General features: G+C 58.4%; 2 protein-coding genes across 3 annotated transcripts; one reads left to right on the top strand and one right to left on the bottom strand.

Annotated features, from left to right (window-relative positions):
• Window positions 1-40882: 40882 nt before the first annotated feature.
• Window positions 40883-59145, bottom strand: COPZ1 (COPI coat complex subunit zeta 1). Its single transcript, XM_073318555.1, has 9 exons — window positions 59020-59145; window positions 49069-49137; window positions 48242-48323; window positions 47575-47666; window positions 46754-46809; window positions 44099-44176; window positions 43258-43309; window positions 42384-42422; window positions 40883-41031 (listed from the first exon to the last, which is right to left on the bottom strand). Exons 1-9 carry the CDS (start codon window positions 59035-59037, stop codon window positions 40984-40986), a joined length of 534 nt encoding a protein of 177 aa, XP_073174656.1. The 5' UTR covers window positions 59038-59145; the 3' UTR covers window positions 40883-40983.
• Window positions 59146-62590: 3445 nt separating this feature from the next.
• LOC140900656 (protein mono-ADP-ribosyltransferase TIPARP-like) lies at window positions 62591-67027 on the top strand. 2 transcript variants are annotated; one of them, XM_073318251.1, is made up of 6 exons: window positions 62591-62844; window positions 63620-63975; window positions 64388-64559; window positions 65314-65501; window positions 65592-65852; window positions 66288-67027. In XM_073318251.1, exons 2-6 carry the CDS (start codon window positions 63632-63634, stop codon window positions 66727-66729), a joined length of 1407 nt encoding a protein of 468 aa, XP_073174352.1. In that variant the 5' UTR covers window positions 62591-62844; window positions 63620-63631; the 3' UTR covers window positions 66730-67027. The 2 variants fall into 2 exon arrangements, with proteins under 2 accessions (XP_073174352.1, XP_073174353.1); XM_073318252.1 differs by having other exon boundaries at window positions 63481-63975.
• The last annotated feature ends 2151 nt before the right edge of the window (window positions 67028-69178 follow it).

Raw genomic sequence — 69178 nt, 5'->3', positions numbered from 1 at the left:
AGGTAGGACCTGGGGCAGCCTCCCCCATCAGCAGGGCGCTGCTGGGGAGACCCGCACTGGGGGCCACAGGAGATGGGTTGAGTTGCTCCTCCCCCTCCCAGCAGTAGGTGTCCAGCTGACGCCCCCCTGGAACATGGCAGGGCACCCCCTGGCCCCGGCCCTGGGTGCCGCCACCCTGAGTCCTTGGGTGCTGGGACCCTGGGTTTGGCTTAATGGGGCAGCTGTGGGGGAGGGGAGTCCCCAGACCCTCCCCATGGTTCGGGGCAGGGGTCTTGGTACTCGGCCCAGCTCATCTCTCTCCCTGGATTCCCCTGAGCTCTGTCCCTCAGGCTCGCCTGCCCCCCACCCACTCCCCATCAAATCACTCAAACCTCCTGCATCCATCAGCATGATGGGAAGGTACTGGGGGGAAGGGGCATTTTGGATCGTGTGATACATGACTGGGGGAGAAGAATGTGGTCTAGGACCCCTGGGTTCTATCCCTCAACTCTAGGAGGGGAGTAGGGTCTTGTGGCTAGAGCATGGGGGGATGGCTGAAAGCCAGGACTCCTGGGTTCTATCCCAGCTCTGGTTGTGTAGTTCTATCCCAGCTCTGGTTGTGTAGTGGGGTCTAGTGGTTAGAGAATGGGGGGTTGGGAGTCAGGACTCCTGGGTTCTGTTCCCATCTCAGGGTTTATTATTTTATTTATTTGTGTGAGGGTAGAAACTAGGCTCCTCGGATGCGCCCCCCCCCTGGTGCTGGGACTGTAGAAACACAGACCCAAAAGGCAGCAGGCCCCGTGAGAACAGGGAGGGCTGGGAGCCAAGACGCCTGAGTTCTGTTCCTGGCTGTGTCATTGACTTGCTGTAATCTGGAGCAAGCCGCTCCCTGCTCTGTGCCTCACTTTCCCCTCTGTGAAGTAGAGCTAAGGGTGCTGCTCCCCTGTATGTAAGGGAGCAGTATGACTGCTCAGAGCTCCGGTACGAAACTGCAGAAAAACCTGAGTGTCTCTGGATTAAGTTTAGAAGTGTGTGCAACAAGAGTGATGTAGTGGTGGGAGTCTGCTATAGACCGCCGGACCAGGGGGATGAAGTGGATGAGGCTTTCTTCCGGTAACTCGCAGAAGCTACTAGATCACATGCCCTGATTCTCATGGGTGACTTTAATTTTCCTGATATCTGCTGGGAGAGCAATACAGCGGTGCATAGACAATCCAGGAAGTTTTTGGAAAGCGTAGGGGACAATTTCCTGGTGCAAGTGCTAGATGAGCCAACTAGGGGGGGAGCTTTTCTTGACCTGCTGCTCACAAACAGGGAAGAATTAGTGGGGGAAGCAAAAATGGATGGGAATCTGGGAGGCAGTGACCATGAATTGGTTGAGTTCAGGATCCTGACACAGGGAAGAAAGGTAAGCAGCAGGATACAGACCCTGGACTTCAGGAAAGCAGACTTCGACTCCCTCAGGGAACGGATGGGTAGGATCCCCTGGGGGACTAACATGAAGGGGAAAGGAGTCCAGGAGAGCTGGCTGTATTTCAAGGAATCCCTGTTGAGGTTACAGGGACAAACCATCCCGATGAGTCGAAAGAATAGTAAATATGGCAGGTGACCAGCTTGGCTTAACAGTGAAATCCTAGCGGATCTTAAACATAAAAAAGAAGCTTACAGGAAGTGGAAGTTTGGACATATGACCAGGGAGGAGTATAAAAATATTGCTCAGGCATGTAGGAATGAAATCAGGAGGGCCAAATCGCACCTGGAGCTGCAGCTAGCAAGAGATGTAAAGAGTACCAAGAAGGGTTTCTTCAGGTATGTTGGCAACAAGAAGAAAGCCAAGGAAAGTGTGGGCCCCTTAATGAATGAGGGAGGCAACCTAGTGACAGAGGATGTGGAAAAAGCTAATGTACTCAATGCTTTTTTTGCCTCTGTCTTCACTAACAAGGTCAGCTCCCAGACTGCTGCGCTGGGCATCACAACATGGGGAGTAGATGGCCAGCCCTCTGTGGAGAAAGAGGTGGTTAGGGACTATTTAGAAAAGCTGGACGTGCACAAGTCCATGGGGCCGGATGAGTTGCATCCGAGGGTGCTAAAGGAATTGGCGTCTGTGATTGCAGAGCCATAGGCCATTATCTTTGAAAACTCGTGGCGAACGGGGGAAGTCCCGGACAACTGGAAAAAGGCTAATGTAGTGCCAATCTTTAAAAAAGGGAAGAAGGAGGATCCTGAGAACTACAGGCCAGTCAGCCTCACCTCAGTCCCCGGAAAAATCACGGAGCAGGTCCTCAAGGAATCAATCCTGAAGCACTTACATGAGAGGAAAGTGATCAGGAACAGTCAGCATGGATTCACCAAGGGAAGGTCATGCCTGACTAATCTAATCGCCTTTTATGATGAGATTACTGGTTCTGTGGATGAAGGGAAAGCAGTGGATGTATTGTTTCTTGACTTTAGCAAAGCTTTTGACACTGTCTCCCACAGTATTCTTGTCAGCAAGTTAAAGAAGTATGGGCTGGATGAATGCACTATAAGGTGGGTAGAAAGTTGGCTAGATTGTCGGGCTCAACGGGTAGTGATCAATGGCTCCATGTCTAGTTGGCAGCCGGTGTCAAGTGGAGTGCCCCAGGGGTTGGTCCTGGGACCGGTTTTGTTCAATATCTTCATAAATGATCTGGAGGATGGTGTGGATTGCACTCTCAGCAAATTTGCGGATGATACTAAACTGGGAGGAGTGGTAGATACGCTGGAGGGGAGGGATAGGATACAGAGGGACCTAGACAAATTGGAGGATTGGGCCAAAAGAAATCTGATGAGGTTCAATAAGGATAAGTGCAGGGTCCTGCACTTAGGACGGAAGAACCCAATGCACAGCTACAGACTAGGGACCGAATGGCTAGGCAGCAGTTCTGCGGAAAAGGACCTAGGGGTGACAGTGGACAAGAAGCTGGATATGAGTCAGCAGTGTGCCCTTGTTGCCAAGAAGGCCAATGGCATTTTGGGATGTATAAGTAGGGGCATAGCGAGCAGATCGAGGGACGTGATCGTTCCCCTCTATTCGACATTGGTGAGGCCTCATCAGGAGTACTGTGTCCAGTTTTGGGCCCCACGCTACAAGAAGGATGTGGATAAATTGGAGAGAGTCCAGCGAAGGGCAACAAAAATGATTAGGGGTCTGGAACACATGACTTATGAGGAGAGGCTGAGGGAACTGGGATTGTTTAGTCTACGGAAGAGAAGAATGAGGGGGGATTTGATAGCTGCTTTCAACTACCTGAGAGGTGGTTCCAGAGAGGATGGTTCTAGACTATTCTCAGTGGTAGAAGAGGACAGGACAAGGAGTAATGGTCTCATGTTGCCGTGGGGGAGGTTTAGGTTGGATATTAGGAAAAACTTTTTCACTAGGAGGGTGGTGAAACACTGGAATGCGTTACCTAGGGAGGTGGTAGAATCTCCTTCCTTAGAAGTTTTTAAGGTCAGGCTTGACAAAGCCCTGGCTGGGATGATTTAATTGGGGATTGGTCCTGCTTTGAGCAGGGGGTTGGACTAGATGACCTCCTGAGGTCCCTTCCAACCCTGATACTCTATGATTCTATGATTCTATGATTCTCCCTTGGCTGGGGCTGTGCAGCTCATTGCACTCGCCTGGGGAGCTCTTGGAGCACCTTGGTCTGAATGGGACAGTCAGGACCCCACGCTGGGGGAGCTGTGATGGGCACGGTAGGGTGCTGGGGTTCCCCCCAGAGAGCATGGCCAGAACACCAGACCAGGTGGGGCAGCTCCCAGTGTCAGGGATGGGGGGTGCCGAGGGACCTGCTCCCAGTGTCTGTGGGGGAGGTGCAGAAGGCTGACCCAGGCATGCCACCCACAACCATCTCATTTAGCTGAGAGTCCTGTGAGCTGGTCCCCTGGCTGGGGCCATGACCCTGAGAGGCACCAAGCGCCCCCCCAGCCGTAAATCTGTCCTTGTTTATCGGCCTGGTCAGGGGTCGGAGTTCGCCCTGCAGAGCTGGGGGAGGGGGGGCTGGCTCAGGTGGAGGGGCCCTGTCTGAGTGGCACAGACCCATCCCTTTGGGGTGCCCACACTAGGGTTGCCAATTTTGGGTGGGCGTATTCCTGGAGATTTCATCACATGACATAATATTTAATTAAAGATTAATCTTTTAATTCCTGGAGACTCCCAGACCATCCTGGAGGGTTGGCAACCCTAGCCCACCTCCCAGCCCCCTACCCTGGTTGCAGTGGGGTCGCCCTGGGCTTCCCTGGGGCAGAACCCTCCTTGGATCTGGACTGGATGGCACCAGGTGCTGGAGGCTCTGCCGTGCCCCGGCTGGGTTGTTCCAGGGCTCCATTCCCCTGATCATGTCCCCGCCTCGTCTGCTGCCCAGAGGCCATCCTGAGGCTGTAGCTGGGAGGCAAGTGTGTCAGCCCTCGGATCATCCCCCGCCAGCTCCCTAGGCAGGCAGGGCCCCTCGGTTAACCCCCCCACCCCCACCCACAGGGTCTGGGTGCAGCGGGCCACTGCCTGCCCCACTCCAGAGATGGCTGCATTTCAGCACCCTCCCCGCTCAGGCCACAAGCAGGTTTGCCTGAAGGATCCTTCTGGCCTTGGAGTCTCTGGACCCAGCTGAAAAGGGGTGGGGGTCCCTGGAAAGAGAGGGGGGCTAATGGGAGAGTTCAGTGCTGGGGGAGACACTTCCTTCCCCCTGCCCCGAGGAGCCTCGCCTCAGCTCCGTTTGGGCCCAGGTGACAGAGACCAGTTCGCCCCCCCTTGGGCCGGGTTGGAGCTTGGCCCCTGCAGGGCTAAAAGCGCCAGCTGGAGCTGGAGGAGGCACTCCCCTGGCAGGTAGCTATAGGAGGCTCTTACCTTGGGGTGGGGATGAGGCACAAGAGGGTGGCCAGGGCTCGTGCTGCACAGTGCGGGGCCCATGTGGATCTGGCGCTGTGGCTCCGTTCTCACTGGGGGAAGGATTCTGAGCAGTTTGGGTAACGGAACCAACCAGCCCCAGATGGACCCGGCCCTGAAGGTGGGTCAAGCCCTTTGCCCCCCTCTCTCTGCATGCCCTGCTCCCAGCCCCATGGGGAAACTGGCACCCCAAACCCAAACCCTCCTCCCACAGCTTCCGGGGGGTCCCATTCAGGTCAGAACCCTCAGCTCCTGCCCACCTTCTCTGTGAGGTCTGAGCAGCCTGCCATGGTGAGAGTGGGGCAGTAGGGGGGCTGGGAGTCAGGACTCCTGGGTTCTATCCTTGCTCTGGGAGGGGAGTGGGGACTAGTGGTTAGAGCAGGGGAGGGGGACCGGGAGTCAGGACTCCTGGGTTCTATCCTGGCTCTGACCCGCTGTCTGCTCAGATCGGGTCTCCTGCAGGGGGGACCTGCACCCCTACTCCCCTCTAGCCCCAGGGTCCATTTCACGCCTACTCCATGCAGGAAGTGGGGCAGCCACAGGGGGACGTGGTGCCGGAGGCCCTGATCCGGGTGAGGGCTCCTGCTGATCCCTGGCAGAGGCAGCACCCCAGCCCGGCCTGGTCCAGGCGGCAGGTGGGGCCGTTGGGGGGCTGATCACCAGGCAGGAGCTGGCAGGGCCGTAACAATGATGGATTCCCCGCGGCGCTGCCCTCTGAGCCGAGCCGGCTCCCGTTCCCCAAGACAGGCACTTAGCTGCAGTGCCCCATTAGCATCACTACTCATCAGGGCGGCTCATTAATCTTCTTACATCAGCACCTTCCTGGGGCATGGGGGTCACCCCAAGCCACTCTTAAAGCGACCGCCCCCCTCCCCTGTGCCGTGCCCAGCACTCGGCAACATGGCCCTGCCACTCCCCGCCCCCGCCTCCAGATTAACGAGGCCCTTCCCCTCCTCCCCCCCCCACTCCCCCTCCCGCCAGTCCTGGACAGAAGGGAGCTGGGCCTCGGGCCTGGACAAAGCACAGGATCAGGGTGGAAAGCAGGGAGCTCCCTCCGTGCCCCCCCCCCCCCGCCATCACAAAGCCCCGAAGCCCTGCTGATGGGCAGGAATCTCCAGCAGGGGGAGTGCAACCAGGAGAGAGCGGGGGGCCCTGTCCTGGGGTGGGGGGTGGGGGCCATGCTGCTCCCGTGGCCCAGGGTGGCCCATATGGAACCACGAGCCTCAGCCCAGCAGGGCCCCAGCTCCCAGTGGTCACGGCACCCCCAGGCTCTCTGGCACCGGGGTCAATCCCAGACTGGAGCAGGAGGCCTGCAGCATGCGGGCGAGTGGGGGGGAGGGCAAATGGGCCCTCTCATGGCACTTTAGAGGTTTGGGCCAGTAGCCATGGCTGATCCCCACCCCCCATCCCAGCAGAGGCTGCGTGCAGCGAGCTACCCCCTGCCCCATCCAGGCCTTGACTGCTGCTGGCTCCGAGCTGCACTCAGCTCTGTGATGCATGTCGGCTCCTCTGCCCGAGGGCTGGGACCTGCCGGATCCCTGGGGCCCTGCCCCTTGGCAATCTTCTCTCCTGCAGCCACGCAGCCAAGTCTGCTGCCCCCCAGGTCCCCCCTCCACCCGTCTGCTGCCCCCTCTGCCCCAGCTCCCGCCTCTGCCCATCTGCTGCCCCCTCCACCCCCCAGCTCCCCCTCCACCCGTCTGCTGCCCCCTCTGCCCCAGCTCCTGCCTCTGCCCATCTGCTGCCCCCTCCACCCCCCAGCTCCCCCTCCACCCGTTTGCTGCCCCTCTGCCCCCAGCTCCCCCCTCCACCTGTCCGCTGCCCCCTCCGCCCCCAGCTCCCCCCTCCACCCGTCTGCTGCCCCCTCTGCCCCGAGCTCCCCCCTCCGCCCATCTGCTGCCCCCTCTGCCCCCTGCTCCCCCCAGCTGCATCTGCTCCTCTCTTTGCCCCCTAGGTCTCCCCCAGATCTGACTCCCCCTCCACTCTCCAGCCCCCTCTGGCTCTGTTTGTTCCTCTGCATCCCCAGAGCCCCCTGGCTGTGCCTGCTGCCCCCTCCATCCACCAGCTCTCCCCTCTGCCCCCAGCTCTCCCTCCACACATCCTCTGCCCCCTCCATGCCCCAGTTCTTCCTCTGCCCTGTCTGCTGCCCCCTCTGCCCCCCAACTCCCGTCCACCCATCCTCTGCCCCCTCCACTCCCCAGCTCCCCCCTCCGCCCATCTGCCTCCCCAGCTCTGCCCCCCCAGCTCCTCCCTCTGCCTGTCCTCTGCTCTCTACATCCCCCAGTCCCATCTGTGACACATCTGCTGCCCACTCTGCCCGCAGCTCCCCCCAGCTGAATCTGCTCCCCTCTTCACCCCCTAGGTCTCTCCCCACTCTGTCTCCCCCTCCCCCCCCAGCCCCCTCTGGCTCTGTTTGTTCCCCACTCTGCCCCCCAGATCTTCCTGGCTGTGTCTGCTGCCCCCTCCATGCCCCAGCTACTTCCCAGCTGTGTTTGCTCCTCCTTCTGCCCCCAGTTCTCTCCAGCAGCAATGTCTGCTGCCCCCCCCCACTCCCAAGCTCTTCCTCTGAGTTCCCCTCCCCCTCAAGAAGGCCCCTGCTGCCCCAGCCCTGGGCTCCCTGCCAGCTCTGTGAACTCATTTGCTCACTTTCCCTCTCTGCTGGACTCCCCCCCACACACACACACACCCCTGCATGGAGCAGCCTGTTGGTCCGAGTTGCTCACACCCATAGGAGATGCTCCAGGGTCGGGGGGTGTCCCTGGACATTCCCCCATTTCCTCTGCTCCCTCCCCTCTAGTCACCCGCCAGACCTGCCTGGGCTGCCCTGACCACACTCTGGCCCCCTCAGCCTTGGCTTGGCCAGCTGGGTTCAGCTGTCTCCCCTCCCCGATCTCTGGGGTGTGACTGGCCCCAGGGGAGAGCTGAGCAGGCTCCACTCCCAAGGGCAGCACCAGCTGGGTGGGTCTGGGGGAAAAGGGTCTCTGGCAGCATGGACCCGCTCCAGGTGGGACCTGCTGTGCCATGCCCAGAGAAATCCAGCCCTGCCAGGTGGGACACAGAGCCGGGAGCTGCAGGAGAACGGGGCGGGGCGGGCAGGGCATTTGTGTGTATGGTTACAAGTGCGGTGTGCAGTTGTGTGTGAGATGCTGGGGGATTGCTGGGGGGCTGCTCTTCCCCAAGGTGCTGCCACGTGGGGCATGCAGGGGACCCCATGTCTCCTCATGTCCAGCCCAAGGTTCCCCCTCACATTTCCGGGGGAGGCTGTGAGGGGATTAGTGGAGCACGCCCGTGTGTCCCCAGCATTGGCTGATATTGGGGCCTGGATGGGGTGGGTGGGCTCCTGGGGAAGGCAACAGGAGGGATGTGGGGGGGAGGTAGGAGGTACCTGGCCCCCCAGGCTATAAGCCCGTTGTGGGGTTTTGCCATCCACACGAATTCTCCCCCCACACACACCCCGGCCTCTTCCCTGCTGCAGAGCCCGGGTCCGACCCCGGCCCAGCTCAGGGGGAGGGGAGCACTGAGGGGTCCTGGCCTGGGAACAGCCATGTTTGGGGGAAACGAGTTGCCCGCAGAAGTATGCACATGGGGAGGGGTCGGGAGGGCTCTGCTGCGGGGAGGGTGTCAGGACCCTTTTATTTATGGCCCTTATTACAGGTTGGGAACTGGTGTTGCTGGCGCGTTAATTATGGCAGGGACGGCTCGTAAATTTCACGCCGGGGTTAGGAGGGAGTGAAACTTACTGGGCGAGAGAAGAGTTTATGAAAACATGAACTTTGGGGGATGCCTAGGGAGGGGGGCCTGCAGGGGGGGAGGAGAGCAGCGGGGGGCCAAGACACTGGCAAGGGGGATGTGAGCGCCAGCCATGGGAGATGCTTCCCCCCATGGCACCAATGAATCCAGAACCGGCTCGGGGGGGGGGGGGAGTTGAATTCATCGGGGTAATTCCCATCAGGTGCTCTGGAGGGGAGGGAATCGTTCCCTGTGGGGGGGTCATTCCCAATGCACCCACCCCTGTCCTCACCTTCTGTGTCTCCATGCCTGCACTTCCAGCCCTGGATCTAAGCCCCAGCGGCGCGGCAGGAGAGCATGGGCGGCTACCGGGGAGATGTGCCCCCTGCATGAGGGAACTGCTGTGGCAGTGGGGCCAGAGGGGAGGGGGGGATTTGGGCATGGCATGGGGAGGGCAGCTGGAGGTGAGCCAGGTCAGGGGGCTATGAGCAGAGGGGGGGCAGTGCGCAGGGGAAGGGGTGGACAGGAGGAGGGAGCCCTAGAGCCGCTCCCCCACCCTCAGGGGGTGGATCTGCTCCCCTGACCCACAGCGATTCCCTTCGCTCCCTAGTGCAGGGGTGGGCAAACTACAGCCCGCGGGCCATATCCGGCCCACCAGCCATTTTAATCCGGCCCTCGAGCTCCTGCTGGGGAGCCGGGTAGGGGGCTGCTCTGCATGGCTCCCAGAAGCAGTGACATGTCCCTCCTCTGGCTCCTACACATAGGGGCTACCAGGGGGCTCCACTCCACAAGCTGACCCACCCCAAGCGCCGCCCCCAGAACTCCCATTGGCCAGGAACCCATTGGCCCTGATCCCCCTCCCGCCCTCCGAACCCCTTGGTCCCAGCCCGGAACATCCTCCTACACGCCAAGCCCTTCATCCTCAGCCCCCCCCCAAGCCCACACCTTCTCCCACACCCCAACCCAATTTTGTGAGCATTCATGGCCCACCATAAAATTTCTATACCCCGATGTGGCCCTCGGGCCAAAAAGTTTGCCCACCTCTGCCCTAGTGACTCCCCCTCCCCCAGACAAAGGGAAAGAAACATTTCCCAATACACAAACAAACCAGTTAAAATGTGAAAAGGACTGGGGTAGCAGGGGGCTGTGGGTCAGGATTGAGGGGCACTGGCAGAGATGGGGGGGGCAGCCCAGGACTGGGATAGCAGGGAGCTTCAGGTTGGGAATGAGGGGCACTGACAGTTAATTTGCCACCTTTGAAATTTCCAGTGCCCTGTATTTGTTTGGGATTTTTAGCCTGGAGGGAAGCGGAGGGCGGGGGTCCCAACTGGTTGCAGGTGACCCCACTTTCCAATGGCGAATCCCCGAATGCAGGTGTGGGGGGGAGCGGAGGCGGGGCATACACATGAGGCTGCAAGAGACAGCAAAGCAACCGTCACCATGCTAGGGGTGATGGGGGCTCTCCCTGCCCCCAGGCAGGCTCAGATCACTCTCCTGGGCCCCATTCTTCAGCACTCACCCTGGTCCCTGCCCTGATCTCACTCCCCAGGGCACAATGCCGCTGAGGAGATGCTCAGGCCAGGGGATCAAGTGGGGGAGGTTGGAGTTTAACTCTGCCCCTCCAGTGGCCGGCTCCTTCCACACCATCCGCCTGGGGCTGGGAACCTGCACTCGCCCCAGAGCTGCAGGGGGAGAGCTCTCAGGGGGCCTGATTCCCCTCCCCCTACCTCGGTGTGGGGTTCGCCCCCGAGCAGAGTAGGGCTGATAGAAGCTGGGCTGAGGAGGAACGGAGCCCAGATGGGGGCACCAGTACCTCCCTCCCCTGCACCAGGCTCTCTTCTCTTCTCCCCAGCCCCCTCCCCCTGGGCAGTCCCTCGCGTCTTGCAGAGAGATGTGACCCCCAGCATCCCCCTGCCCCGATTCTCCGGCCCAGCTGAGCCTGTGGGGCTCTGGGCAGCATTCCCCCCTCAGTGCTATTGGCAGCCCGAGGGGCAGCTGACTGGGGCAGGAGGATTCATCACAGCTGCTGGGAGTGGATGGCTGGAAGAAGTGGGGCAGGTGGGACATGGGGCTCAGAACAGACCCACGGGGCTGCCACAGACCCAACATGCCCCCTCCTCTCACTAGCTTGGTCCTGGGTCAGCGTCCCAGTACAACGGGCCAGAGTCCAGTTCTGATGCCGGGCGGCTGTTGGGCCCTGGGGCAGATCCTGGCCTGAAGGAGCAGCGCCATGGGGGGCCGGGGGAGAGCTCTGTCTTGGAGCTGCAGGCAGGGTCCATCTCTCCCCCACCTGGAGGCGTCAGGCCAGCGCTCGGCAGGTGCGTGGGCATCGCACCTCATTTCCCACTCCCCCCAGTGCCAGCGTTCTGCCCAGCCCGCTGCTCCCAGAGAGGTGAGGGGCTCCGAGCAGGGTTGGGTCCACAGAGCTGGTCACCCCAAGGCATATTCACCAACGTGGCACTTCCTTCTTCCCTGAAGATGTGCGTTATTAGGAGCATTACAGTAGCACCAAGGGGGCCCTCTCGGGCCAGGCACTGCATGGACACAGAGCTCACAGTTTGAACAGATGCACGATGGGAGGGGAAACTGAGGCACTGAGAGGGAAAGGAACTTACCTAACGTTGCACCACAGGCAAAGCTGGGAATGGAACCCAGGAGTCCTAACTGACAACTCAGTGCCCTCCTCACTAGACCACGCTGCCCCATTGCACACAAATTATCTGTAGGCAGTTCCTTCCTCCCCCCCAGTCCAGCCAGATGCTGCCCCCAGCCTTTCAACGTCACACCTGACGGCCCCAATGCAGCCCAGACACAGACACCACCATCCCAACAGTGTGGGCCCGGAGCCCCCGGTCCCAGCACTTGGACGCTGGGGCAGTGCTGAGCCAGGACATGACCAGCTCTTTGTCTTGCTGGGGCCACCATTGGAGGGAGATAGAGCCCCGCGCACTGAGCCATGCCCAGACTAGGACATGCCCCCAGAGATGCAGCTGGGGAGGCATATAAATCTGGAGTGACTCTGGATTCCAAGTGACAGGACTGAGAGCAGGCTCTGGGCAGGGGAAGGCACTGGGACACACACGCCATCCCTGATGCCTTCTTCCAGGAGTGGGTGGGGCTCAGGTGGGGTCTGGGCAGAGCCATGTCTTTAAGTTCCGCTCCCAACCCCTCACCTGGCACATAAATCCCAGGACAGCCATGTAAACCCAGAATGACTCCACTGAGCCCAGGGGGCCTGATCCTTGCCCCCAGTCAGAGTCTGGTCAAAAGCCCAGTGAAATCAGTGGGAATCTCCCCATGGAGGTGAGTCTTACACCCCAGCCAGGGTCCATCCGGAGTCACTGTACCCAGGTTCCTTCCACTGGGAGTCCAGGATCAGATCCTCTGGGCACCACAGGGCCAGAGTGGCAGCAGGTATAAAGGGCCCATTCCCTTTAGGCCTGATTCAGAGCTCCCGGCCATGGGGGGTAAACCTGGAGTGACATTGGCACCATGACCCAGCTTGGACACACAGCTCAGCAAAGCCCCTCCTGGTATGCATCCATCTCGGGGATAAAATCCCAGCCCCACCCTGCTCAGGCCAGGTAGAAGCTGAGATCCAGCCCCACCTGGCCTGAACAGCCCCACCGCACCCCCAGGCCATTAGAATCCCCCCGTCGAACCCAGCCCAGGGCCCCCATCCCTGTAACGCAGCGCCGGCCTGGCCTGTGCTTTCCCTACTGCATGAGCCAGAGCTGCAGCCATTTCTCCTTCTCGCTGACCCGCAATGAGCTGTGATTTTAAGGACGAGCGGAGGAAAAATCAATACCCCATCCCAGCAATCCAGCTTTTATGAGGGGCTCTTACAGAGCAGCTGCTATTCATCTGGGAGCGAAACACTAACGAAATGCACAGGCCACTTCGTGCCTTCTCCTAGGGGGTCAATTTACTCCAGCAAAATTGATTGGACTTTCTGGGCCATTGTAGATTTGCTGGGTTGCTGGTTCAGGTTCTTTCGTTCTTTCTTTTGCTTTGTTTTCCGCAGCTGCAGTGGGTCTGGCCTGCTTGGACAATACTAGAGCAAAGGCGGGGGGGCGGGGGGGGCAAAGGGTCAAGGTGTTCAGGGAGTGGGGTCCAGTGGTTAGAGTGAGGGAGCCAGGATTCCTGGGTTCAATCCCCAGGTCTGGGCAAGGAGGGGGGTCTAGTGTTTAGAGCAGGGGCACGGGGGACAAGGGTGGCTGCGTGCTCTTCCCAAATGTGAAAGGGGAGTGGGATCTAATGACAGGATCAGCGGATTGGGAGCCAGGACTCCTGGCTTCTCTACCCAGTTCTTCCTGGCTGGGAAGCTGCTGGCCCAGCTGCCTCAGGGGTCTGTTGGGATGCTCAGCTCCAGCTGGGCGTGCAGTGCAGCTGGGATGAAAAGAAATACCCCAGGTGCACTCTGAGGCTGCTCCCAGCCAGTCCCCTGGCAGGGGCTCTGTTGAGTGACTTTTTGCTAGTCAGCAGCAGTAGGTTGTTATCCTATGTGTGGACCAGCTACTAGAGCAGAGACCCCTGGCACCAGTTTGCTGCTCTGGGGGGTTCAAGGCCTGAGAGCCCCATGTGCTGGGAGCGCCCCGCACACTCCACAGAAAGTGCCCCCCCCCCACTCCATGAGTCTGGCCCAGAGCAGGGGCTGGGTAGGGAGGCCAGGGGTGGGGTGGGTGTCTACCCTTGTGATGTCACCCTGCCTCCACCAATGATATCACAGCACCAAGCCAATCAGCAGCTTCTAATCTTCATCAGGAGAGGTAGGAAACAGCCCCTCCCCCATGCATGGTAGATTGGGGGACAGTGTGGGGAGCAAAATCCTGGCCCCTGAACATCCTGGGTGACTTGATGGCTGGTGTGGAGGGATGGCAGGCGCTTGTGATAGCGTGTGCGGAGGGGTGCGTGTGTGTGCACACATGGGCGTGGGTGCAGCTCTGTGCGTAGTGGGTGCAGCGAGTCCTGTGACCCGAGTGCTGGCTGTTCCAGCCTCACGGCGCCACCCAGCACGGGTGCTGACACGAGGCGGAAGAGAATCCTCGGCTCCTTGCAGAGGAGTCAATTTCCCCAGGTTTCAGAGGGGCAGCCGTGTTAGTCTGTGTCAGCAAAAACAACGAGGAGTCCTTGTGGCACCTTAGAGACTAACCAATTTATTTGGGCCTAAGCTTTCATGGGCTAGAACCCACTTCATCAGATGCATGGAGTGGAAAATACAGAATATATATACACAGCACATGAGAAGATGGGAGTTGCCTTACTAAGTGGGGGGGTCAGTGCTAACAAGACAATTCAATTAAAGTGGAAGTGGGCTATTCTCAACAGTAGAATACGAAGGGAGGAAAAATCACTTTTGTAGTGGTAATGAGGCCAATGTAGTCAGGGTGGCCCATTTCAAACAGTTGACAAGAAGGTGTGAGTATCAGCAGGGGGAATTAGTTTTTGTAGTGACCCATCCACTCGCAGTCTTTATTCAGGCCTAATTTGATGGTGTCCCGTTTGCAAATTAATTCCAGCTCTGCAGTTTCTAGTTGGAGTCTGTTTTTGAAGTTTTTTTGTTGAAGAATTGCCACTTTTAAGTCTGTTATTGAGTGTCCAGGGAGATTGAAGTGCTCTCCGACTGGTTTTTGAATATTATAATTCTTGATGTCTGATTTGTGTCCATTTATTCTTTTGGTAGCTGTGCAGGTAAATGAGTCCCTGATGGTGTGGCTGATGTGATAAGGTCCTATGATGGTGTCCCTTGAATAGATATGCGGACAGAGTTGGCCATGGGATTTGTTGCAGGGATTGATTCCCGGGTTAGTGTTTTTGTTGTGTGGTGTGTAGTTGGTGGTGAGTATTTGCTTCAGGTTGGGGGGCTGTCTGTAAGCAAGGACTGGCCTGTCTCCCAAGGTCTGTGAGAGTGGGGGATCGTTCTTCAGGATAGGTTGTAGATCCTTGATGATGTGCTGGAGAGGTTTTAGTGGGGGGCAGTAGGTGACAGCTAGTGGCTTTCTTTGTTGGGCCTGTCCTGTAGTAGGTGACTTCTGGGCATTTCTGGCTCGGTCAGTTTGTTTCTTCACTTCAGCAGCTGGGTGTTGTAGTTATAAGAATGCTTGATAGAGACCCTGTAGGTGTTTGTCTGAGGGGCCTGCTCCGACATGGTGTGCTTAGCAGCACTGACAGCGTCCGGCAATAGCCCCGCAGCCTACAATAACACACCAGGGCTAACGAGAGACCCTACAGTAATGCACCAGGGCTGACGAGAGACCCAACAGTAACACACCAGCGCTAATGAGAGACCCAACAGTAACACACCAGCGCTAATGAGAGACCCTACAGTAACGCACCAGGGCGAACGAGAGACCCAACAGTAACGCACCAGGGCTGACGAGAGACCCTACAGTAACGCACCAGGGCTGACGAGAGACCCAACAGTAACACACCAGGGCTAACGAGAGACCCAACAGTAACGCACCAGGGCTAACGAGAGACCCAACAGTAACGCACCAGCGCTAACGAGAGACCCAACAGTAACGCACCAGCGCTAACGAGAGACCCTACAGTAACACCCCAGGGCTAAAGAGAGACCCTACAGTAACACCAGCACTAATGAGACACCCTACAGTAACACCCCAGGGCTAACTATAGACCCTACAATAACACACCAGCGCTAACAACCTTACCATAACACACCAGTGAGAGCCTTACAATAACACATTAGTCCTAACAAGAGACCATACAGAAACCCACCAGGGCTTGAGAGACCCTACAATAACCCACCAGTGCTAACCAGAGACCCTACAATAACACACCAGCGCTTGAGAGACCCTACAATAACACACCAGCCCTAACGAGACACCCTAAAATAAGACACCAGGGTGAGACCCTGCAATACCACACTACTCCTAACGAGAGACCTTGCAATAACACACCGTCGAGAGACCCTACAAAAACACACCAGCCATAAGTGTTACAATAACAAGCCAGTGGGCGTGCCAGGTGAAGAAAGCAATGTGTTTCTTGTCTGCATTTGGAACCAGAGTTCCCAGGGGCTGAGGAAATAATTTTTAATTGTTGGGAACACCCCCATCATAGTGACCTCACAAACGCATTCCCCTTCCTCCAATAATGGGACTCAGGATCACCCCGATTGCCAGGCACGGTGGTGCCACTGGGTCCTGGCAAGTGTGTAAATGCCAGTTTTACACCCATAAACACCAGTTCAAAACCCGCTGGCAAAGGGGGACCCAGGCTGACCCCATCCCCCTCTGGGGAAGTGACCCTAGAGCCCCAAACCCTATGGAACCCCAAGTGGTGGGGTGGAACCGACTCCCTTTCACACATGCACACACTCACTCTCCCCCCCCGCCCTCCCCAACCCAGCTCCCACCCATAAATTAGCAGCACAAAGTACATTCCTGGCAGAGTGACCCCCCCCCGTCTGGCTCGGCTCAGTCGCTGGAGCCACATGGCAGGAGAGGGGCTGCTTTTCCACTTGTGCTGGCACCCATAAATCTTCCCCTCTTTGTTTGCAGCCTGGCGCAATCTGTTTCCATTCGTTCTAACCTGCTAAATCCATCTCCCTGGGCTGGAAGGAGCCGGCCCTGGCGCGGGGGGCAGACGGGATCTCTGCCCTTGTCCTGGGGGGGATTCCAGGGCTCTGCACCCACCCCACTTCTCGGCTTTAATCCCAGCAGTCGGGGCTTGGAGGCCACAGAGCCATGGGTCACCCTGCTCTGAGCTCTTGCTGGGGCTCAGCCCCATTGACCAGCCATGGGGCATGGATCTGTGGTTTCAGGTCCAAGGGGAGCCGGCTCATCAGAGGCCAGACTGGTGGCTGGACTGGCTGGCGACTCTGACACCAGGGAGGGACATTGGGCAGGGACTTCGCTGGCTTTGTCTGTTCTTGTGAATTAGGATCCCCTTTAGGACATGGTGTGGCCTAGCAGTTAGACTGGGGTGGGGCAGCTGGGAGCCAGGACTTCTGGGTTCTATCCCCCACTTTGGGAGGGAAGTAGGATTCAGTCACTGGTTAGAGAGGGGGGTGGCTGGGAGCCAGGACTCCTGGGTTCATATCTGGCTGTAACTGGCCAGGAGACCTTGTGGGAGTCGCTTTGCCCCCAGTGCCCCACTGTAAAAGCCTGGGTGGACAAGGCAGAGGGTGGCCAGGGTAGCTCGTGCCCATATACTGGGGTGAGGGTCCCAGCGTAGAACCATAGGATGCCACAGGGGAGGGAAGGGTTTAGATTAGGAGGATGAGTCTCCCCTGGAGACACTTAGCAACAGTCCAACCCACTTGGTGGTCAGGAGGGGGGCCCTGCCTCACCCCTGCTGGATTTCGGGGGGAGTCCTGGGGGGGGGGGGGGGGAAATTCCCCAGCTGGATTTCAGGAGAGTCCTGAGGGGAGGAGAGTTGGGGCTTTAGTGGACCACATCCAGTTCTGCCAGGATTTCTGACCCCCGCCCCCGGCCACGCCTCCCCTGTCTGTGACATCACAGCGGGTTGCTGTGGAGACAGCAGCGATGATGACACACCCAGGGCGATGACCTCATCAGGGTGGGATAAGCCCCTGCGGTGTCTGATGCTGGGGTGGCAGGGCTTGTCCCACCCACAGACCACATTGCCACAGCTGGTCAGCCCTAATGCACCTCAGCCCTAATGCACGTGCGGGGGCAGCTCTCTGCCCCGAAGAGGGCTTTCCTGAGGGGCCTGGGGCCTGGATTTGGGCACCAGCTGCCGTGGGGTGAGGGGGGGATCTCGTGGCACAGCTGGGGAGAGGTGGCAGTTCCGGGCGGGGCGTCGTGCCTTCGAGGGGGAGAGCAGGGCGATTGGTAGCAGAGTCACGTCCGGCCCCGGGCGGGAGGGAGAACGGGGAGGTGGGGGGCTGGGGAGGGGGCAGCCTTGGGACTCCAGGGAGAAATTCCAGCTTTCCAGCTGCGACCTGACACCCTGGCTGCGGCCTATCAGGAGCAGGGTCGTAAATTACCCCCAGCCGCGCCGCCCGGCCAATGGTGGGGTGCCCATAAATCACCCTGTCGGGGCCCAGCCAATGGGGCGCGCCCCTAAATCAGCGCTGACGGCCCCGCTAGCCAATGGCGAGTGGGCGGCTGTAAATCTGCGGGGGGAATCGATTTGTGCTGAGGCCCTCGGTGAAGGAGCTGATGCAGCCTGGAAAGGGGGGGCTGGGGGAGGGGGAGATCAAAGGGGGGGCTGGCGGCAAGAGGAAGGGAGGACAAGGGGAAGGGGGGCTTGGTAACATATCCCCCCCGCTCCCCCCGGCACACACACTCTGAGGGAGCTGCCAGGATGCAGAGGTGCTGAGGCAGGAGATTTCCCCCATCTGCCCCCAGCCCCTTCCCTATCCCCCATTTCTCCCCAGCCCCTTCCCTGCCCCCATCTCCCCCCAGCCCCTTCCCTGCCCCTTCTTTGCTCTCATCTCCTCCCAACTCCTATCTCCCCAGGCCAGTCCCCCCAAAACAGGGGAAGATGAGGCTGAAAGACAGACAAAGGGCTGGAGGCAGCAGGACTGGGGAGGAGCTGGGGGGCAGAGAAGGGGCTGGGGGGATGGGAACAGGGGGAGATGGGGGGCGGAGAAGGGGCTGCAGCGATGTGAACGGGGGAGATGGGGGCAGAGATGGGGCTGGGGGGATGTGAACAGGCGGAGATGGGGAGCAGAGAAGGGGCTGGGGAGATGTGAACAGGGGGAGATGGGGGCAGAGATGGGGCTGGGGGATGGGAATGGGGGGGGATGGGAATGGGGGGAGATGGGGGACAGACAAGGGGCTGGGGGGCAGATGAAGTGGGAAATTCTCCATTTCTGCCTCATTTCCAAACTGCTTCTGGCTGTTCCGCTGACACTTGGGGCTGGTTGGGGGTCAGGGCAGGTGTGGGGGGAAGAGGGGCAGCTTCTGAGACCCCCAGTCACACCCTGAACCCATCCCTGGGAATTCAGTGCTCCTGTAAGGCCCCACACCTCCCTTCTCCCCCGCCCGAGCCCCAGGCCTGACAGCGCCAGGCAGAATTCACCCCCTCTCTCAGGGTCACCCCCAGTGGGCCTGCCCCTCCTCTCCTGTGTCGGTTCCCCTGAGTGCGGTGACACCCCCCCTTGTGTGTCAGTTCCCTGGGGCACAGTGAGTGACAGCCACCCCCCCCCCCAGCCCTCCTGTGTCAGTTTCCTGGGCCTGGTTAGTGACTCCCCAGCCTCCTGCGTGTCAGTTCCCCTGCTCGTGACACCGCCCCCCAGGCCGATCTGGGGCCAGGAGTGTTTCACTTTGCACTGAACGGGACGCGCATTGGCCGGCCCTGCACCCCAGTGAACAGAGCTGGGCTCCCATGGGGGGCTGAGCCCCCTGCTCTCGCTGAGGGCTGTGGGGGGAGACAGAGGAGGAGGAACCTGACGCTCAAGGGGGGTTGCTTTGGGCTCCAGTAAACTCAATGCAGCATCCCTAGGTCTCAGCACACGGGACATTCCACCTGCCCCCTCCACCCCCCACTCTCCCCGCCATTAGAGGCTGAGCCAGCAGTGGTGGGGGGCCTCTGGCCTTCCTGGGGTCCAGCATTCCAGCCTCCTCATGCGTCTTGGGGCCTGGTGCTTCCTCCCGGCCCCAGCCTGGGGCTGTTGGCAGGATCCCCGATGCTGAATCACCCCCCTACTCCCCAGCACCCAGCTCTCCATGCCCACAGCTCAGCCCCCTGCTCTCATGGGCCAGGCCCCAGAGCCCTTCCTGGTCCGAAGGGCTGGCCCCACAGTTGCACACCCCAGTCCTTGTGCTGTGAAGTCACAGGCCAGCTGTCAAGGAGAGCGCAAAGCCCTCTCCTGCATCCTCACGTGGGGGAATGAGCTGGGGTCCCCAGCAAACCTCATGTAGGGAGCAAAGCAAAGGGACTGTCTCCACCCCCTCCAGTCCCAAACTGACGAACCCCACACCTTGGCTCAGGGGAATCTGCAGCTGGGCTCTGACAAAAGGCAAAGGCCAAGTGGTGAAAGGGCACAGGGACACCTTCAAAAGAGGGCACCTAGTCTGGTTTCACCATCTTAGAAGACAGATGGCTCTCTAAACTGGATCAGCCTTGGAACAGACCCCGCACCGGATGGAGCTCTGAACTGGATCAGCCTGGGGACAGACCCCACACGGGAAGGAGCTCTGAACCAGATCAGCCCGGGGACAGACCCCGCACAGGATGGGGCTCTGAACCAGACCAGCCCGGGGACAGACCCCACACGGGATGGGGCTCTGAACCAGATCGGCCCGGGGACAGACCCCGCATGGGACGGGGCTCTGAACTGGATCGGCCTGGGGACGGACCCCGCATGGGATGGAGCTCTGAACTGGATCGACTTGGGGACGGATCCCACACGGGACAGAGCTCTGAACCGGATCAGCCCGGGGACAGACCCCGCACGGGACGGGGCTTTGAACCAGATCGGCCCGGGATCGGTTCCTGGACAGGACACCGCACGCCCATCCCATCCCTGCTGTGTTCAGCTCGGGGGTGGTGTCAGGGGAGCAGGACTGAGACCCAGCCAGCAGGGGGCACTGCAGGCAGTGTGGTGAATCCCAGGCTGGCTGTGCAGCCCCTGACTCAGTCCAAACCTGCCATGACCCCAGGCGTGAGGCCAGGACAAGGCACTGGCTGGGCGTGGGGGCTACTGTTGCACCCTGGTGCTGGGTCTCCCGGCTCGCCCAGGGGCGCGGGGCTCAGCCTTCGGCCCTGTTTCAGCAGGACTGGGCCCTGAGCCCTGGAGCCAACACCCACTGGGTAAATGCAGAGCTAGGGCCCCTCTCTCCTGCTCCATTGCCATTCATGACAGCCCTGACAAGCTCCAGTCCCTACTCCAATGACTCACCAGGAGAAAGCGACTCTCCCACAGCACAGCAGCTAGAGGGCACCAAGGCACATGTCGGTGACCCTCCTTCGCCCCTTCACCCGGGGAGGGGGAAAGCGAACCTGGCCCTCCCACAGCCCAGGAGAGCGCTAATCCCCTGCGCTAAAGGGCCCAGGGCTTGTCTGACCCAAAGGGGATGTGTTCCAGTTCGCTGAGATTTTTTTTTTTTACAGGGTCGACTGGAAACAAAAAAGCCTCCTGGATTTCCAATCCAGGAAGTTTTTGGAAAATGTAGGGGACAATTTCCTGGTGCAAGTGCTGGAGGAACCAACTAGGGCCACAGCTCTTCTTGACCTGCTGCTCACAAACCGGGAAGAATTAGTAGGGGAAGCAAAAGTGGATGGGAACCTGGGAGACAGTGACCATGAGATGGTCAAGTTCAGGAACCTGACACAAGAAAGAAAGGAGAGCAGCAGAATACCGACCCTGGACTTCAGAAAAGCAGACTTTGACTCCCTCAGGGAACTGATGGGCAAGATCCCCTGGGAGAATAACATGAGAGGGAAAGGAGTCAAGGAGAGCTGGCTGTATTTTAAAGAATCCTTATTGAGGTTACAGGGACAAACCATCCCGATGTGTAGAAAGAATAGGAAATATGGCAGGTGACCAGCTTGGCTTAACAGTGAAATCCTTGCTGATCTTAAATACAAAAAAGAAGCTTACAAGAAGTGGTAGATTGGACAAATTAACAGGGATGAATATAAAAATATTGCTCGAGCATGGAGGAGTGAAATCAGGAAGGCCAAATCACACCTGGAGTTGCAGCTAGCAAGAGATGTTAAGAGTAACAAGAAGGGTTTCTTCAGGTATGTTAGCAACAAGAAGAAAGTCAAGGAAAGTGTGGACCCCTTACTGAATGAGGGAGGCAACCTAGTGACAGAGGATGTGGAAAAAACTAATGTACTCAATTCTTTTTTTGCCTCTGTCTTCACGAACAAGGTCAGCTCCCAGACTACTGCACTGGGCAGCACAGCATGGGGAGGAGGTGACCAGCCCTCTGTGGAGAAAGAAGTGCTTCGGGACTATTTAGAAAAGGTGGACGAGCACAAGTCCATGGGGCCGGATGCACTCCATCCGAGAGTGCTAAAGGAGATGGCGGATGTGATTGCAAAGCCATTGGCCATTATCTTTGAAAACTCATGGCGATCGGGGGAAGTCCCGGACGACTGGAAAAAGGCTAATGTAGTGCCCATCTTTAAAAAAGGGAAGAAGGAGGATCCTGGGAACTACAGGCCAGTCAGCCTCACCTCAGTCCCTGGAAAAATCATGGAGCAGGTCCTCAAGGAATCAATTCTGAAGCACTTAGAGGAGAGGAAAGTGATCAGGAACAGTCAGCATGGATTCACCAAGGGCAAGTCATGCCTGACTAATCTAATTGCCTTCTATGACGAGATAACTGGTTCTGTGAATGAAGGGAAAGCAGTGGACGTGTTGTTCCTTGACTTTAGCAAAGCTTTTGACACTGTCTACCACAGTATTCTTGTCAGCAAGTTAAAGAAGTATGGGCTGGATGAATGGACTATAAGGTGGATAGAAAGCTGGCTAGATTGTCGGGCTCAACGGCTAGTGATCAATGGCTCCATGTCTAGTTGGCAGCCGGTATCAAGTGGAGTGCCCCAAGGGTCGGTCCTGGGGCTGATTTTGTTCAATATCTTCATAAATGATCTGGAGGATGGTCTGGATGCACACTCAGCAAGTTTGCAGATGACACTAAACTGAGAGGAGAGGTAGATACGCTGGAGGGTAGGAATAGGATACAGAGGGTCCTAGACAAATTGGAGGATTGGGCCAAAAGAAATCTGATGAGGTTCAACAAGGACAAGTGCAGAGTCCTGCACTTAGGACGGAAGAATCCCATGCACGGCTACAGACTAGGGACCGAATGGCTGGGCAGCAGTTCTGCAGAAAAGGACCTAGGGGTTACAGTGGACGAGAAGCTGGGTATGAGTCAACAGTGTGCCCTTCTTGCCAAGAAGGCCAATGGCATTTTGGGATTTATAAGTAGGGGCATTGCCAGCAGATCGAGGAACGTGATCGTTCCCCTCTATTCGACACTGGTGAGGCCTCATCTGGAGTACTGTGTCCAGTTTTGGGCCCCACACTACAAGAAGGATGTGGAAAAATTGGAAAGAGTCCAGTGGAGGACAACAAAAATAATTAGGGGACTGGAACACATGACTTATGAGGAGAGGCTGAGGGAACTGGGGATGTTTAGTCTACAGAAGAGAAAATGAGAGGGGATTTGATAGCTGCTTTCAACTACCTGAAAGAGGGGGTTCCAAAGAGGATGGCTCTAGACTGTTCTCAGTGGTAGCTGATGACAGAACAAGGAGTAATGGTCTCAAGTTGCAGTGGGGGAGATTTAGGTTGGATATTAGGAAAACCTTTTTCACTAGGAGGGTGGTGAAACACTGGAATGCGTTACCTAGGGAGGTGGTGGAATCTCCTTCCTTAGAAGTTTTTAAGGTCAGGCTTGAGAAAGCCCTGGCTGGGATGATTTAGTTGGGGTTGGTCCTGCTTTGAGCAGGGGGTTGGACTAGATGACCTCCTGAGGTCCCTTCCAACCCTGATATTCTATGATTCTATGATTCTTTGGGGCTGCCAGCAGGACCTGCATCCTGTCCTTCACCCAGCTCCTCTGCTGAGCCCCCCATCAAACTGGACTGCACACCCTGGGCTGCTTGTGTGCTCCTCCATCCCGGGGCAGCGTGGGTGCAGCCAGGAACAGGTTAAGCCAGGGGATTTCGAACCACAGCGACTTTATTCCGAGTTACTGATCTGTGCAACCAGCACAAGTGCTGTGACGCCCCCTCCCCTGCTCTGAGTCCCCCTCCAGGAGTCTAGGGGTCAGCAGGTGTCTGACTGCTCAGGGTCCCTCCATGGGAGCATGCTCTGAAATGCTGCCAGGTCCACCCGCAGGCAGAACTGCAGGGTCTCAATGCATGGATGAGAGATGGCATTCGGAGGAGGGATTTAGGTTCATTAGGAACTGGGGAACCTCTTGGGAAAGGAGGAGCCTGTACAGGGAGGACAGGCTCCACCTAAACCAAAACAGAACCAGGTGCTGGCATGGAAAACTAAAAAGGTTGTAGAGGAGTTTTTAAACGAAGGGCTGAGGGAAAGCTGCCGGGTGTGGAGGAGCACGTGATTCGGACAGAGACAGCCCTCAAGGGAGGATTTATGAACAGGGATTCTCTAGATCCTAGGAAAGAGGAGAGATGTTGGTAAAGTACAGGTTGGAACTGAAGAGAAACAGTCAAATGAAAAAGAGTCGCATTCAATTACCTCACATAATGGCAGACCGCTAAAGAGCGACACCTTTTATAAGTGCTTTTATACAAATGCTAGAAGTCTGAATACTAAAATGGGTGAAGTTCAGTCCCTGGTATTAAATAAGGATAATGGTATAAGAAATATCACAGAAGCTTGGCGGAAGGGTGATAATCAATGGGACACGGTAACACCAGGGTACAAAATACGTAGGAATGACAGAGTAGGTTGTGCTGGTGAGGGAGTGGCACCATATGTGTAAGAAAGTGTAGAGTCAAATAGAGTCAGAATCTTAAACGAATCAAACGGTACCATAGACTCGCTATGGAGAGAAATTCCGGGTTTGAATAAAAAAAAAAGAAAGAAAGAATAAGCTTTCGTGAGCTACAGCTCACTTCATCAGATGCATTCAGTGGAAAATACAGTGGGGAGATTTATATACACAGAGAACATGGTAACAATGGGTGTTACCATACACACTGTAACCAGAGTGATCACTTAAGCTGAGCTGTTAACAGCAGGAGAGCGGCGGGGGGGGGGGGCGGGGGGAGAACCTTTTGTAGTGATAATCAAGATGGGCCATTTCCAGCACTTGACAAGAATGTCTGAGGAACAGTGGGGGGGGGGGGAATAAACATGGGGAAATAGTTTTACTTTGTGTAATGACCCATCCACTCCCAGTCTCTATTCAAGCCTAAGTTAATTGTATCTAGTTTGCAAATTAATTCCAATTCAGCAGTCTCTCGTTGGAGTCTGGTTTTGAAGTTTTTTTGTTGAAGAATTGCCACTTTTAGGTCTCTAATCAAGTGACCAGAGAGATTGAAGTGTTCTCCAACTGGTTTTTGAATGTTATAATTCTTGACGTCTGATTTGTGTCCATTTATTCTTTTACGTAGAGACTGTCCAGTTTGACCAATGTACATGGCAGAGGGGCATTGCTGGCACATGATGGCATAGATCACATTGGTAGATGTGAACGTGAACGAGCCTCTGATATTGTGGCTGACGTGATTGGGCCCTATGATGGTGTCCCCTGAATAGATATGTGGATACAGTTGGCAACGGGCTTTGTTGCAAGGATAGGTTCCTGGGTTAGTGGTTCTGTTGTGTGGTGTGTGTTTGCTGGTGAGCATTTGCTTCAGGTTGGGGGGCTGTCTTTAAGCAAGGACTGGCCTGTCTCCCAAAATCTGTGAGAGTGATGGGTCATCCTTCAGGATAGGTTGTAGATCCTTAATAATGCGTTGGAGGGGTTTTAGTTGGGGGCTGAAGGTGACGGCTAGTGGCGTTCTGTTATTTTCTTTGTTAGGCGTGTCCTGTAGTAGGTGACTTCTGGGTACTCTTCTGCCTCTGTCAATCTGTTTCTTCACTTCCGCAGGTGGGTGCTGGAGTTGTAAGAACACTTGACAGAGATCTTGTAGGTGTTTGTCTCTGTCTGAGGGGTTGGAGCAAATGCGGTTGTATCGTAGAGCTTGGCTGTAGACAACAGATCGTGTGGTGTGGTCAGGGTGAAAGCTGGAGGCATGTAGGTAGGAATAGCGGTCAGTAGGTTTCTGGTATAGGGTGGTGTTTATGTGACCATCGCTTATTAGCACCTTAGTGTCCAGGAAGTGGATCTCTTGTGTGGACTGGTCCAGGCTGAGGTTGATGGTGGTTGTTGAAATCAGGTTTGAATAGTAAGAGTGCAGCAGTGGGGATATACTACCGATACCGGCCACTGACAGGTGACTGGTGATGATGATGATGATGATGATGATGGTGACTGTGAAATGCTCCGGGAGATTAGAGAGGCTATAAAAATTGAAAACTCAATAATGAGGGATTTCAACTATTCCCATCCCGACTGGGCACAGGTCACCTCAGGACGGGACGCAGAGATACAATTTCTAGATACCATTAGTGACGGCTTCTTGGAGCAGCTAGGCCTGGAACCCACAAGGAAGAGGCGATTCTCGATTTAGTCCTAAGTGGAGCACAGGATCTGGTCCAAGAGGTGAATATGACGGAACCACTCAGTAATAGCGGTCATACTATAATTCAATTTAACATCTGGCGGACGGGGTGGAATACCAAAGAATTCCACCACGGAAGTGTTTAACTTCAGAAAGAGGAATTACCCATAAACGAGGAGGCTAGTTAAATGGAAATTAAAAGCTACAATTACAAAAGTGAAATGCCTACAAGCTACATGGAAACCTTTTGGAAACACGCTAATAGGGGCTCAAATTCAACGTATACTTCAAATTAAAAAACAGTAAGAGGACCAAAAGAGTGTCACCGTGGCTAAACAGCAGAGTAAAAGAAGTAGTTAGAGGCAAAAAGGCACTATTTAAAAATCGGAAGTCAGAGCCTACTGAGGGCAATAGAAAGGGGCATAAACTGGGGCAAGCCTTAGAAGTTTTTAAGGTCAGGCTTGACAAAGCCCTGGCTGGGATGATTTAATTGGGGATGGGTCCTGCTTTTGAGCAGGGGGTTGGACTAGATGACCTCCTGAGGTCCCTTCCAACCCTGATATTCTATGATTCTATGATTCTATGATAAGTGTAAAAGTATAATTAGGGAGGCCAAAAAAAGAATCGGAAGAGCAACTAGCAAAAGACAAAAACTAACAGCAATTTTTTAAAGTACCTCAGAAGCAGGAAGCCTGCCAAGCAACCAGTGGGGCCCCTGGGTGCCAGAGGTGCGAAAGGATCGCTAAAGGGAGATAAGGCCATTGCAGAAAAGCTAAATGCGGAGGATGTGAGGGAGATTCCCATACCTGATTCCCACTCTTTTTAAGTGGCAGATCTGAGGAACAATCCCAGACTGAGTTATCAGTAGAGGAGGTTTGGGAACAACCTGATCAATTAGGCACTAATGAGTCACCAGGACCAGCTGTATTTCAGCCAAGAGTTCTGAAGAAACTGAGGTATGGCATTGCAGAACTACCGACTGTACTGTGTAACCTCTTGCTGAGATAAGCCTCTGACCCAGCTGACTGGAGGTAGCTAATGTAACACCAATTTTTTAAAAGGGCTCCAGAGGCAATTCTGGCAGTTATAGGCCAGTAGACTGAACGGCAGTATCGGGCCCATTGGTTGAAACTATAGATAAGAACAGATTTATGAGACACATAGATGAACATGATTTGTTGGGGAAGAATCAATGGGGCTTTTGTAAAGGGCAATCATGCCTCACCAATCTATTAGAAGTCTTTGAGCGTGTGTGACGTTATTGACATAATCTGGGACCGTATAGAACATTGTTGCAACCAAGGTCCTGTAGTGGCACCAAATCTTGTATAAAGGGGGTCAAATAAGGTGTCTAAGACAAGGTTATTGTTGGCTGGTTATGATTATGCTGTCTATATGTGTGAATCATTTTTGTAGTTAAAGTTATGAATATTGGCTCTATACTGTGTGAATTTCAAATTTATGCTATGCTTCTGGGTGACACCCCAGACAAGTTGGTGTCAGCTCTACCTAGCCTGCTTGATGGCCCATTAAGGACCAACAGCTGGACAACTGACCCATTGAGAGAAGGCAGATATGCCCAGTGACTCAGCAAAGTATGCAGGGACTTGCCCATGTGACTCCAAACTCCATTTTGCTGTAATTTTCCATGGTAAGAACAAAGAGGTGTTCTTACACCTGGAAAAGACTATAAAAGGCTGATGCCTCATCTCCATCCTGTCTTCAGACCTGCTTCTGACCTCTCGAGAGACTTTGCTACACTGAAGCTTTGAACCAAGGACTGAAAGACCCATCCCAGCTGTGGATGTGCTCCAGAGACTTGATTTGAACCTGCAGTTTATTCCATCACTGCTGCAAGCCTGAACCAAGAACTTTGCCATAACTGGATGTAATGGATTCCATTTAACCAATTCTGGCTCTCATCTATCTCTTTTTCCTTTTATGAATAAACCTTTAGATTTTAGATTCTAAAGGACTGGCAACAGCGTGATTTGTGGGTAAGATCTGATTTGTATATTGACCTGGGTCTGGGGCTTGGTCCTTTGGGATCTAGAGAACCCTTTTTCTTTTTCTGGGGTATTGGTTTTCATAACCAGTTGTCCCCATAACGAGTGGCACTGGTGGGGATACTGGGAAACTGGAGTGTCTAAGGGAATTGCTTGTGTGACTTGTGGTTAGCCAGTGGGGTAGAACCAAAGTCTTCTCTGTTTGGCTGGTTTGGTTTGCCTTGGTGTGCACAGAAACCCCAGCCTTGGGCTGTAACTGCCCTGCTTTAAGCAGTTTGTCCTGAATTGGCACTCTCAGTTGGGTCCCGCCAGAACCAGCATCGTTACAGGGGGGTCAACAAGCATGTGCACAAGGGTGATCCAGTGGATATAGTGTACTTGGACCTTCAGAAAGCCTTTGACAAGGTCCCTCACCAAAGGCTCTTAAGCAAAATAAGGAGTCATGGGATAAGAGGGAAGGTCCTCTCAAGGATCAGTAAAAAGATAGGAAACAAAGGGTAAGAATAAATGGTCAGTTTTCAGAATGGAGAAAGGTAAATAGCAGTGTCCCCCAAGGATCTGTACTGGGACCAGTGCTGTTCAACAAACTCATAAATGATCTGGAAAAAGGGATAACCTGTGAGATGGCAAAATTTGCAGATGATACAAAATCACTCAAAAGAGTTAAGTCCAAAGCAGACTGCAAAGAGCTACAAAGGGATCTCACAAAACTGGGTGACTGGGCAACAAAATAGCAAATGAAATTCCATGTTGATAAATGCACATTGGAAAACATAAACCCAACTATACATAGAAAACGATGGGGTCTACATTAGCTGTTACCACTCAAGAAAGATCTTGGAGTCACTGTGGATAGTTCTCTGAAAACATCCACTGAATGTGCAGCAGCAGTTAAAGAAGCGAACAAAATGTTGGGAATCATTAGGAAAGGGATAGATAATGAGATAGTAAATATCATGTTGCCTCTATATAAATCCATGGTACCCCCACATGTTGAATACTGCGTGCAGTTCTGGTCATCCCATCTCAAAAAAGCTATATTAGAATTGGAAAAGGTACAAAAATGCTGAGGGGTACGGAACAGATTCCAGATGAGGAGAGTAATAAGACTGGGACTGTTCAGCTTGGAAAAGAGACGACTATGAGGGGATAGGATAGAGGTCTATAAAATCACGACTGGGGTGGAGAAAGTCAATAAGGAAGTGTTATTTACTCCTCATAACACAAGAACCAGGGGTCAGCCAATGAAATTAGCAGATTTAAAACAAACAGAAGGGAGTATTTCTTCACACAACACCGTCAACCTGTGGAACTCCTTGCCAGGGGAAGTTGTGAAGGCCAAAAGTGTAAGTGGGTTCAAAAAAGAACTAGATAAGTTCCTGGAGGATAAGTCCATCAGTGGCTATTAGCCAGGATGGTCAGGGATGCAACCCTGTGCTCTAGGTGTCCCTAAACCTCTGACAGCCAGAAGCTGGGACTGGACGACAGGGGATGGATCACTCGATATATTGCCCTGTTCTGTTCTTTCCTTCTGAAGCACCTGGCAGCGGACACTGTCAGAAGACAAGATACTGGGCTAGCCAGTCTGACCCAATATAGCCATTCTTATGTGGTGCTTGTCGGCACTGGACAAAGAGCAGCACCCGCCCTGCAGTGGGGTCTCTCCTCTGGGCCACATGCTGAGCTGGCAAACCGCAACGCCTGCCCCCATGGGGCTGGCCCCACCTGGGCACAGGCCCCATTGCCCCTGGGTTGGAGCCAGTGGGTGAGAGTCCTTTGGGATTGAAGGCCCCAGAAGGGAACCGGGATTGTTCTTCAGCTGGGGTCACCCCCGTTCCTGGGCAGGGCCCTGTGCAGGGAGCTGGATCATCAGCTGCCCCCAGCCAGGTCAGGGCCAGGCTCTGCACCTGAGCAAAAGGGGCCTCGCAGCTGGGATCGTTCAGCCCACTGTCACGGGGACCCACCAGCGATCCCAGAGGGTGAGGTGGGGACTCACCATCCATCCTGGATCCCGAGGTGCGGGGGACTCACTGCTGTCCCCACTGGGAGATGCTGGGCCCTGAGACACACACACCAGGAAACGCCCCAACGTCTGGGTTCTGTCACCCGACTCCGGGATCAAATATGGTTTGGGCCAGGGTGGCGGGAGGGGCTGCCATGCTCGCTTTGCACAGGGGAGCTTGGAAATGCAGCTCCTTGTCCCTCCTGGAGTCCTCCTCCGCCCCCCAAGGACTTGGCGCCTGGTGCCCTCACCAACTGAAAGCAGCCTCCTGCCAGGCACTGCCCAGACCCAACGGGAGACACTGGCTGGCCTGGAAGAGCTGGTAAAAAGAGGCTTTTCTCAACCTCATTCCCCAGATGGGGAAACTGAGGCACAGAGCACTGGCAGTGGCTGGTACCGTGGCAGGAGGTCCAAGGTGCTGGATTTAGGCTCTTATCCCCTAAAGGCTGTGGGTTCATATCCCAGCGCTGCCTGGTCTCAATAATCCCCTAATCTGGGATGGAGTCCCCAGCCCTGGCATGTCGGACCTGCATCCAGGACGTTTCTCTAAAAGCCCTGCTGTAGCTCAGGTGGGGCTGGCCAGCCAGAGGAGATGGTCACAGGGCTCCGGTCTGGCCAGGAAATCCCTAGGGCAGAGGCAGGAATTGGCCCCTGCTCTCCATCACGCAAGTCACAGGCCATGGCCCCAAAGCCAAGCCTGTCTGGGCTCAGGGCAAAGGCCAGGCAGAAGGAGTCTGTGGTCCTGTGTCCCCCGGCTCCCTGCCTCCCCGCTCTGAGGCCCAGGGGAGAGAGCTGGGCCTGCATGGCCTGTGAGGGAAGGGGGGGCACGGTGCCACTGTGCCCCTGGCCCTGCAGGGATGGGCAGAGCTTCACCCCGGGAGGAGGGACGGGGCAGCAGACGGGGTCGTCATCCCCCAATGGCCCCTGCCAACTCTGGGGCAGAGCTGAGAGTCTATAACCAGGCTGTGTTTGTGTATATCCCTTATGCATGGTGTGCAGGTGTGTGGTGTGTTCGCATATCATAAGAACAGCCATATTGGGTGAGACTAAAGTAGCTAGCCCAGTATCCTGTCTTCCGACAGTGCCAGGTGCCCCAGAGGGAATGAACAGAACAGGTAATCATCACGTGATCCATCCCGTCGCCATTCCCAGCTTCTGGCAAACAGAGGATAGGGACACCATCCCTGCCCATCCTGGCTAATAGCCATTGATGGACTTCTCCTCCATTAATTGACCTAGTTCTTTTGAACCCTGTTACAGTCTTGGCCTTCACAGCATCCTCTGGCAAGGCTGACTATGTGTTGTGTGGAAAAAATACTTCCTTTTGTTTGTTTTAAACCTGCTGCTTATTAATTTCAGTTGGCGACCCCTAGTTTCTTGTGTTATGAAAAGGAGTAAATAACACGCCCTTATTGACTTTCTCCACCCGAGTCATGATTTTATAGACCTCTATCATATCCCCCCTTAGTCATCTCTTTTCCAAGCTGAAAAGTACCAGTCTGATTACTCTCCTCTCAGATGGAAGCTGTTCCATACCCCTATCAGGAGAGCTGTATCTGTGTGTGCTCAGTGGGTGTGTATGGGGGGTGGGACGCAGGGCCCCAGATCTCCAGGTTCATTACTGTGACCTTTCTCCCATCACCCAGGAGTTCCCCTATTTCTCCCACCCCCACCCCTGAGCTCGGCCACCCCCCAGCTCCCTCACAGGAGTTGGAGCCTCTGCAGCGAGTGGGGATGAGGTGAGATGCCTCCTGAAGCTTTTCCCAGTGAGGGTCCCCCATGATGTGTCCAGCCAGTGAGGCCTCTCAGCGACATGCAGCTAGCGAGGACCCATGGCCAGCGAGGACCCTTTAAACCAAGGCTTCATCTGGGACCCAGCACAGACGAGGCTGCAGGCCAAGCTGAAGGCAGCATCTGCAGAGACACTAGCAGCCACCCTGGTGTCTCCTGGGGCCATCCCGGCGCTGGCCCTGACTCTGGCCCGAGTCTCCAGCCACTCCTGCCAACAGCCACTTGAGGCCCCCTGTCTTTGGGCCCTGCTGCAGCTGGTGCCGCGTTCCCCAGTTCGGCTGCCTCGGTTTCCCCAGGGCTGAGTGCTGTCTGATCTTCAGCTCAGCCACATCCTGTGCAGGGCCCCCAGCCATCAGTGCTGCGTCCATCCTGCTCTCACTTGTTAACTGTGCAACTGGGCCTGGCCCAGCTGGTGCAGTGACCCCCACCCCACCCCACTCCTTCGGGAGCGATCGGCCTTGTGACACCCAGCCCATTGGGCCAGGGAAACTGATCGGCCTTGTGACACCCAGCCCACAGGCAGCAGTACGAGGGGCTGGGGAAACTGAGTCAGGAACATTGTTCAGCAAAACCTTTCAGAAATCCCTAATTTCTCCACAGCCTGGCTTTCAGCTCCAAACTACCTCCACACACACACACACCCCCCACCTTTATTCCAGTGAAGACAGGAAGGGCTGGTAGGTGGCTGGCACCTGAAGGTGCCAGCAGCTGTTCTCTTGTGGCAGGAAGTTCCACAGGGCACAACTGCACCTGGGAGTTATTAGGGGCTTCAAGGAGGAAGCAATGGGGGGAGCAGGCCCAGATGAGGATCCTGAGAATGCAGAGGGAGTTGGGGGGCTGCCTGTCACAGAGCCCAGCATCATTCTGGGTCATGGGTGGGGGGGAGCTTGTCGGCTCAGCCCTGCTCCTTGGGCCACTTGAGATCTGGAGAGCAGGGGGCTCTGTGCGGGGGAGGTGGGGTGTCCTGGTCGCTGGGGAGGGGGCAGCTTGGGGCCCCAGAGTAGTGGCCCAACCCAGCTGGGGTCCCGTTCGCCCCCAATGCCAGGATTTTGGGAGCGGTCAAGTGGCCCCAGGCTGGGAGCCTGGGCCTGGGGGGAGAGCGGGAGGCTGTTCTGGCTCGTCTGGGGGTGAGGGAGTGCTCGGTTCTGGGCTGACCTGGGGGGGACAGGACAGAGGTAGCCGGGGTGGGGGAGCCACACAGGTCACTGCTAAGGAGGGGCTGGAAGAAGGCATGAGGAGGGAGGTGCCGGGGGACCCCAAAACTGAACTTTGTTCCTGTGTTTCACCACTTCTCTCCCTGTTTGGCCAGGTTGGATCTGAGAGCTCATCCAGCCCCCCCCCCCCACGACCGCCCCCCTTCATCCCCTCCCCCCCCGACCCGACCACCTGTCTGCGCGCCCCCCACCCCACAGACCACCGCTGCCCCTCCCCCGCGGCGCCGCACTTTGGCAAGATTTCACTCCAGAGCCCCCCCCCGCCCCAGGGTCCGGGAGTGGGGGGGGTTCGAGGGGGGCACCGGCAGAGGCTGCCGGACTAGACAGGGGCGGCTTGTTTTGGCGGCGCCGAGCGCCACCTGGTGACAAGAAAAGGCGCTGCAGACCCCCAACTAGTGGCCCGAAGCCGGGATCCTGCCTGGAGAGGGAGCCCCATAGACTGTGCCAGGCCCCCCCAGAACCCGGTGGGGCTGGACACCTGGGACCCCCAGGGGGGCTGCGTCTCCCCCACTCACTAGTGGCCCCGTGACCCTGGAATTATGGGGCTGCTGACACCCCTCACCACCAGCCCCCTCCCACGCACCCCAGTTCTCCCCCTTGAACCCCGACCCGCGCCTGCCCCTCAGTGACCCCGCACTGCTCCAGCCACCCCGCCAATGGGGACAGAATGGCAGGGGGCTGTGGGGCACAGGGGCTGCTTCAGCGCTATGCTGGGAGCAGTGCAGGGAGTACATGGGGGGGTGATTTGGGGTGCAGCAGAGGTGGGGTTCTGGGGTACAGTGGGTGGATGCATTAGCCCAGGGCTGGGATACCAGGGGGCTGCAGGTCAGGACTGAGGGGCACCAGCAGAGCTGGGGCAGACCCTCGTGGGAGGGGGGGCTATGTATCTGCACAGGCTGGGATCTGGGGAGCCAGCTCTGCAGTGGCGGGGGGGGGTCAGTGGAAGGTGGGTGGAGGCAGCACTGGTGCCGAGCAGGGGTTGGGGGAGGGAAGGGTCCAGGCTTGTCTTGGGGGAGGGAGAGGGAGAGCTGGGGTCTCCGTGGAACTCACCACTGCGCCCTGCTGTAGGCAATGGGGTGGCTTCCAGGCTCTGTCCTTAGCCCCCCACCCCCAGGGCCCTACTCCATGCTGGGCTCAGTCACTGGCTGGGGCTGGGGGACATCTCTACAAGGAGCCTCCCTGTGCCTGGCTCCCATCCAACCCGCTGTCCCCAGGTCACCCCCAGAGCCACGGGCCAGTTCAGCCCAGTTCCCTCCTGCTCACACACAGAGCCAGGGGCCCGTCCAGCCAGGTACCCCCCACCCCCCCACCCACACACAGAGCCAGGGGCCCGTCCAGCCAGGTACCCCCCACCCCCCCACCCACACACAGAGCCAGGGGCCCGTCCAGCCAGGTACCCCCACCCCCCCACCCACACACAGAGCCAGGGGCCCGTCCAGCCAGGTACCCCCCACCCCCCCACCCACACACAGAGCCAGGGGCCCGTCCAGCCAGGTACCCCCCACCCCCCCACCCACACACAGAGCCACGGGCCCGTCCAGCCCGGTACCCCCCCTGCCCACACACACAGCTATACGGGCCCGTCCAGCCCGGTACCCCCCTGCCCACACACAGAGCCACGGGCCCGTCCAGCCCGGTACCCCCCTGCCCACACACAGAGCCACGGGCCCGTCCAGCCCGGTACCCCCCTGCCCACACACACTCCTGGGTTCTATCCCTGGCTCTGGCTGTGGGCGAGTCCCTCCCACTCCCTGCACCAGGGTATTTAATCACTTTCCCCTGGGGACCCTGTGCTGAGTCCATGCCAGCTCCAGCTCCAGGGAGCAGTTCCCTGCAGGAGCCTGACCCCAGCCCCTGCCCTGCCTGGACCCCCACACCCCAAGCTAGCTCCGCAGCCTGACCCAACCTCCCAGGGAGGGCAGGGACACACTCCCCAACCCAGCAGCAGGAGGCACGTGGGCCCCTGGCCCCACATGGTCAGCCCCACTGCAAGGGGCTCAGCACCCCCCAAGCCTCCAGGGGGGCTCTGCACTCCCTCATTGCTCCAGCAGGGGATTGTGCTGGCCCCCAAGCCCTAATGATCTGAGATGGGGGCTGGCCTGTTATAAAGCTGGGTGTTTGGGGGATCAGGGGGTGCTGGGAGCAGGGCCTTGCTAGGGGGCCCCTGATGGGCCCCTGTGCTCCCTTCACAGACCCCAGACCCCACCACCTCCCTCAGCCCTCCCTGGAGCATTCTGAGCCTGCCCCTCGCTGTAACATGGGCTGCTGGGGTCTATGAAGGGAGCATGAGGGGCCCCTAGCAAGGCCCTGCACTCAGCACCCCCTGTGGCAGCACAAGGGAAGAATGATCCCCCCTTTAAGATCTGGACTCAGCCCCCGCCCCCTGCCCCAGGCAGGAGAGCTGCCCCCCCACCCCAAACAGCCACGGTATCATGGGGGTTTTGGGGGTTGAGCCATCCACCCCAGCCAGCTGCTGCTGAGGGCCATGAGGCCGTTCCCAGTGGGGACCCCCCAGTCCATGGGGCAGGGGGACAGCCAGAGTCTCAGAGGCTTTTCCTGGAGCTCATGCCTCCAGCCAGTGCCCCCAACCTGCCCCCTCCCACCACAGCCATTGCCCCACCCAGAGGTGACGGGCTCCTCTGCTGCTCCTGGGGCCACGGGAGATTCCCCTGCACCACCCTGGAGTCATCACAGCTCAGCACCAACGGCAAGGGCCCCCTGTGTTAACAGCCACCATGCCCCACCCCAGAGGCAGCTGCAGAGGGGCCCCAGGTGGAGCCCCACGGGTAACACGGCCCTTTGCCCCCCACCCCTCAGGCTCTGGTCAGAATGAGATCAGCGTGTGGTGGGGGAGGGGGCAGCCCCAGAGGGTTTAGGGACAGGGAGGGGCCTGATCTGACCCTCTCCCTGGGAGTGACAAATGGGATCTGAAGCCCACCCGGATGGGGCCCAGGCAAGCCCTGGAGAGTGGAGCTGAGGCTGGGGGGGGGGCGGGGGCAGGGATCTGAATTTGAGCCCCCCATAGTTCCCCCCACACCTCCCATTGGCTTGCCCTTCCCCAATCCCCATGTGTGATTCACACTGTTTCACTCCGACTGGCGTAAATGGGGGGGGGGGGGGGTCAGGCCAGAGGCATAGAGCCTCCATGTGCCAGAGGTAGGTGCTGGCACAGCCCGGCTCGGTGCCTCTGGTGTTGTCATGGGACACGCCCTGGGGGCGGGGGCTGAAGTGATGGGGGGGAGTCCCCTTCTTCCCTCCCTGCTCCCTCATCCCCCCACCTCCCCCAAGGGCAATAAGGTGGGGGGAGGGAACCAGCTGGACCTGGGTTTCCCACGGGGACCTTCATGCCCCTTTGGGGAGCCTGATGCCAGGCTGGACTGCTGCAGTGGATATGGGGCGGGGCAGGCTGGGCTGTGGGTCCCGCCATCCTCAGTCCGAGCGCAAGGGAAGACCTGAGGCCTGGGGAGCAGCATGGGACCCAGCCGGGGGAACTAGGGGGAAGGCAGCCGGCAGGTAACACTGCTGGGATAGTGCCAGGCGCCAGCATTGCCCCCCATGCACTCCAGGGCCTTGAGTCACTGTCAGGGCGGGCTCTGGGTGGTAAATCTCACCCCAAAACAGCCCCTCCCTGCAACTCAGACCCTCAGTACTGCACTGGGGCATTGGGACCAACACTGATTGCCAGGGGAGAGCACCCCCTACTGAGCCCCCACCCTGCTCCCTGCAGCACAGCGCCCCCTAGTGCCACCCTGGGGCATTGGGACCAGCACTGATTGCCAGGGGAGAGCGCCCCCTACCAAGCCCCCCTCTCCCTGCAGCCCACTCAGTTCTCCTTGGCATGCTCACCCAAGTACCGGCGCAGCCTCTGCTGAGCTGCCAAGCCCTTTGGAGCCCCCAGGCCCAGCTCCATGGGGCCAGGCTTCAGGGCTGGCACCCAGCACCCTGCATTGGGCAGGAGCTCACCCCATCCCCCAGGCTGGTGGCACCAGCCCAGCCCTGGCACCACCTGCCCGACTTGGCTAAGTCGGGCTTTGGCTCTGGTGCTGTCTCCTTGGCCTGGAGCCCATCACCCTGGCTCCTGATCCCCCCAGGCCACTGATCCCACTGGCAGGGCTGCGCACTGAGGGAGTGCGGGGCGCGGGGGCGCAGAACACAGGTGTGACCGCAAGGGTCCCTGGCAAAGGGGAGAGGGGTCCGCCTTCCCCCTCCACAGGCCAGGCCTGCAGTGGCAGCGGACAGGCCGCAGGTGGCGCTGTTGGCCAACACATGTCAACATCATCCCCATAGCCCGAGGAACACCCTGGGGATGTGAAAAGGAAAGGAGGACTTGAGGCACCTTAGAGACTAACCAATTTATTTGAGCCTGAGTTTCGTGAGCTACAGCTCACTTCATCGGATGCATGCCGTGGAAAGTACAGAAGATCTTTTTATACACACAGAGCATGAAACAATACCTCCTCCCACCCCACTCTCCTGCTGGTAATAGCTTATCTCAAGTGATCACTCTCCTTACAATGTGTATGACAATCAAGTTGGGCCATTTTCAGCACAAATCCAGGTTTTCTCACCCCCCACCCCCCAACTCACTCTCCTGCTGGTAATAGCATGGGTCCCTAGATCCCTGCCCAGGGCTCACGGAGGAGGGGTGTGTGTGTGTGCATCATTATTAGAGTTGTAGCCACTTCCCACGGGACAGTCAGGCACAGCCCAGAGCAGTGGGCTGGAATCCCTCCCCCAGCCCTGGAGGGGGAATGGGGGGCTCAGCCACAGGGCCTGTCCCTGCCCCAGTACCAAGGCAGTGCCTCAAACCAGACCCCCCTTCCCTGCTGACAGGGCGACACAAAGAGCCCTACAGGACAGTTCCTCAGCTCCCCAGAACCCCCCACCCCTCTGCCCCCTGCAGCCTATAGGGCCGCCCAAGGAGAACACATTATTCACCCCCTCGCTGCTCAGAGCTGGCATCAGGTGCCTTCTGGCACTGTGGAGACCCAGGGACCAGGACTGCGCAGCGGAGATGGGGGTCAGGGGCAAATCTGAGCCAAGGGAGGCATGCCCTGGCTGGGAGTGGGGATGTCCAGTGAAATCCAGGGGGCACCGGCTCCAGCGGGAGCTGGCACTGGCAGGGCAGCATCATTCACCAGCCAGCCTGAGCGCAGGCCCCTTGAGGATTCCCTGTTCTGTTCAATCCCTCTGCAGCAGCTGGCACCGTCCCCTGTCGGAAGCCAGGGTACCGGGCTAGACGAACCTATGGCCTGACCCAGTCCGGCTGTAGGAATCCCAGAGCAGTCACTGCCTCCATGCCACATGCCAAGAGCAGCTGGGGGGCAAAGACAGATGGGTAGGTCTGTGCATATTGGGGCTGGCACAGTGGATCCCAAAAGGGGGCACGAATGCCAGAGCACGGCATGCTTGTAGATGGGGGGGGCTGGGGCACCTGGGAAGGGGAGGTGAACACCAGGGCTAACACCCCCCGTGCTCCTGGCGATGGCAAAGGCAAGGAAGGTGGGACTCGTGGGGACACAAAGGCGAGAGAAGGTGGCCCCCTCGAGGCAGCACGAGCCATCTCAGCCTCTGCCCCAGTGAGGGAGCAGAGTCACCTACCCATGACACCTTGGCACAAGGTTGCCAACCTGCAAGGACACTGGCCCTCCCCTGCCACGCTCAGCTGCAGAGACCCACCATCTGCTCCTGGGGAGGGGCGCTTTATTGGGGGAGAATTTCACTGGTAGGGGAATACCCCCACCCCCGCTACAGACGATGCCTGGGGAAGACAGAGGGGACCCTGGGGGGAGCAGATCCCCCCTCCCACCAGAGGAGCATTTTGATGCAGAGGTGGGGGCTGTGGGAGGCAGGTGGGGTGGGGGGAGCTCCGGCCCAGCTGCCTTAGAGTGAGCCGCTGGCTGGAGCAACAAGCCGAGTGCCCCCGTTAACCAGACCTTCCCTAGGGAAGAAACCCTACGGGGGCCCAGACAGGACGTGCCAGAGGGAGGCCCCCCCCCAGTGACGCTGAGATCCAGGGAGCAGGGTCCTTCCCATGGCTGGGGGGCATCTCCCTCATTCGCCCCCCCACAGAGCAGTGTTCCCTCCAGGGGAGCACCAGCTCCGATTGAATCCCTGCCCTGTACCAGGCCCAAAGCCCACAGCCTTGTCCAGCACCTGCCAGCCTGCCCGCCAGGCCCCTCCACTTGGGCCGTGCTGGGCCTGGAGAGCCGGGAGCTCATCAGGGGAGATTTATGAGCAGTTGAAGGGGAGCAGCCGCTCACACCACGCTCACACTTTGCGCAGCTCCCTGCCGTAAATCAGCCATGGCTGGAGGCCGAGACGCCCGGGCTCCCGCAGAAGGATCTGCAGGCGCAGATCCAGGGGGCTGCTGGAGAGGAGGGCGCCCACCTCTGGGTACAAACCCCTTGGACGACTGGGATGATCCTGAGCCCTGGGCACATCCCTGGGGCAGCGACAGCAACTCAGGAGCCGGCTTGGGAAACCCGGCACAGGCACCAACCGGCCTGGAGCCAGAGCCAGGGAGGTCAGCGACTCCGCCTGGGGCCGGAGGGCGCAGCACAGGCGGGGCCCAGCAGGAGCTGCCAGCTGCGATTGGAGCTGGACCTAGTGACACAGAGGGGCCTCAAGCCTCTCCCCACAGCTGGGGAGCAGCGCTGAGCACCCTGCTGATCTCACTGCTCGGAAGGAAGGGGACCCGGGACAGCAGAAGGATGCTTTAGGGGGATGCTTTTAGCAGGAGCCCAGGGGGTCACAGCAGGGTCTGCACCCACCTGCCACACAGCTCCAAGAGCCTCTCCTCAAAGCTGGCTTGGAGCAGGGGTTACCCATGGGGCCTCTCCCCAGGGATGGGGGGAGTGGGCAGCGTGCCACTGAGCCAGAAGGGCCCAGCCCAGCACGGGGCAGGAAGGCCCAGAGGGGTGGGGCAGGGGAGCTCCACAGGGGTTCTGTCAGCCATTGACCCCAACTGTAAACCCTGCATGTAATGGAAACCACTTCAACCTGGGAGGGCAGCTGCACCCCCTAGTTCCAGCATGGATGGAGCTGTGACCTGGCCCTCCAGGGATCCAGCTGTTGGCAGGGATCAGGGTCAGTGCAGTCACCTCTGTCCAGCTGCCTGCTCCCTGTGCTGGGGCCTGACACAGACCCTCTGAAGCACCCACTCTGCATGACCCACCTCCAGTGGGGAGAGTGCCCCGGGCTCCAACTGAACCCAGGGGAACTGGGGGGGTGTCCCCCCTGCCAAGATCCAGCCCATGGCACCCAGAAAGCCAAGGGCAACTAGAGGGAGAGGGTCAGCAGCCTGCAGCTCCCGTTGGGTGCAAGGTGGATCCCCCCTGCCCCCACCATTGAGCATGATGGGGAACCCAGCCCCCACAAGTGCGATGGAGAACACTGCCCCCCCCCATGAGCGCAATGGTACAGCAGGGCGCTGAGCACTTTGGAGGCTGGCTACAAGTGGCTTTGCCCCGGCACTGCACAGGCTCCATGGCAGAGCTGGGCCAGGAGCACCAGTAACGCTGGCCCCTCATTGCAGGGCAGGGGGACCCGAGAGCCATGGGGCTGCCAAGCTGGGTGTCCGGGAAAGGCGGCTAACAGCAAAGGCACCTGGGCAGAGTGTGGAGGAGACGCCCCTCCCATGCTGGATCCCCGGCTCTCCCCTGGCCTGGGGAGCTGCTGGGCTCCAGAGCCCACCCCACACTGGCTGCACCCAAGTGGCAGCCCCCGGGAGGAGGTAAGCCCACGAGACCCCCCCATCAGCAGCACCTGCCCCAGGAAGGGCCTCAGTGGGTGGATTGTAACTGGCTACTGCAGTGGCAGGGAGTGCACAGGGACCCACCCCCTGGAGGGAACAGCCAGTGGAGATGGAGGAAGCAGGATGATGTGGGGAAGCCCTGCCCTCACCACACCCCAAAGAGGGCACTAGGCCAGGACAAACAGTCGCCACAGGGGGCAGCAGTGAAGCAGGGTCCAGGGTGTCATCCCATCCCATCCCGGGCTTGGTTTCAGTAGCAATGAGTCTGGGGGACCCCCTGCGAGCCCTGGGATGGGGCAAATGTCTGGGCTGGGCAGCAGCCACCTCCGCTGACCCTGAGGCGAGGTTCCCCATTGTTCAAGGGCTGGGAAAGCAGCAGCTGCCCAGAGGGTCAGAAAAGAGCCAGACACCAGATCCAGCAAAATCCTCCAGCGTGTTAGGGCGCCAGGCAGTGCGTCATACAGGACAAGGGGGTGGGACACAGTAGAGATGGGGGCAGCAGTGGGATCCGTGCCCTATCGCAGCAGAGACCACTTGATCTGTTCTTTGGCTGACTGCAGCACCTGGAAAGCAGAGACAGGGGGTGGCTCAGCTGGAGGGGTTGGGTGGCAGATCCTCTTCTCCCCTCCCCTCCAGTGACCTGCTGGCCTGGCACCATCCCCCTCCCCTCTCCTGCAGAGCTCACCAGCCCCACTGCTAGAGCCAACCCCCTTCACCATGGTGACCACTGGCCTCAACAGCCCTGCAGGGGGCATGAGAGACCCCACAGCTCTCTGGTTAAGAGCAGGGGCTGATGCCAAGATCCAGGGCCCCAGCTGACTGCTGTCCCTCCAATCCCAGAGGGAGCTACCTGCATGTCAGGCTCTTTCAGAAGCCCTGGGCCCTTTGACTACAGGGGCCTTGTCTGGGCGCCACTCCGCAGGGGGCAGTGTAGCTGTGGTGGAAGGGTCCGTGGGCCGGCAGGACAAAGGTTTGCCAGGCTGGATCCAGCAGGAGAGACTGGCTGGAGAACAGCTGGGTCAAGGGACGCGCTCTATTACTACCAACCCGGCCTGCAGCCACGGGCACCAGCTGGCACCAGGTAAGCAGGATCTGCCCCTGCCATCCCGCAGGGCTCCATGAGTTTCTGGAGTTACAGGCTGTTCCCCATGCCTGGGCCAGGCACTGCCTCACAATGGGGCAAAGGGAACCGGATCCAGGGTTAAGAGCTGTCTTGTGGCTCGGCCCAGCCTGTACTGGGACAGGCCCCTGACAGGGCACAGGCAGGGCACTCTGTCCAGCTGGACAAGCTGCCATCTAGAGCTCTGGCCAATGAGCAGCGGGCCTGTCTGGAGGCAGAGCAGCCCTGGACAGGAGAGCGCCGGGGCAGCCCCTACCAACAGGCTGCATGGCACAGTGTATCTAAGGGCCTGGCCTCAGAGCACCCAGCCCAGAAGGAGCTGGGTTACCGTGGGGCCCACAGTATTTCTTAGGCCCTTACTCTAAGTTAGTGCCACCCTTTGTGTGCCTCGCTGGCTTTGGGCTCCCCAGGGCAGAGGCTGTGCCCACCGCTAGGTCTCGTGCAGCACAGAGCATGCTGGGGGCGGTTAACAATTGCTGCACATTGCAATCCAACTCCATGCTGGGAAGTGGTCAGGAGGGCACCCCCCCATGGACCGCATTGCCACTAGGGGGCACTGGAGTCTGCAAAGAAATCAGGACCAGGCCCCTGGGGGGGGAGGGGGGGAGGAAGGAAATCCCTGCTGGTCTGCCCTGGGGAATCCCATGCTAAGCTTGGGTGGGGCCTGGGCTGGAGATGGCGAAATCTGGGGATGGGAAGTTGCAGAGCCCTGGAGGCGACCGGGGGACAGGCCTGCCCAGGCTGGGGGAGTGATGCCGGTGCGCAGGGAGGGTGGGGAGAGGGACAGGGATGTACCTGAGAAACTGTCTGCTCTGTCAGGGGGACGTCTTCGCCCTGCAACAGACATGTCATGGAGCACCACTTCCAGCCCCCCAGTGCCACAGGAGGTGCTGCCCTGAACCCCACCCCTCCATGCTGCAGGGGGCACTGCCCTCACCCCCCACCCCAATGCTGCAGGGGACACGGTTCCCCCCTCCTTTCCAATGCAGGGGGCTGGGCAAGGTGGCCAGGCCCTTCCCCACTGCTCTCAGGGAGTCAGGCCCCAGCTCAGCCCCAGCCTGGTTCGCAGCCACCCCAGCCCCTAGGGGCTGGAAAGCAGGAGGGGGGGCTGCCTCTGGGAAGGGCAGGAGTGCAGCAGGGGGTACATTGTGCCCTGAGGCATCGTGCTGCCCCTCCCTCACCCACCCTGTAGGGCAAAGCCATTCCAGGGGGAGCAGGCTCCTGCCCTAGCGCTCCCTCTGGGTGCCCGACAGGGGGCAGAATGGGCAGTTGGCATGGTGATGGGCAAGTCAAGGAGGAGGAGCCTACTGGGACAGAAGCTGGGCTCTGCTCCCCAGGGGGAGGGGCTCTCAGATTGTGTGGGGGGGAAGAGCAGGGTGCTGCTGACCAGGGGGAGGGGCTCTCAGAGTGGGGCGGAGCAGAGGGCGGGGTGCTGCTCCCCAGGGGGAGGGGCTCTCAGAGTGGGGAGGAGCAGAGGGCGGGGTGCTGCTCCCCAGGGGGAGGGGCTCTCAGAGTGGGGCGGAGCAGAGGGCGGGGTGCTGCTCCCCAGGGGGAGGGGCTCTCAGAGTGGGGCGGAGCAGAGGGCGGGGTGCTGCTCCCCAGGGGGAGGGGCTCTCAGAGTGGGGAGAGAGCGGGGCTGCTCCGGGGAAGGGGGGCCGCACTCACTCACCCGCACAGCCACTCGGTGCACCACCTGCTGGGGGTCACTCTCCAGGATCACGCTGAGGGAGGAGCACGTGGCCTGTTAACACTGTGCCAAGTGAGAGAAGCCCCTGCTCGCGGGGCCCCCCGTGCCCAGGCTGCCGCCCTGTGCCGCACCAGGGGGCACCACACTGATGGCCCAACGGGCTTGTGACAAACCCTCCATCCCCAACGGCCGGTCTGTGAGAATCTGGGCGACTCTGACCAGCTTGGGACTGCCCAGAGAGCTGGGTGGCCAGAGGAGGGATGGGCGAACCGAGCTGGGGGGGAGGGAGGGGAAGGCAGCCTGCAAAGGGTCAGCGTGGCCAGTGCAGGGAGAGGGGGAGAGACATGCAGAGGGTCAGCCTGGCCAGCTGAGGACAGGGTATCTAGGCAGCCAGGCCCTTCGGAAGAATTTAAACCTCCCTCAATTCAGAGAAATGTCACCTTCCCAGGGCTGGGCATTTACAGTGGGCACCTCTCTGGGAACACGCTGCAACCAGTGTGTACATGTATATGCCCACGCCCACACCAACCAGCTGGACATACGTGATGACAACAGCCAGCTGGAATCGGGGGGGGGGGGGGGGGGGGGGGCTGGCAAGCAGGGTGTTCCAGCCCTCCCCAGGGAGCACTTGCCAGCTGCCAGTGCTGATGCCTGCCCACCACCCCTCAAGCTGGGCAGAATGCCCCAGCACTCAGGCCCTGGACACAAGAGCCTGGTAAGATGGGCCCAGGACAAGCTGGGTGGAGGGAGGAAGTTGCAGCCTTGGGCCCCATGGGGGGAGTGGGAGCCGGAGCCTCATTTCTGTGTGGACACTGGTGCTCACCCTCCATCCACGATCTCATCCACTGCCAGGAAGAGACCCTCCATGTTCTCCAGCAGGGCACGCTTCTCCACGTTCTTCCTGCCGAGAGACCCGCGCCCTGTCAGGGAGAGCCCGGGGCCTTGGCGCCAGACCCACCATACCTGGGCACCAGGCGCAGCCCACACACCATGCTGCAGGGCAGCTCAGGCTGCCACCAGAGGGGTGTCAGGCCCCCTGCCCGGCAGGGGGAACTTCGGAGCTTCCTGGCGAGGGGCTGCCTGGCTCAGATACGTCCAGTATGGGGTGGGGAGAGGAGACTCAGGTCTGACCCACTAGCTCCCTGTGGGGCTGCCAGGCTATATGGACTAGGGACTAGATGGGCAATGGTTCTAGGTGGGCTGGGCCCCAGTGTGCTGGAGGGGGAGGGGGGCTGACAGTGTCTCAGACCTCCGTTATGAGTGTAATTTAATATCTCACTGAAAGGTGACAGGGCCAGAAAGAGTTAATTAACTCACAGACTGACCTGACCCATGGCTTTAGAGATTGGTTAGGAAGAGATGGAAATGAACAGAGCTTTGAAATGCAGCCTGCATTGTTAGAGATAGAAGGATAGATGTCAGCTCAGGTCTTGTGATGTCAGCAGACAAGTCTTGTCTGTTGCTATAGCTTTGATTCAAACATCAAAAAAAGGAATATCGTCATTTAGGAGAACACTTGAGTGAAATCGTATTACTGTCTACATGTCTCTTGGAAGGTCGTGGTAACCTGTAGCTGACCTGTTTAATGGATAAATGACCCTGGGCTAATCGCCATGATGTGTAGGAGAAGGAAAGTTAAGCCTCTTGTCTTCTCAGGCCAAAAGGCTGCTGGAAATGTATAAAACCCTTGGGACAGGATCCTTCTTCATCTCAGATCTGCTTTGGGTTTCAAGAGGGGGAAACCTTAAGCCATAAGGACTGAGATCCCCAGTCACTGACTGGAGTCACCCTGAATATGGACATTGGACTATAACCTGTGGACTATTTCTAAAAGGACTTTTGGCAACTACAAGCTCATCTCTGCTCTGTATCTGAACCACAGGAAATGAATTCAAGTCTGTCTGTATACTGATCTTTTAACCAACTCTCTCTCTCTCCTTTTTTAATAAATTTTAGCTTAAATAACAAGAATTGACTATAAGTGTGTATTTTGGGTAAGATCTAAGTTATAATTGGACCTGGGTGTGTGTCTGGTCCTTTGGGATTGGAAGAACCTTTTCTTTTCTATGATGAAACAAGATTTTCAGAATTTATCATCATATGTTTGACATGTGTGTCTGTCATCGTATGTTTGACATGTCTGGATGGAGGCCTGAGGCTGGGGATTTTAAGGGAACTGCATTAGTTGGACTGCTGAGTAACCAGAGAGGTAATACAGAAGTTGTTTTGGGCTGGCTTGGCAAATCTAATTGGAATATCCACCAGGTTTAGGGGTTTGTCTGCCCCGTTTTGTTTGCCGTTCACCCTAATTGAGTGACCCCAGCTAGCTCCCACAGTCAGCATTGTTACACCCCCGTCCCGAGCACATGGTTCCTCCACATCCCTGGTCTCCAGTGGGGCTATTTCTGCCAGCAGAGGATCTGGCCCACTAGGCCCCTCCCCTGCTCTGATCCAAACCCGAGGAGGAAAGGTGACCCCCAGGGTTCGTGCAGAGTTTGGAGAGCGAACCCTGGACACAATCGAGTTCAAGCCGCCCGGAGCGAGACCTGACCGAAGCGCTGACCCAGCCAGGTGGGCAGTGTTTGGCCAATAGTGCCTGGCGCTCTGGACTCTGCCCTAGATCAGCCAACCCCCTTGCTGCCCGGTGACTGCACCGGCCCCCCAATCTCCAGGCTAGGGCGACAGGACTCTGATCTTATCTGTCCCGTTCTCAGTGGGGCTGGTGATCCTGCCAGGAACTGGGGCACTGAGGGGCAGAGCTGGGGCCCTGCTGGTTCATTCCCCTGCTGGGCTGACTGGGCTCCCATGGCTGGGGACGGCTTCACTGCCCCAGAAAGATCCCCCTCGTGGAGCAAGCAGGACACAGGGCTGTGCTGGCTCAGAGGGGCACAGTGGGGAGTGGACCTCTATCCTGGGGTGCTGAGCAGCCATCAGCAGGAATGGCGGGTGCTGGCAGGATCACACCCCGCCGGCCGTCTGCAGCTGGTCCGACGCCCAACAGGAGACATCGCCCACAGCCCCTTCCTCAGAAACATCCAGTTGGTACAAACCACTGGTGTCACTGGAGCCTTGCTGATTTACACCTGGCCCAGGCCTGGCCCGAGGGGACTGAGGACTCAAAGCTGACCCCCCCATTCCAGGCCTTTCCGGGTCACCTCATCCTGGCTCAGGTCTTACCCTGCAGCCCATCACCATGGCATCTGGGCACCTGCCATGTCTAATCAGCAGCAACAGGAGGCCCCTAGTGGCCCAGTCTGAGCAGGGGTGGCCCTGAAGCCGGTGCTTCCCTCACTGTGAGCTCTGGGGAGGCTCCCAGCAGTGTGCTGAGCCCCTGACTTCCCGCGCCAGAGCCCCAGATGGTCCTAGACTGCCCAGACTGACCCTCCAGCCCCCCATCTCCCACTGCTGGGGGAACTCGAGCAGCAGGAGAGCCCTCCCTACACCCTGCTCTGCCCCGCCGCCCCTCACGGGGCCTTACCTCAGCATCTGGCTGAGTGAGTCGAAGAGGCAGTTCAACACGGCCATGAGCATCAGCTGGAAGAGGAGACGACGCAGGTCAGGGAGACCAGGCCCTGCCCCAAGCGCCCCCCTCACACAAGCCCGCTGCTGACACCCAAGCATAGGGCACTGGGGAGGGGCCATCTGCTCACGGGGGGCTGCCCCTGGCAGGAGAGATGGACAGACGAGGGGGCAGAGCATTATCACTGCTCTGATGGGGGGCAGGGGCAGCCTTTAGGGCCTGATTTGCAAAGGGGCCCAGTGCCCACAGCCTCCACTGGGAACAACAGGGGGTGGAGGATGGTGGGGGATTCCCCACAGCTGCCCATGGGGGTGTCTCCATCGTTCTCCATGGAGTTGATTGGCATGGAGCCCTTTTGCCGATCTGGTGCACAGTGTGGCTGACTCCAGGGCCCACTGCCCTGCCCCACCCCCCTCACAGCGTGCCCAGGGTCAGCTCCCTGTGTGGCAACCGAAGGCTGCCCCCCTGGCACTACAAGAACGCTCTGCCGCAACCAGGCCACCCACGCCCACATGGGGCAGGCAGCGGAGCACCAGCTGGGAAAGCAATGGGGGGCTGCGGGCGATGCCCCAAGTTGCAGGAGCCGGCTGCGATGCCCCGTCCCTCAGCAAGGGCCAGGTTTCTCTAGGCAGGCGCCCGCCTCCAGTTCTGTACCCACAATCCCCTGCGGGCACAGAACATCCTGCCCCCCAGCACCCGTGCTGGCTAGGCTGCCCTGACGCGAGGCTCTAACTCCTCCCTGAGTGTCCCCAGGCCCGGGGGCCCTGGCAGGAACGAACCTCGTTCTCGTAGGAGCTGCCGATGACGTAGAAGTACAGGTCGATGCTGCTCTTGTAGACCACGGTCAGCCCCTCCAGGAGGGCGATCTCGCCTGGGAGTGGGGACAGGCCCACACGTGAGGAACAGGCCAGCTCGTGGGAAAAGGGGCTTTGCTAGGGTGGGCTCACCAGTGCCCGCCTGCTGGTGAGGCAGGGAGGGGAAGCCAGCATTCATGGGATGGCACCAGTCTCGGTTTTAGGTGGGCATCCCAAGACCACCCTGGTTCAGAGCATCATCGGCAGGGAGGGCATTGGGGTATTCCCCATTGATTCCCCTGAGTCTGGCTGCTGACTCAATTGCATGGCCCTGCCTTAACAGAGGTGCCCATGGTGCCCCTGTGACCCAGATCACAGTGTTTGATCCAGCCCCCCATGGCACCTCTGGGACCCAGAGCATGGCACCCAACCTCCCACCCTGCACATGGCACCCTGGGGACCCAGAGCACAGGGTCTGACCCTCCCGCCACATGGTGCCCCTGGGACCCAGACGCGGCATCTGCCCGTGCCCACCCCACTGCAGCGATTGGAGCTGCAGGGCCCATGAATCGAACCGGCAGGGAGATCACAGGCAGCGGCCCTTCCCCCTCGGTGTCCCGTGGTCCCCATCCTGCCAGGCCAGGGCACATACTGTCTGTCCGGTGGGTCTTGTTGAAGATGTTCTTCTCAAAGGCTTTCTGCTCCTTAACGGTGGGGTATGTGTCATCATAGTACTGCCAGGAGAGACACGGGCATTACTCCTGACCCTGGCACAGCTCACCCGGCACCTGTGCAATGCCAGCCGGGCCCGGAGACCAGGCCAGTCCAGATGGGCACAGCCTGCAGCCTGGCACTGGGAAAAGGACACCAAGCTCCCACACCAAACCTCGGGTGTGGATTCTGGGCGCCCAGACACCCACGGCAGCCAGAGAGCATCACGCACTGCAGGACCCGGAGGGGAAGAAGCAGGGCTTGTTTTCCTGCACATGTCTGTGAAACTGTAGGACCAGGAGTGGGTACAGGTCAGGACTGAGGGGCATTGGCAGAGCTGGGGACGAGCCCGGGGCTGCGGGTTGGGACTGAGGGGCACTGGCAGGATGGGGGGAGTTTGCTTTGCCCTGTGTCTGGTTCCAGAGTTGCTCCCCTCAATCCCTACTTTCCCAGTTCTGGAATTCACTCACAAACGAGAATCTCAGGCCCCTGCCTGCCCTAGGGTAAGGTCGTGGGACTCAGAGCGCAGCAGCTGACGAGAGCGTGGCATCTGATGCCCCCCGCCCCACCCAATGGCACCCCTGGGACCCAAAGCGCGGCATCTGATGCCCCCCCGCGCGGCACCTTTGGGACCCAAAGCCATGGCATCTGGCCTCCCCTATGGCAACCCTGGACCCAAAGCACAGCCCCTGTCCCCGTCCCTGCCCATCCCACAGTGCCCCCGGGACCCAGAGCACGCCCCACGGCATGCTGCCTGCGGGCACTCACCTTGGCAAAGAGGCGGTCGCCATCGTTATCCAGGATAAGGACGGCTTTCACCGTGTACAGGGATGGCTCCTGCAGAGACACAGGCCCAGTCACTGCCCAGAGCTGCCATGGCCCTGCACCACTCCAGCCCACCCTCCCCACCCACAGGGAGCTCAGCCTGCCAGGGCAGCACGTGGGGCAGCCACGGCCCAGAACCGCCTACGCTGGGAGCTCAGAGGGGCGGGTGCCGTGGCACCAGGATTAGGCCCACACATGCTCCCTGTGTGGGGCTGGGGGTGGGGAGGGAGCCGGCTTGACGGACCACCCTGGGGCATGGATCTCGGCACATCTCGTGGGGCCAGCTCCGATTCCGCCCCAGGTCAGCAGGGCTGGAAAATCAGTCCCACCCTGACGGCTGTTCTCAAGCTGGTGTCCAGCAGACGTGCGCATCGCCCCCAGATGGGCACTCAAAACAGGGCTGGACTTACCTCCCCCAGACGGCGCCAGCTGTGGGCCCTGCTGGGGGAGGATGCCCCCGCTCGGCAGACAGAGATGCTGCTGCCCCGGCACCTCTCCCTAGGGGTTTGCAGACCAAAGAGCCATCCCCAGCTGGCGTCGGGGGTGCTCTGTAACCAGTCCAGCTCTGTCACAGTCGCTCCAGGCCCAGCTACCCCTGCCTCCCACGCCCTCTCTGCGCCCAGCACACGTGCCCACTCGCCCCATGGCGAGCATGGACAGGGGCACCAAAGGACCCCGCAGAGAAGCATCAGAACGAGTATGGAATCAGGGGGGAGCCTGGCCCCCACCCCACAGATTCCAGCTGTGATCAGGTCCCACATTATTATACAAACCCCAACGGCCCATGGCATGACCTAGATGAATGGCTGGGTGTCTGCACAGCTGGGGGGAGGGGAACGTTATGGGGGGGCTCCCCCCATCATTGGGTGCCAGCATCCATCCATCCCCACCACAGGCCTAACCCCCTCTTGGCTGCCCCTGCCCTGGTGTGCCGGCACCCCCTACTCAGGATCCTCCAGGGCCAGACCCCTCCATGCACTGGTGAAGCCCCCCCATTGCCCCAGGTGCGAGCAAGGCTACCCCGGGGCCCCAGCCCAAGCTGCAGACAGGCCCAATGCCCCATGCCCGGTAACACACAGGCCTGCAGGCCCGAGCACCCCCAAGCCAGCTCACTGCCCCACCTCCCGGCAGCCTCCCCAGCCCTGTGCTCTCCCTTTCCTCAGCCAGCAGAGGGAGCTCCAGGCCCACAGCAGCTGCAAACATGGCTCACCAAGGATGCCCAGCTGGTGCTTTGGCGGGCGGGCGTATAAATAACCGGCTGCTATCGGGCGAGCTGGCTTCCTGCTGCCACCCCCCTGCTCTGCACGGGGCAGCTCTAGCAACCGCGTTTATCACTCCCCACCCCGGCCAGCCACTTCCCCCTGGGGCCCCGCAGCATGGAGCAAAGGCAATGGCAGCTTTGACAGCTTCAAAGACAAGGAAAGGAGCGGGGACTAGTGGTTAGAGCAGAGGTGGGCTGGGAGCCAGGACTCCTGGGTTGTAGCCCCTAGTTCTGGGGAGGGAGTGGTGTCTAGTAGTCAGAGCAAGGGATCGGGGGGCAGGACTCCTGGGTTCTATTCCCATCTTGCCCCTGCTTTGCTGCTCAGTGTCAGATGATGCAGATTACAGGTGTTATTTGCACTGGGAACGGAGTAAGTCGGGAGCCGTATCCCCTCTGCGCAAGGACACGGGACAGACGAGGGGCCCCAGCACTAAGAGGCCATGAATGCAGAAGGCACAAGGGGGGCAGCAGCTGGCAGTACAGGGCTGGAGGGGACAATGGGGGCTCTGTGCCTCCTGAGGGCTGGCTGCCAGCACAGGGCTTGGGGGAGGGTGGGGGGGTGGCCGGGGCAATGGGGGCTCTGGGCTCCTTGGGGGGCCGACTGGCAATGTGGGGCCAGGGCAATGGGGGCTCTGGCTCCTCGGGGGCCGCTGGCTGTCACCCAGACTGACGAGAGCCCCCCATCGCCACCAGGATCCACCCTGGTCCCAGCCATTGGCCGGGAAGCAGAGCAGCCAGCCCCAGGCCCAGCAGGGCTCATTGTGATACCCCATTGTGAAAGCCTGCGCAGGTCCCACTGAGATGAGGCCTTGGCCCCAGGCTCTAAGGACTGATAGGTCCCACCTAGCCCCAGGCCTGTCCCCACAGAGCCCCCTGAGTGAAGGGCCATGAGGGAGCTGACCCTGACTAAGAGGGCAGAGTGGGCCAATCCCCAGCCCCTCTACCCAGCCAGCACCACCCCAGGCACTCGGCCCTTCATGGTCTCTCTGCCGATGCTCAGCCCAGCCCCAGCTCATTCCCCATGCGGCTTCCAGGAGGGGGCAACTGGTGCCCACCCTGGCTATGGAGGCGGCACAGCCCTTCCCCTCACCTCCTCCCAGCCCGGAGGTCACAGGGCCACAGTCCAATACATGCCAGGCCCCCCAACCACCAGGCCCTTTGTTATAGCTCCCATCTACCCTAGTGAGGCACGGCTCTGTGCTGGTGACCCATTGTGGCTCCTCCCCACCGCACATGGCCTTTGCCCCATGCAGACCCGGCTCATGGCAAGTCTCCATCCACCCAGGCTGGTGCCATCACCGCAGCGCCCGGCCTGCTGAGCCCTGAACACTGATGGGATCCTGCCCGTGCAGCACGGCACCCCTGGCACCCGGCAGATCGGGGGCATCATTCACTCAGATGCACGTGAGAGGCGGCACGCCCCTTGTCTCCAGGCCACGCTCGGAACTGGACACACACACAGCTGGATTACCACCCGGATTTACACTGGCACACCACCGTGGGGGGGGGGGGGGGAGGGAGAGACTGGCTCCCTGGGGGGAGGGGGCGCAAGATGGGGCAGTTTAGCTCCTGGAATGGGGCTTGCTTGTCTGCAGAGGCTCAGGAAGGTGAGCAGCACTATTGGGGCTGTTAGGGGCTCAGGCTGGCAGCATCGAAGTCTCCCAGCACACTGGGGCAGGATCGAAGGGATTCAGCCCATTAGGGGCCCGGCCATTTCTGTGCTTCCAGCCCCACGGCTCAGGAGACCCTCAGCCCCCCAGAGTAAAAAGAACAGGGTTTGCAAAGATCGAGACCCGTGTCACATGGAGATCACTCCCTGCACCCCACCGCCAGGCCTCAGGGCACCGCCAGGCCTCCTGAAAGGCTCCTGAGTTGCCAGCGGTGAAGGGGCTGGGAGCCAGGGGAGCCTGTTGTTGACGTATCAGGTAGTCTAAGCAGTCATCTTAGTGTGCGGCAGAGCCCCACACAGGCCAAGACCCACAGCTCGGGGCTGCAGACCACAGAAAAGGGGTGGAGGCACCTGGGTGGCACAGCAGAGACCTGGGGGACCCCAAGTGAGATAGATGCTAAAAAGCTCTCGAGACAAAGTTCTGTGATGCACTGACCTCCACATAGCCACAGTCGGAGTGTATAACAGAACTTCACCTCAAACGCTGCGGGCTCTGCGTGCAGCACCCCCACCCCATCCCAGGCCCCCCGTTACTGCCTGGGGCCCGGCAGCAGAGCAGAAGTGCAGAAATCCACCCACCTGCGGATCTGAGGAGAGCAGGGCGGTTCCCAGACGGGCATGGCGGCCTCTCCTCAAGCTGAGACTCTGCCAAGGAGAACCAGCCCCTGGGGGGAGGCTCCCAGAACCAACCCTGCACTGGAGCCCACGTGGTGCCAATTGCCCGTGACGCCCTCTGCTCCCCACGGAGGCTGCTGGTGCCCAGCACATCCAGGATTGGGCCCTTGCCTGTTGTGACGCATGGACTGGCTTCCACTGGGCACAGCATGGGACTGCCCCACTTCTGAGAAGCCAGGACCCCGCGGGCTGCCTGGCACCAGCCCAAGGGACCCCTCCCCATAGCTGCTCATCCTTGTGTCTCCCAGGGGATGGGGGAGAGGACAGGAACTGCCAGGTGGCCAAGTTCCCCAGCTGACTCCACAGCCCTAGGGAGCCTAGCTTCATGGGACTGGCCTTCCCCCAGAAGCCAAGCATGGCTTAGCCTGCAGGGAATTGGGCTCAAGTCTGCAGCCCTTTGTCTCCAGAAGGGCCCTGTCAGAAAGCTGGGCTGATCCCCACCCCCAGCCCAGAAGACTGAGACAGTGTGGCTGAACCTGCCAGGAGCAACCAGGCTATTCGGGGGTCTCCATTTGTGGGACACCCTAAGGGGCCTGATTGGTGGGTGCGCAATCTAAGGGCCTGACTGTCAGAGGTGCCAAGCACCTGCTGCCCCTATGGGCGTCACTGCAAGTGGGTCTGAGAATCAGGCCAAAAACTCTTTAGGGCTTGTCAACATGGGGAGTTAATTTAGATTAATTCCATGTGTGGACACTCTTACTCCAGTCTAAGAGTGCCTTACTCTGAATTAGCTTAATCCACTTTCAAAGTGGATTAAGGGTTAAACTAATATTAACCTACTAACTGACACATGGAGTTAAACTGGAATAGATAATCACCTTTACATTAACACCCTGCTTTATTCTGGATTGACTCTCAAACGTACCCCAGCCGTTAACTGCATCCCGCATTGGTGTGACTGTCCCGAGATTCCCCTCCAACGTGGGGGCTCAGCCGTGTTCTTCTGGGTGCAGCTGGGTGGACAGCTCTGGAGAGCTGCATTCCCTTCAATGCACTACCCCCACATATACCTCACCCTGACCAGGGCCAGACCCTCTCTGGAGATGACAAAGGAGACCAGTCTCCATTCGCTCCTTGACCGACGAGAGGGCAGCTGTACATGAGCCAAAGGAACCACCTTGAAAAACCACAAGCCTCTTTTGCATCCAGCTAGTAATTTACAATAGCTGCTGCCCTGCGCTGGATTAGAACCGGCAGCCTAGAGCTGAAACGGCTGAGTCTTCCCAGCCCAGCCCCTGCTCCATCCATCTCCCCTCAGAAGGGAAATGAGAAGCAAGCCTGGCAAAGAACTCAAGAGGAGCCCTGGAGGATTTACACTTCTCTAGAGCCATGCTGTACTGCAGAGCAAAGCAAATAAATACACATTTTAAATCTATAACGAGCGCTTCCGGAGGGCAGAGGGCCTGGAGATCGAGAAGCTGCCTGAATTTCTCTCTGGAGGTTTTTAGTTTGAGCCTCAAGCAACCAACCATTAAAACGAGACGTTAAGAGTTACGGCACAGTTTATACTGATCATTTAATTCAGACGTTTCAATAAATTAGACTTCATTCAATTCAAGTAGGTGCTCAACAGCCCAGATGGTCAGCGCCGTGTCCGTAGCCACAGCATCAACCTTTGATGGCTGCCAGGACCCTAACCAGGGGATAGCACCAGAAAAGAGATGCCAGAAGCCAAGAAATACAGGTGGGGCTTTATTATTATTATTATTATTATTATTTGCAAAGGCGACTGGAGAACCTGTCTGCAGATAAAGGAGAGGGGCAAAGAGCTGCTGAAGCAACGCGGAAGGGCACTTTAGACCGGGTATTGTCAGGCATCAGTGGATCTCCAAACGCGTTACAAAGGAGGCTGGCATCATTATTATTTCACAGATGGAACAACTGAGGCACAGGGCAGGGAAGTAACTTGCCCCAGGGAACCCAGCAGCAGGCCAGTCGCAGAGCTACAAGTGGAAACCAGGAGTCCTGACACTCAGCTCAGTGCTCTATCCACCCACAGGGAAGCATGCAGCAAGTAGCCGGGCTTTTCGGGTAACGCAGCTGCATACCTGACTTGGAAGAAAATCGTACACACAAAACGACTTCCCACCTTCAGAAACAATTCCCTCCGGACGACTCGGCTCTGGTGCACAATATATTAAGAGCCTAAAGCCCAGGATCTTTCTGCACTGAGATAAGACAGGTGCACGTCCCTGGCTGTCAGAACTGCTGCTGGCCAAGACAGACAAAGCCACCAGAGGTTTTTACTCCCCTAGATTCATTTCCCCCTCAGCTATCATTCCCTAGCACAGGGCAAATGAGAGAGTCCAGCCCTGTCACCCCCTAGGCCGAGTTGCCCCATCTGAACGGGCTCTGACCTAGATCAGGATTCCTCTGGCCTAAGCACCGCAGAATCGGAGCACTCCGGCTTGAGTGTGACCCCTGGGAAGGGGGATCTCCACTACACACACAGGAACCTGAGGCAGGGGGCAGAGTAAGTGACTGGTCTCCGGAGTCCAAGTCCAGAGCCCCTAGCCCGCCCTTCCTGTGCTTCAGAGCCAGCTGTAACATCAGCCTGGCCTCCGCTAGAGCCAATCCCCTAGGACGGGCAGGCAATGCTTTGGAATGGTCAGGTGCAGCGTAAAGGAGGCAGAATGCAGTGGGGCGGAGGGGTAGTCCCACCACCCAGCTGTAGGGGCAGGAGGAGGGTGACTGGAGCACTGAGTGCGCTGGACGTCCTGGGCTCCCAGCAGCTCCCAGGCAGCCATGCCAGGCCTGGGTGAGCTAGAACAGCCTGTGGGCTGCTCTCCTTTGTGTAGGGGGCCACGCGGGAGCTGACCACAATGAGGGAGGCACAACTGTGACTTCAGGCTGCCATTCCCCTCCCCACCCTGGGTTCATGCAGCAGAGACTCGGGCCCCGGTTCCACACACAGAAATGCCTTGGCTGTTTGGCAAGTGCCACGCGAACTAGCTGGAGCTGACCAGGCTCTCAGAGGGACAAGAACCAGTCCAATCCAAACCAGTTTGGCGCCAGCTTGGATCCACGAGTTCAACCAGCCCTCTCCCCGCTGGCCCTTCTGAAACCTCCCAGAATCCAGCATGCCCAGAGTGTTAGCATGTAGGGAGCAAGCCCACCCCAGGTCTCAGAGCCAGGCAGCCTGGCTAGAGGGACAAACTGGGCTTAAACCGCTTCTGTGGAGTAGCCTCCACAGCCAAGGCTTGGAGAGAACATCAGGGGCAGGCCGCTGGCCCAAGGGGCCCTCTGCTCTTCCTGGTCAGCTGCCTGTGTCCCACTGGCCATGCCCAACTCCCTCCCAGCTCATTCACACAGTCAGAACCAATCAGTCCCATTCCCCTGAAACAGGGCTACACCTGCGCTGGGAACGTCCAGGACAAGGGCTGCTCCTGCCCCAACTCTCCAGGTTATTTCTAGCCCTGGCAGCTGCAAAGATGACAGACACTGAAATCACACCTTCCTGATTGCAACCTTGAGCCCTATGCCAGGTGGACAGCCCCTCCCGCCTGTGCAGAGTCAAAGGAGCTTCTGGGTGCAGGAAACACAGCTTTCCCCCCGCTCCCAAGAACTGTGCTTTGCTCCAATCCCTCCCTCCAACACCCCACATCTCCCGGGGCCAATGGAGGAACATTCCCTGCAGTCAAGGCCCTGAGTACTGGGAGAAGCAGGGGGTCTAAGCTGGGCCTAAGGCCTGCAGCAAAGAGTCCAGATTTCTGAGGAGGCAAAGGGGAAGTGACACGGCAGCTCCGGGTGCTTTTGGGGGGCGGGGGAGGGGAATTTTATTAAATCAGAAACTAAGCCTACCACCCCATTCAGCACAGTGACCCCTGGTTTATTTACTACACTGGGATCATTTCACATGGCCCTACACTGCTGCATTTTCAGAATGCTGTGAGGTTTTGCTCCAACCACACACAAGAATGTCACAGAAGTCATCGGTTCCAGAAGTTTGGACAGGAGAGGAAGGAATTTTGCCTTTGAATTTTGCACCATTTAAACTGTAAGAGTCAACATGGTGCACCAAACAGGGGCTGGTTTGCCCCTGTCTGACCTAGCATCCTAGGGCCTCGACAGACTCAGGCCTAAGTTATTCAGTTTTTCCATGTTCTCCCCTGAATGCGAGGTTTTGAGATACTTGTCTCAGAGCAAGCTGCAATGGTGCAGCTGGTTTTTGAGGAGGGGCCCTGCCCTCCCCCACAACTGTCCTGTGTTACAGAGTAGCACCCTGGGCCCCACATGACAGTCACAGCTGCTATCTCAGGAGCCAGCCCCCAGGGTTAATGGTCTGTCCAGATCATACATATCCTCCCCCACAAAAGCTGGAATCCCTCCCCCGGCCCAGACAGAAGGGGAACTCCCACCCAGAGCAGGAGGTAATCAACCCCCACACAGCAAGTGTTACCCTGCATACGCCCCTGCTATCCTCACACCAAGGGGTGATACAGGTCAGCCCCCCCTCCTCCCCCCGAGCCAGGTGCACCAGCCCTGGGGCAACCTCTCCCCTGCCAGAGCCTTACACAGCCCAATCCCAGCCACCATGTGCGTAGCAGGGGTACCCAATGGTGGTGCCCATTCTCCCCCTACCATTCCCAATGGCAGTGCCCATTCCTCCCCTTCCTCAAATAGCAGTGCCCACTCCTAGATTCCAAGGCCAGAAGGGACCACTGTGATCATCTCATCTGACCTCCTGTACAACACTGGCCATAGAACTTCCTCAAATAATTCCTAGAGCAGATCTTCCAGAAAAACATCCAATCTTGACTTAAAAATTATCAGTGATGAAAAATCCACCATGACCTTTGGTAAGTTTTGCCAATGGTTAATTACCCACACTGGTAAATATTTATGCTCTATTTCCATTCTGAATTTGTCTAGCTTCAACTTCCAGCCATTGGATGGTGTTATACTTTTCCCTGCTAGACTAAAGACCCCCATTATTAAGTATTTGTTCCCTATTTAGATATTTATAGACTGCAATCAACTCACCACGTAACCAACCATCTCTTTCTTAAGCTAAGCAGATTGAGCTCCTTGACTCTACCTCTACAAGGCAGGTTTTCTAATTCTTTAATCAGTCTCATAACTCTTCTCTGAGCTCTCTGTCAATTTATCAACATCCTTCTCGAACTGTGGGCACAGACCTGGACACAGGATTCCAGCAATGGTCACACCAGTGCCAAAGACAGAAGTAAAATAATCTCTCTGCTTCGACTCAAGATTCCCCTATTTACGTATCCCAGGGTTGCATTAGCCACTGGGGCCACAGCGTAGCATTGGGAGCTCACATTCAGCTAATTATCCACCATCACCGCCAAATCTTTTTCAGTTACTGCTTCCCAGGATAGTCCCCCATCCCGTAAGTATGGCCTACAGTTTTTGTTCCCAAATGTATACCTTTACAGTTAGCTGTATTAAAATGCATACTGTTTGCATGCACCCAGTTTACCAAGCAATCCAGATCACTTTGAATTAATGACCTGTCCTCTTCATTATTTACCAGTTCCCCAGTCTTTGCGTCATCTGCAAACTTCATAAGTGATGATTTTATGTTTTCTTTCAGGACACTGATAAAAATGTTAATTAGCACAGGGCCAAGAACCGACATAGGAAGACCCCACTGGAAAAACACCCACTTGATGACAATTCCCCATTTACCGTTACATTTTGCGACCTATCAGTTAGCCAGTTTTTAATCCATTTGGCATGTGCCATGTTAATTTTATATCATTCTAGTTTTTTAATCAAAATGTCGTGCGGTACCAAGTCAAACATCTTACAGAAGTCTAAGTACATTACATCACCACTCTTACCTTTCTCCCCCATACCCCCCAAAGGCGGGGCCCATTCTGCCCCCGCTTCTCCCAGTGGCAGAGCCCATTCCTCCCCCCACCCCAACAGCAGCGCCCAACCCCCATCCCACCCACTGGGGGTGCCCATCTTCCCCCCTGGCAGTGCCCAACACCACCCTGTCCCCCAACAATGGAGCCCGTCCCCCCCAACAGCAGAACCCAATCCCCATCCCCCAACAGTTGAGTTCATCCCCATCCCCCACACTGGCGGGGCCCATCCTTCCCCCATCCCCCACACTGGCTGGCAGTGCCCATCCCCCACACTGGCTGGCAGTGCCCATCCCCCACACTGGCTGGCAGTGCCCATCCCCCACACTGGCTGGCAGTGCCCATCCTTCCCCCATCCCCCACACTGGCTGGCAGTGCCCATCCCCCACACTGGCAGTGCCCACCCCCCTGGTCCGACCCCACTTCTCCCCCCGCCGGCCGGAGCCCGCTCCTACCAGGATCAGCGCCTCCATCTTGGCCTCAACGATGCTGCCGACGTGGAGCAGGAGCGTCAAGGGCCGCGCGCCGTTGGCTGGTCGCCTGCCAATCGGAGCTCCAGACCCCGCCCTCGCCCCATTGTGGCTGTTCATTGGCTAACCTGTCTCTCACATTCAGCCAACCAGAAATTCGATTCCAATGACTGGGCGTGGCCCAGAAAGCCCCGCCCCTCAGCCTTCGTAGCTAGTGGTCGGTGATTCGAAGGCGCCCTCTCGGTCGCTCAGTCCCCGCCTCCCGGGCTGGGGTGGAGGGGGGCAGCGTGGAAGGGCGGGATAGTTCCCATGGCGACCAGTGAAGCGGTGACGTAATGCGTCTCTCCAGCCCTGTGCAGTGGCTGGCGGGATCACATGTCACATGACCGGAAGGAGCCTTTATCCTCTCTGTGTGGGCCCCCCTCGGCGTGGGGTCATGACCCTAACCCGGGCACCCTGAGCTCTCCGGGGTCGTGACCTTGAGGGCGGGGGGGGGGGCAGCCATGCTGGCTCCCATGGGGCTTCCTTGGTGGGCGGGGCCTGCAAACCCCACCCCTCTATCCATGCAGGCTATCAGCTCCTGGGTGGGACACGCCCTCAGCCGGCCCCCTGCGGCGACCTCCACACATCACTTCCCCACCCCGTGCCTCAGTTTCCCCGTTTGCGCAATGGGGTGATGGGACCGACCTCCGGTAATTGTGATCTGCCGAGCAGGGCAGTAGGTAACACCTCTTCCTCCTAAGCCCTCGTTTCATGCCCCTTAGATGGCCTTAAATCTAGGGTGACCATATTTCCCAGTGGGAAGATGGGACACAGTGCAGGGCTGGCCCAAGCCCCTACACAAGGCTGGGGTCACCGCTCACCCAACCCCGACCTCCCCACTTGCTCAAGCCCTGCCCCCGCGTGGGGCCGGCATTACCACTCCCCCCCCCCCCATGTTCCTCCACACCACACCCCACTTTTCTGACAAAAGTCAGTCTTTATCCCATTTGTTTTCGCCAACTGATTAAGTCACCACGAGAAAATGGGACAAATGCCCACTTTTGCCAAAAAACTTGGGACGGCCAGGACATGGCTTAAAAAAGGGACTGTCCATGCCAAAACATGACGCATGGTCTGCTAAAATCTGAGGGCGAGTGTGCGTAAAACCCCGACTATGTGCTAACCCCAGTCCTAGGACCTGCTGCAGTTTGGCCCAAGATGGGGAGTGTTAGGGCCTGCAGCTGTGATGCACCAGCATCGAATGCTGCCAGGGGAGAGAGACACCCAATGAGAGGGCAGCTCGGGAGGTTGAGCGGCTTGGCCTCTGGCAGGGAGGAGGCAGTTGGAAGGTGGTTAAAAAAGAAGGAGGTAAAAAGAACTGTGCATGTTTGAAGATCTGTCTCCCTCACCTGGAAACCCAACTCATACCTGGCTTAGGCCAGGCTAGGGATGCTTGCCTACGCATGAATCATAGAATCATAGAATATCAGGGTTGGAAGGGACCCCTGAAGGTCATCTAGTCCAACCCCCTGCGCGAAGCAGGACCAATTCCCAGTTAAATCATCCCAGCCAGGGCTTTGTCAAGCCTGACCTTAAAAACCTCTAAGGAAGGAGATTCTACCACCTCCCTAGCTAACGCATTCCAGTGTTTCACCACCCTCTTAGTGAAAAAGTTTTTCCTAATATCCAATCTAAACCTCCCCCACTGCAACTTGAGACCATTACTCCTCGTTCTGTCATCTGCTACCATTGAGAACAGTCTAGAGCCATCCTCTTTGGAACCCCCTTTCAGGTAGTTGAAAGCAGCTATCAAATCCCCCCTCATTCTTCTCTTCTGCAGGCTAAACAATCCCAGCTCCCTCAGCCTCTCCTCATAACTCATGCGTTCCAGTCCCCTAATCATTTTTGTTGCCTTTCGCTGGACTCTCTCCAATTTATCCACATCCTTCTTGAAGTGTGGGGCCCAAAACTGGACACAGTACTCCAGATGAGGCCTCACCAATGTCGAATAGAGGGGAATGATCACGTCCCTCGATCTGCTCGCTATGCCCCTACTTATACATCCCAAAATGCCATTGGCCTTCTTGGCAACAAGGGCACACTGCTGACTCATATCCAGCTTCTCGTCCACTGTCACCCCTAGGTCCTTTTCCGCAGAACTGCTGCCTAGCCATTCGGTCCCTAGTCTGTAGCTGTGCATTGGGTTCTTTCGTCCTAAGTGCAGGACCCTGCACTTATCCTTATTGAACCTCATCAGATTTCTTTTGGCCCAATCCTCCAATTTGTCTAGGTCCTTCTGTATCCTATCCCTCCCCTCCAGCGTATCCACCACTCCTCCCAGTTTAGTATCATCCGCAAATTTGCTGAGAGTGCAATCCACACCATCCTCCAGATCATTTATGAAGATATTGAACAAACTGATGTTTGTTCAATACTGAACATGCTCTGATCACAGCAGGTGCAGGGTGGTGAGAGATCAAGCCACACCATAGTTGAACACCTGGGAAGAACAAACTCCCACACAACGTTCCTCAAAGGAGGTTGCCATTGTTTGCAGTAGCCAAGAGCTCATCCTGCCCACCGTTGGGCTCCATGTGCAAAATGCAGCACAGCCCTGCTATTGACAGCGTGAAGCGAAAGAGAAAGCAGGGCAAGGCAGAGGCTGAGCCAAAGTCATTTTTGTGTTTGTCCAGCAGATGCAAATCCTGGTGGTACAAATATTTACTCCTTTAAGGGAGTCCTGAGAGTGGGGGAGGGAGAAGCAGGACTCCTGGTTTCTATCAATGGCTCTAGGTAGGATGTGAGGTATAATGGGTTAAAGTGGGGCAGGGAATCAGGATTCTTGGGTTCAGTTACCTACTTTACAGCTGTTCATATGCAGTAAGGGTTCCACTCCCAGTGCTGCCCCCCAACCTGCTGTGGATAGGGTTACAAGCTGTCCAGTTTTCAACCAGAACACCTAGGTGAAAAGGGACCCTGGTGGCTCTCATCAGCACTGCTGACAGGGCTGTAAAAGTCTGGTTAGCGGCACAGCCGGAGCCTACACCCCCCCACACACACACTCCAAACCACTCAGCCCCAGTATGGAGCCCCCTTCTGCACCCCAAACCCCTCATCCCTGGCCCCACCCCAGAGCCTGCACTCCCAGCCAGAGCCTGCACCCCCTCCCACACTCTGAACCCCTCAGCCACAGCCCAGAGACCCCTCCTGCACCACAAACCCCTCATCCCTGGCCCCACCCAAAGCCCACACCCCCAGCCGAAGCCCTCAACCCCCATGTGCCCCAACCCCCTGCCCCATTCTAGATCCCTCTCCTGCATCCCTCATTTCTAGCCCCACCTGGAGCCCCCCACACCACACCACACCACACCCCAACCCATTACCCCAGAGCCACCTCCTGCACCCCAAACTCCTCATTCCCAGCCTCACCCAGAGCCCTCACCCACCTCCTGCACCCAAATCTCCTGCTCCAGCCTGATGACAGGAAGGGAGAGAGCAAACAACCCATGGAGGGAGGGGGGATAAAGCAATCAGGGGCGGGGCCTCAGAGAAGGGGCAGGGCCGGCATGATGTTCAATTTTGTGGGATTAGAAAGATGACAACCCTAGTGGTGGGGCTTTGGGCCAAGCCCTGAGCTACTTCTCTCCCTGAAATCCAGAGGGGGTGAGAGGCTTAGAACAGGAGTTAGGGGGAAGCCCCAGCCCCCCCTTTTCTGTGCATGCAGGTGGCATGCTGAGGGGTTGGTGGGAGAGAGCTCTATGACTCAGCGGGGCCAGCAAAGCAAAAGCAAAAGTAAGAGTCTGCAACTACAACACTCCAGCAGAGGAGGTGAGAGGTGGGGCTGGGGGATCAGCTGGGGGATCCCCAAGGGGGGAGGAGGAAATGTTCTGTCTGCCCCGGGGACCCAGGCCCATGTCTCCCGTCTCCCTCCCCCCCTCCCGCCCAGGGTCAATGCCATGAGGCTGCTGAGAGGGATGGGGCACTCTGTCTCCCTTAGGAGCCTGACAACTGGGCAGTGCTGCCTCTGTGGCTGTGTACCCCCTGGCCTCCCCTCTGTGGGCCCAGTTGGGATCTGCAGGGGCTTCCTTGGTCTCTGGGGGACTCGGCTTCGTGGGAGGGGCTGCTGATTGGAGACTCGGTGTAGTTCTCCAATATAATAAGGGGGGGGGGTGCTGTAGCTCCCATTGCAAACTGGTGGGACTGCAGCAGGCCAAGGTATTGAGGCTAGTCGAGTGGGCTGGGGTTCCTCTCCCAGCTCTGCCACTGACCTGCTGGGCAAGTCCAGAGCCTCAGTTTTCCCATCCGTAGACTGGGGATGACACCCCTATACACACACCCCAATGCTGGGGTGCTCTAGAGCTGGGGCCAGCTGTTGCCAACACTGATGCGCCCCCCGCCCCGCCCGTAGCGATTCTCTGACCCCGGGGGTAGCATCCCCTTTAAGATCCTTGCTCTTCCTTCCAGCACCAGTGCCCCTCCAACCAATGGCACCCAGATGCCCCCCGGTATCCCAAATCCCAGGCTCAGTCTGCCCCGAGCCCTGGCCTGGCTTCCCATCAGGTCCCATCTCTGCCCTGACTTCCGCCCCCTCATCCTGCCTTAGGGCCTGATCAAGATGGCAGAGAAGCCCAAGCGCCCACATCTGGGATTGGCTCAGTACCCCCTGCTGCTCACACTGGAGCCCGAGGGGCATGGCCTGGGCGGGCAGGTCCTGGAGTTGGCTGGTCCAGAGGAGGTCCATGTCCACCAGAAAGACGGCATCCTGATCTGCGACAGCTTCCTGCTGGGGCAGTGTCTGGAGCGGGAGCGCTGCCCGCGCCACCACACCCCCAACCCCTTCCACTGGCAGATGCGGCGCCAGGCAGATGGGGTGTGGCTGAGCATTGGCACGTCGGCCCAGCAGCACCTGGAGAACCTCTACTGCAGCACCAGCCACCACAGCGTGGAGCTCGTGGACAAGTACGTGGCTGATTGGACGTGGCCCAGCAGGGGGTGCCGTGGGGAGCGGGGCGGGAGCGCTGGCTGTGGGGGGAGCTCCCGGGTGCTCCAGTCCCAGCCCCCTACCAGGAGAATCATAGAATATCAGGGTTGGAAGGGACCTCAGGAGGTCATCTAGTCCAACCCCCTGCTCAAAAGCAGGACCCATCCCCAGTTAAATCATCCCAGCCAGGGCTTTGTCAAGCCTGACCTTAAAAACTTCTAAGGAAGGAGATTCCACCACCTCCCTAGGTAACGCATTCCAGAGCATTGGCTGAGGACAGAGGGAGAGAGGGAGGCATCGCCCAGCTACTCACTGCCAGCATGGGGGGGGGGGGGGCGTTGCCTGTGGTTCCTGCCCCTTGGTGACTTATCCGCTGCCCCCCGCTTCCAGGGCCGGCTTATCCTGGACCCTCAACCTGAACTCCATGGACCTGAAGCCCACCCAGCTTTATGACCGCGTCCGGCGCCTCTCCAACAGCGGCGACCCCAGCCGCAGCCCCTACTTCCCCGCGGAGTGGCAGGTGTACTGGGAGGAGTGGGGCGAGTGGCTCATGTACGAGGAGGTGAGGGAAGGGGGGTGATCCCAGGAGAGCAGCGGGTGTGGGGGATGCAGGGGAGAGAAATGGAAGGCTAGGCCTGGATGGTCCGGGGTGAAGAGCAGTGTGGCTGGGGGGACCTGGGGTGCCTGAGGAGGGGCAGAGGTTGCTGGGAGAGGGGCTGTGTGGCTGGGGGTGACATAGCTGAGGAGGGGGAGGGGTGGCCAGGGGAGCAGCATGGCTGGGAAGGGGAAGGGGCTGTGTGGCTGGAGGTGTGGCCTGGGTGGGTGGGTGGGTGGGGGATGGGCATGGTTGGGTGGGCTGTGTGGCTGGGGTAGCTGAGGAGGGTTGTGGCACTGCCTGGCTGGGGAAGGGGCTGTGTGGCTGGGGTAGCTGAGGGGTGGCCAGGGGAGCAGCATGGTTGGGAAGGGGGAGGGGCTGTGTGGCTGGAGGTGTGGCCTGGCTGGGTGGGTAGGGGAGGGGCATGGTTGGGGGGGCTGTGTGGCTGGGGTATCGGAGGAGGGTTGTAGCACTGCATGGCTGGGGGAGTGGCGTGGTTTGGGGAGGGGCTGCGTGGCTGGGGGAGTGGCGTGGTTTGGGGAGGGGCTGCGTGGCTGGGGGAGTGGCGTGGTTTGGGGAGGGGCTGCGTGGCTGGGGGAGTGGCGTAGCTAAGGGAGGTGGTGGGGCTGCGTGGCTGGGGAGCATCGTGGCCGGGAGTGGGTGCGTGGCTGGGAGGAATGTGGCTGAGGGGCGTCCCGTGATGGCGTCTCTCTGTGCCCAGCCGGTGCGATGGGAGCTGCTGGCGGCCTTCGAGAAGGGGATGTGGAACCACGCCTTTGAGCTGCGTGGCCAGCTGTACAATGTGGACCTGAAGAAAATGACCCAGCGCAATGTGCGTACGGGCTTCACCCGGCGCGTCCTGCGCCGCCCAATCTTCCGCCCATCCTGGCGCCTGGCGCCCCACCTGCGGTGAGTGCTCTGGCCAGGTGCCATCCCTGCCCCTGGGCACCCAAGAGGCTCCCGCCACTAGCCATGCCCTTGTGTGTCTTCTCTTGGCAGGACAGGTCCAGGCGCCACCCTCTCTTCCCCCAGCGCCATCCCTGGGGAGGACCCCCAGGGCGCCTACTGGGGCCCATACCCTGCGTACTGGGTCCCCAAGGCCCCAGTGGGCACCATGTACACGCTTGCAGAAGTGGCACCAGCAGAGAGGGCCTATGAGACCACATGCACGCTGTTCCACAAAACTCTGGCAGAGGACAAGGCTCTGGTGCTGGCCGTCTACCGGGTCCGGAATGACCACCTGTGGCAGAAATACTGTGGGTAAGTAGGGCAGACATGGGGCTGGGCTGGGCATGGGGGGCTGCTAGTGGGTTCGGGACTTTCCCTTGGTGCCCTCGTATCTGGCTGCTGCCCCAGGGCTGCGATGGCGGCTGGAACTGTAGCGCAAGTGCACTAATCCTGGGGCGTGGTTCCCCCTGGGCTGGGAATGGGAATCGCCCAAAGGCTGGTGTTTTGTGGTCTTGGTCCCCATGCTCTGGGTCGTGGATGCGGCTGGGCTGGAGCCACGAACCCACCTGGGGCACCCTGCCCGTCCCTAGCCAGCTGGCGATCCCGGCTTCTTACTGTGGTGACTCCTGGCTGCTCTTGGTGCCTGACCCATCATATCCAAGCCTGGGGCAATGCACCAAGGGAGCGGGTGGGTGGGGCTCCAGATTGTCAGTGACCCCCTCCCCCCCAATCTGTCCCGCCCTCCAGCCAGAAGAAGTTCATGGCCCAGATCCGTCCCTGTGCGTCACGGTGCTTCCTGGAGAGACACCTCTTCCACGGCACCATGGCCAGCAAAGTGCAGCCTATCTGCGAGATGAACTTTGACCCCCGGGTGTCAGGGGAGAACGGTGAGGCTTACGGGCAGGGCAGCTACTTCGCCACCGACGCCTCCTACTCCCACACTTACGCCAAGCTGGGCGAGGACAGCCTGTGCCACATGTTCCTGGCCAAGGTGCTGGTGGGGCGTTGGGCGCGGGGCAAGCCCAGGTTCCGGCGCCCCCCACCAGCACACGACGGCCGCCTGTACGACTCCTGCACGGACTGCGCTAAGAAGCCACAGATCTTCGTCATCTTTGACAGCTGCCAGTGCTACCCCTACTTCCTGATCCGCTACAAGCTGCTCTCCGAGCCCGTGGCCGTGGACTCGTGATGGGGACTACTGGGGGTCAGAGGTCAGGTTGACAACTTTGTACTTCAAAAATAAGGGACGGTTTTCTTAGCCCCACCCCTCCTCCTGAGATCATTATTATTATTTAACAATACTAAGAAGGACTCACCTACATTCACCAGGGGGATTTCTGCTGCTTTTAGCAGCACTCAGTGACTCCCAGTCTTGCCGTACAGAGATGGAAAAAATAAGGGATGGCCCTTATAATAAGGGACTGTCGGCAACCCTAGTCACAGGTGAAGAGGGCAGCTTGCTCCCAGGGGGTGGGAGTGTGTGGAAGACCCTGAGTCCCTCACCCCACCCTTGGCACTGACTGGAATAGAGCTTGGTGCTGCCACCCTGGGCCCTGGCGCCCCAGGTTGGAGGGAGGAGTCAGGGCCGTGCGGGGTCAATCACATTGTCTTTCTGCTCTCAGCGGGCAGTTGGCGCCATGGGCCTGACACAGGCCTGCCGTCAGATCCTGCTGCCCAGAATGGCTCGGCCTGCTCCCCCGGCACCAGGGACGGGGAGAAAGTCACTGAGGAGCCATTGTCCAGGGTCACTCCTGACCTGCACCCACCCCCCCAGGCCCTGCAAACTCCCCGACTCCATGTGCCCCATGGCCGTGGGCACCGGGGTGCTTGCGAGCCTTCCCTCTGGAGAAACATGGGGTTTACCCCAAGATTTATCCCAGCAGTGCACTGCCCACAGTCTGGGAGAGGGGGGTTGTGTGATGTTGGGGGGGGATCTGTCACAGACTCCAGTCATCAGCCCCCCATTGCCCCCCGTTGCTGCTGGGCTGAGGAGGTCCAATCCATGGGCTGATGTCAGGCTGGTACCTCCTGTGAAGCTGGCCCAGCTCCCACCCTCTCAGCCATCTCCCCCCACAGCCCTGCCTCTGCCAGATTCCTGGTGGGAAGTAAGCACCGCTGCGGCCACATCTCTGGGGTCCTCTGCTGTCAGGGGGATGGGCCTAGGTCCAAGTCGTCCCTCTACCCCCAAGCCCAGGCAGCTGGGGTGTTGCTGCTTCCTGCCTAAGCCCTGCAGCAAAGTCCCCTCTCCTTCCCCGCCCCCATCCCCACAGCCCAGATCATTCCCTGCCCCCTGAGCGACAGGTGCTGGTCCCCCTGGTCCTGGTGTGTCAAGGGAAGAGTTTTGGGCTGCATCACTGGGGTCAGGAGGGGCGGCACGGCTGGGGGAATCCCCTTTCCCAGCACTGCCTCTGTTTCCTGAGCATCAGTCAGGGAGGTTGCCATAGGGATGCAGGGGGCCCTGTGTGAGGGCGATGGAGGGCCCAGAGGAGGAAGCAGGGAGCTGTGGGTTTGACACCAGCTGTCCCAGGTGGTGGGGCTGGAGCTGCCGGGGTCTAGGGCCTGGCTCGCTCACAGAGAGACTTCCCACAGCCCCCAAACCACCCTGCAATTGTCGCTAACCAGGCTCCCACCCCCAGCTGGCAGCCTTGTGGGGGGGCAAACAGCCCCAGAGACTGAGCCCTGCGGGGTGGCAGGGACCCTCAGGTGTCAGCTCTGCCCCAATGTCCCCCTTGTTACCAGCTTTGCCCGTTACTTTCGGGTATGCTCATTTATTAGGGTTACTCTTCGGCGGGAGGGGGGGGTTTATACTTCTATCAATGTGCTGCTTGTGTCACTTGTGTTCTCATATGGAGCTCTGCTTCTCCCTGCTGCAAGTCCCTCCCAATGGAGCTACCCTGCAGGACCTAGGTTCCCCAGGGCTGGGTCCCTCCAGCCCCAGAATCAGACGAACACACACACACAGTAAGAGAGAACATCTGAGAGGACCGGGTTAATCAGCACACCCAAGCTGACCCCTTATATGTCCCTGGGCTCAGTGGGCTGGGTCAAGCAGTATTTCCAAGCTGTCACCCACATATGGCCTTGGACTCAGCAGGTTGGGTTAAACAGCACCTCCAGGCTGCCACCCTCCTATGCCATGGGCACTGGATCAGAGTGCGCCTGAGCAGATGGGGTCAAGCAACACTTTCAGTCTGCCACCCTCATATGCCCCGGGTTCAGCACGTCTCTAGCCCCACTTTCATGTTACACTTGTTCTGCTAGTAACCCACTTGATGAGCAAACCCCACGGGATTTTTGGGCATTGTAGGGATCTTTTAGCTTAGGTACGAGGAGCGTGGCTGCAGAGCAAATGAGGAAACCAAAAAACACTCATGAGCTGGGGGGGGAGAGAGAGAGAGAAGCAACCAGCTTCATCATGAAATTTATTTATTGCCAGGTAGTAACCAAAGAGGAGCCAAACAAACAAAGCAGTTATAATATTAAATCTAACTTAAATTTAATTATAAAAGTCAGGTTTACAAACCTATAACTGATCACAGGGTCAGAAGGCTATACCGAGAGAGAGCTGGGTTCTCACCACTCCGTGACGTTCGAACCAGTCGGGGTTCCCAGGTGGTGGTGGTAGCTGAGGGTCCAGA

Source organism: Lepidochelys kempii, chromosome 20 (assembly GCF_965140265.1).
Source record: "Lepidochelys kempii isolate rLepKem1 chromosome 20, rLepKem1.hap2, whole genome shotgun sequence".
Lineage (NCBI taxonomy): Eukaryota > Metazoa > Chordata > Testudines > Cheloniidae > Lepidochelys > Lepidochelys kempii.
The sequence above is the reverse complement of the archived record's forward strand: the minus strand, read 5'-3'. Positions and strand labels throughout refer to the sequence as shown.

Excerpts from the sequence above, each read along its gene's own strand:
- COPZ1 (XM_073318555.1), bottom strand. Across the intron at positions 46,810-47,574 it reads GCAGCTCCTACGAGAACGAG|CTGATGCTCATGGCCGTGTT; the intron begins GTTCGTTCCTGC and ends CTCCTCTTCCAG. Across the intron at positions 42,423-43,257 it reads TGCACCGAGTGGCTGTGCGG|GGCGAAGACGTCCCCCTGAC; the intron begins GTGAGTGAGTGC and ends TGTCTGTTGCAG.
- LOC140900656 (XM_073318251.1), top strand. The coding sequence starts at position 63,632 with ATGGCAGAGAAGCCCAAGCGCCCACATCTGGGATTGGCTCAGTACCCC. Across the intron at positions 63,976-64,387 it reads AGCGTGGAGCTCGTGGACAA|GGCCGGCTTATCCTGGACCC; the intron begins GTACGTGGCTGA and ends CCCCGCTTCCAG. Across the intron at positions 64,560-65,313 it reads AGTGGCTCATGTACGAGGAG|CCGGTGCGATGGGAGCTGCT; the intron begins GTGAGGGAAGGG and ends CTCTGTGCCCAG.